Source organism: Uloborus diversus, chromosome 4 (genome assembly GCF_026930045.1).
Source record: "Uloborus diversus isolate 005 chromosome 4, Udiv.v.3.1, whole genome shotgun sequence".
Classification (NCBI taxonomy): Eukaryota; Metazoa; Arthropoda; class Arachnida; order Araneae; family Uloboridae; genus Uloborus; species Uloborus diversus.
In genome coordinates, this window is record NC_072734.1 from 155,266,703 (window position 1) to 155,338,791 (window position 72,089).

At 32.4% G+C, this 72,089-nt stretch overlaps 2 protein-coding genes across 2 annotated transcripts in view; one reads left to right on the forward strand and one right to left on the reverse strand.

The window, feature by feature from the left end:
- Positions 1-32,665: 32,665 nt before the first annotated feature.
- Positions 32,666-54,037, reverse strand: LOC129220935 (sodium/hydrogen exchanger 9B2-like). The gene is made up of 12 exons (XM_054855371.1): positions 54,034-54,037; positions 53,361-53,429; positions 51,585-51,830; positions 51,074-51,161; positions 45,842-46,024; positions 44,765-44,940; positions 42,414-42,526; positions 40,443-40,601; positions 37,707-37,812; positions 36,964-37,100; positions 33,172-33,249; positions 32,666-32,896 (listed from the first exon to the last, which is right to left on the reverse strand). The coding sequence occupies exons 1-12, from the start codon at positions 54,035-54,037 to the stop codon at positions 32,666-32,668; spliced, it is 1,590 nt and encodes a 529-aa protein (XP_054711346.1).
- A 13,885-nt stretch (positions 54,038-67,922) lies between these two features.
- The window catches only part of LOC129220936 (astacin-like metalloprotease toxin 5), a 10,429-nt gene continuing 6,262 nt past the window's right edge, over positions 67,923-72,089 (forward strand). The window contains exons 1-2 of the mRNA XM_054855372.1: positions 67,923-67,995; positions 71,095-71,168. Coding sequence (XP_054711347.1) covers positions 67,923-67,995; positions 71,095-71,168 — 147 coding nt within the window. The remainder of the gene's footprint in view (positions 67,996-71,094; positions 71,169-72,089) is intronic.

Genomic DNA, 72,089 nt, shown 5'->3' on the forward strand with positions numbered 1-72,089 from the left:
TTTTTCTCACCCTCGAATGAATGTTGAGTTTTTTTTTCGACCCGACCACACACGTGGATATATGCCTAGGAACCTACAGATACACGAAATATCCATTTTGACGACCCCCGAGTTAATTATAACGAATTTTCTCGTGACGTCCGTATGTACGTATATATGTGCGCATGTGAGTATGTGTGTATGTGTGTATGTATCTCGCATGACTCAAAAACGGTATGTCCTAGAGAGTTCAAATTTGGTACGTAGACTCTTAGTGGGGCCTAGTTGTGCACCTTCCCTTTTAGTTGCATTCAGATGTTCTTAAGGGGGTCTTTTGCCCCTTTTTGGGGGAAAATCATTGTTAATTTCTATATAAACTCAAGTGGTGTTATAATTTGTCGGACACTTGGCAATATATCGCCAGTCTTTTGGTCACCAAGTTTTGTCGCCACCTTGGCGACAATTTCGGTATATTTCTTTTTTTTTTAATTTTAAATTTGGCCACTGTTGTTGATATTTAGAAAGTAAACAATTGGATCACACTAAAATTGCCTATAATGGGGAAATGAAATTAAAGTGGAGTAAAAGGAAGTCATGTGATGCACACATCAGCTCGTTTCGTTGATAACTTTTGTTCTTACTTATTGCAGACAACATTTAGTGCAGTTAGGTTGTATTATTTCATCGCATTTTTCATTATTTTACGATAAACATTGTTTTATTATTTTGTTGCCGATGCTTTTGAAATCAAACAGCATTTTATTTTCCAAAAGCACCATTATTTTTAACATTTTTAAAAAATTAATTTTCAAATAATTAACATTGAGGCGGACAGGCCACCTCGACTGTCCGAACGAATTTTTTGCCAAACTCTATGACTCTTATCATGGAAACAGAAAGTAAGACAAAACAGACAAAAATATAAATTAAATAATCAAACCAGTGATCAAAAAGCGAAAAATATAATAATAAGTCTGAAAATGTAATAAAAGGCAGCGAGAAAAAAAAGAGAGAGAGAAATATGAAAGAGGGGCAGAGAAGAAAAAAGACTCAAAATGGCTGCCGACAAAAAAAAAAAGCAACGTTGAGCCTTGATTTGATTATCTTAAAACGTTAATTGTGGGCGTTCTAATTAACTTAAAAAGTTCGAACAAAGTCAATCTTGCGTTCAAAAAATCAGACCTTTCGATTAATATGAAGTTGAAAGCGTGCAAAGAATTTAGTCGCTAAATCTGGAAATGGTGTGTGAAAATTTTCCTGGAAGTTGATAGAAAAAAAAACAGTGAAATCGAACTAAAAAGAAAGAAATTGTCTTTTTTTTTTTTTTTTTTTTTTTTGTGTGTGTGTGCACGTTTATGGCTTTATGGCTCTGTATATTTTGAATGATAGAAGTTTCGCTCTCTTTCTCTTAGAACTACTAGCGAAAAAGATTGAGAGAGAGAGCGCTTTCGTTGTTCTCATATTAATACAGAGAGTACGATATCTTGAATTTACCACCTCCTATCTCTGATCTTGCAACAAATTCTAATATAATTTCGGAAGTGATGAAACAATTTTAAAGATAGAGTAAAAACTAATAAAATACTTTAACGGAGTGCAGTTTCAAAAAAAAAACTTATTATTAAAAGAGATGCTATATTTATTTCTTATCATAAGAAGCTTTTCTAGTTTTAATATTAAATTTTCACAACTTATCACTAAGAAAAGTTATTCATATCTTTAGAACCTTTTTTTTTCCTGTGGTCACCAATATTTTTCGGCTGCAACCAGATTTTTATTCATTTCTTATCGACGTTACTTGCATACTTAAAAATACCTGTTTCAGTTCAGACTCATTATCTTCGAGCAAACGTAACTGGGACCATTTTACACTAAATTATATTGCGATACTAAAGATAATCTTCTATATGTGAAATAAATGGAAGAGGAATAATGCCGTTATTGAAAATAAATAAAAGAAATATTTCATATTATTCGTGGTATGATCAGACGCAGTCAGGGGCACCCCGATTTTAAATTTTGGGAAGAGAAATTCTCAACTTACCGAAAAATAAATCTGAATTTTGTCAAATTATCAAACATACGAGCATGCACACATTACCTACTCGTGATAAGAAAAAACATAAAAAGTCTCCATATTTGCCGAATCATAAGAAAACATTTCACAAAAAGTAAGTTTTTAGGAGGTAACAGTGACCTCTCGTGACCTCCCATTTGGGTGTTCCTGGATGCAGGACGTCGACGTCGTTATTTACTGGCCCTTTTTGTTCCGCTTAAAACTGTTGTGAAGTTTTTCAACTCTTTTAGAGACAGCTTGTTTTAAACTTACATGGTTTGCGTGATAAATTCTTAATTTTGTTTCTTTTTTTCGCAAAAATGTTTCACTTTGATTGAGATTATAATCAGTAAAGGTTGAAGTTACTTCTTCTAAGAAAATACACAAAACCAGATATGAGGCAGTGAGAAGCAAAGGGATGTAAGTGGTAAAATTAAAATTTAGAAATAACCAGTACAAATGGTGGGTGAACCTCTCCTCTGTCTTGGGGCAAGAGATTGTACTAGTAGCCCTGGTATGTTCCGGTATACAACTTGATTTAGAAAAAAAATTCAATCAAAGGCTACCTAGGATCTGATCTTTAAACGCGTTTTACTTAAAACTTAAAATAGTCCACTTGCATCCCTTTGCTTCTCAATGCCTCATATGGTTTTATTTGGTCTCAGTATCCAGTCTAAATCATTAATATTAATGTATCGATTAAAACCAGTGAATCTTAATCAAGTGCAGATAAGAATGTAACCAGTTTTTTTCTTGAGTGCAAGAAAGTTCAAGAGAGAGTTTTCGTCAAGAGAATAAACTCTCCCAAAAATTGCCAAGCACTTTTTGCAATACCTTTCGGTATAAAATCTCACTCAAGTAAAGCTTCTTTTAAATTCAGCACCTACTTTTTTGGATTCTATAATAATGATTTGTGATCGGTGAAAGAAAGGCAAAGCATTTCCTGAGGAATAAATAAAATTTTTACATGACCTTGTCCTCAACGGCATTCGCCATGTGTAGAAAAAAATATTTCACTATTTCAATAAAAACAAAAGGAGCTCTAAGTCTTTTCAGAAAATATTAGGTTTCTTACATATCTTGCATACGTTTGCTTTGCCCCACGTTATGTAAGTTGGAATTTCGGGATATTTTAATATTGAAACTTTGCGTAGGAATCCTGAAATGCTAGAAACCCGTCCCTTTTTCAAATTCCTGGATTGGAAGCCCCGTTCTATCGTTGAGTAATCTCACTGAGCAGCTTAACATTCTGACCAGCAAACTCCAGTACCCACTTACAGTAGAGCAAACCTAATCTAGCAGCATTGTAAAGACTACGCAGATCCCAGATGTCGTCAGGCTAGGTTTACCCCAACTATAGTTACGTATAAGAGACGACGGCGTCTAGATCCAATATTTTCAGGAGCCTCCACCCAGAGAAATGAAGCGGGTTATAATGCACTTCAGTACACATATGTGAAGCACCGTTTATGCGTTTTTGAAGGGACTGTATAAAAGAGCGTATAAATGAAAAAAACATATAATAGGTAAACGTTAATGTGTATTAGACTCTGAAGAGACCAATATGAAAAACGTACAAAAGAGAAATGTATAAACGTATAGCTCCACAAATTAAAAAAAGAAAAAAAACACCGGAAAAGATTCCGAAATGTTAGGAAACGTTTTTGAAAATTACAGAGAAAATTCCGTTATATTCAGAAACGTTTTTGAATGTTTCATGAACCGCAGCTGCCCCATATATTTATAAACGTTTCCGTATATTTTTACAGTGTATTAATAAGAAATGTTGCTTCACCATAAGCAGACCATAATCCCCTTCCTTTCTCGCACTTCTTTTTCCTTCAGATCTACTTTAAGGAGAAAAATATATCACTTTGAACCTCGTCATAAAAGCCAAACGTGCACCAACAGCAAATTGAATCATCAAGTGGCTCTCTTCCAGATGTTTCTCGAAATTTTAAGTTAAAAACAGTTTTAACATTTACTTTGGTAGCCAGTGGTGTACCTACGGGATCTAGCGCCCCTGGCGAACTTAATAAACTGCGTCCGCCCCCCCCCCTCCTAAGCGCCACTCCGATGGGAGGTCACTAGAGGTCACTGTGACTTTTCCTTTAGCAGCAAATTTTAATTGATTGAAATTCTTCCAGGGTGCACTTTTAAATTTTTTCTAATAGGTCCAGATTTTTTTTTGCTAATTTAATTAATTAATTAATTAATTAATTAATAATAATACTAATGATGATGATGATGATAAATCAATACACACATATTTTTCAATAACTTTTTTCTCAAAAACTTTTTTTTTTTTTTGAAATCGGTCGAAATGCCGCCCCCCCCCCCACCTGGCAGTTGCGCCCCTGGCGAGAACCACTCCTGCCAACCTCTAGGTACACCATTGTTGGTAGCACTAAGGAGCAACAGGTTCTTGATTCTTATACCCCCCCCCCCCCTCCAGATCCGCAATATGATAACTCTAGCATTTTTTTGCCTTTATCTTATAAAAAAATACAGTTGTTTCATTAACATCAAACATAAAAATCCTAATCCCAAATATTATTCCCATTTGATGACTCATCTTTTCTTCCTAGTATATCACAACTACGATAAGAGCTGCTGTGTTTATCTTTAAAATCTTCCATAAGATTTTTTTTATTCTTTGAAAGAGTTATAATGTTGACATTTACCTCTTCGCCTGTGTGATTTTATTAACGCAAAACAACTCTTTTATCTCTAAGGGGCAACTCAACAGGTGTCGATTGTTTGATGGCCCAATAAAGATCCGAAAACCGGTTTCCTTTATCTTTAAAATGAGATAAAGTATTTTTTTACTAAAAAACTCTGATTTGAAAATCGCATAAAATATATCAGAATTTTCCTACACAAAAGAGGGCTTGATAAAAAATGTACATGACCATTTTAGCTTACATAAATTTCTTTAGGTTGATGGATTATGTAATACGTATATTGGCTTGGCATTTATCTATTAAAGATCCTGGAGGAAGAGTAAAATATATACTGGGATGTTAGTTTAATTTTTATTATTTCATTTTATTTATTTATTTCTCTAATTTATTCTGTTTTTCACATAAATTCCGCCGACCTCCCAGTAGTTTTTTGCTTTGTCTTGTTTTTTCTATTTTTTCTTTTCTTTAAGAAAAGAGGAGGAAGACATAAAATCATTGTGACAAATGTATGAAATTGCTTTTTGTGTGTCAATCCAGATTAATCGATAGAGTATTAGAATACAGTTATATTCTTTTTTTTCCTTTATGTTAAGTCATGTACCTTCTTTTTTTTTTTTATTTACAAATAACGCTACGGACCACTGCACAAAAATTAATGTGCATGATAAACATAGAAATTTAACTGAGAGAATTTAAAGTAGACACCAAGTAACTACCTGGTGATTTTTTTCTCCTTTGTCCGATGTGCACTACAATGAACACTTTGTACGGATCAACTTCCATATTTGTTTTACGCTGCTGTTAACGTTTATTTAACTGCTGTAAAAGCACTTATTTCCGCTAGACTTCAATTTTCGCGATTTTTGTGAGCCCGTCATAGTCACGAAAATTTAATTAGTCGCGGAATATGTTTTAGTGGTGGAAGTTTCAACTTTCAACACTGTTCATAAAAAAAATCGCGAAAATTTCAGTTCGCAAAATCACTGACATTTTCATTTTCGCGAAACTTACTGCCTAGTAAAATAAGTGCTTTTACAGTACTCAAATTCAGTTTCGAAGGAATTTGAGTCCATACCTGGTGTGCAAAATGAAAAGCATCCATTTCCAAATATTTTCAAAAGTATTGTGATTCACATGTATTTTTTAAATTAATTGTAAAATGGATTCGTCTCAGTAAAGCAGTACTATGCGACTAAAAGATGTCTTAAATTTTACATTATGATTTTGACAAAAAAACTTTTTTCCAGAGGTTCCCTTAACACTTATTTAAGATGTTTCCTGTTAAATGTTTTACTTAATTTCCTTGTTGTCACGATAGAATCAGTCTATTTTTCTGATATTTTTAATATTTGTTAAATTTTATTTATTTATTTATTTATTTTATTCTTTATTTATTTGTTCAATTATTTTTAATGTATTCATTAGTTAATTAATTAATTTATTTATTTTTTTATTTTCCATTTACTTAGATAACTAGTGCTACATAACTTTGAAAAAAGTTAAATTAACTTTGTGAATTTAATTACTTTATAAACCCATTCAAAAATTGTACAAAAATTTAAACCCATTCAACATATATTTTCTCATCATTGAACAAGAAATTCTAATTCAGTCCTTGTCTGAAACCATTTTTTTTACAATTTAATTATTCCCAAATTATAATGAATGTACTTATTCTGTGTAACATTTAACATTTCAAAACAGATTGTTGTCTATGACGAATATGATAATTTATTGGAATCCTTTGTATTTATGACACTATTAACAATCTTTATAACAACGTTTTCCGAAAATATATTGAACACTGGTTATCCCTTATAAATAGCTTAACAATACCCGGTTTAACGATTTCCTCATTATAATCATATGGTCCGGATGGTATAATCACTGGTCCGGATTTGACTACATTGAATTTCTATGGTCTTCGATTTAACGATATCCTTGATTTAACGATAACTTTTTCCAGTCCCTTGACAATCGTTAAACCAGGGTTATATAGCAATTCATTTCGTTTATGTATTTAATATTTTATCAAACCAATAACGGATTCATTTATTGAGACGTTCATTTGCATTCCTTCATTTATAATTTTCTTATTCATTTATTTATTCACTATTTTACTAACAGGATTATTTTTTTCTTATTTGTTTACTTATTCGTTTATTGTTTCATTCTCTTTTCATTTATTCATTCTTTCTTTTATTTATTCCTTTATTTGACCAAAATTATCTTCAATAATTGAATAGAAAATATTTCATTAGAAAAAAATTTAATTTTCACTTTACCCCATGAAAAAAATAAGTGAAAATTTTCCACCTTTTTTTGGAGGTACAAATTTATTGCCAAAAATGAAAAATATTGTTTCAATTCGAGTTATATTACAAAATATATTGTACTTTCTTTCTGCACCGTAATTTTCAGAACAAATTTTTAAATTGTTCATTTTAAAAAGAAGTAAGTTATCTTAACCATTTCACTTTGCCCCACATTCCCTACTTATTTTCGCGAGCCGTAATTTTTACGCGAAAATGAAGATGTCGGTGTTTTTTTTTGCGAGCTGAAAATTACATGACTTTTATATCAACAGAACCTAAAGTTTATTACATTTGTAAATTTGAAATATTTCATGAGATTTAAATTTTTGCGATTGTAACGGGATGGCGAAAATAGGGAAAATTAATGTCTCGCCAAAATAAGTAGTGCTGGTATAGTTCATTTAATGTTTCAACAGCAATTAACTTTTTTATTTGCTAAACCTCTGAGCGAATAACTCAGACTACACGGCGTAAACTTCTTTTTTTTCCTAATGTGTCTAATAACTAGGGGCGGATACAGCGGGAGGGTCAGGGGGTGATGCCCCCCCCCCGGATCGTTGAAAATATTATCCACCCATCATAATTGTGTGTGATCATAATTTAATAATTGAATACGAGGATGGATGAGTGTAGAATATCATGCAAATATATTATTACACATTGTGTTCAAATACTTGATGAAAAAACCGTGTTTTCCGTTACTTTTTTGATTAATTAATTAGTTGTTTAAATAAATATTTGAAATAATACTTCCTTTTGTTGCTTCTGATATTAATTTTAAAAGCTTGTGCCGTGACAGGTGCCTTATTCCTCACAATTTGATAATTTTTATTGACACCCAAACAGTGTCAGAAATATTTCGCACCCAAAACTCCATATTTTTCACCATGACTCCCCTCCCCCCCTTAAATATTAGTCTGTATCCGCATCTGCTTATAAAAAGCACTCTAGGTTTCTAGTAAATGTTCATGTTCAGCATTATCCGAAATTGGAGAAAAGGGAAAACAAGAAATTTTGAATTTTATTAATTTACATAATAAACATTTGTTTTTCAAATAATTGTTCCCTCCATTATTAAAATACTATTGGAATTTATTCAATATAGTGTGTTTTAAAACTAAATTGTGATCTAAAAGTGAAATCAACTACGTTAAATATTCACAAATTTACAAAAAAAAAAATGGAAATTGAGAACAATTTTGCTAGTAACTTAATGGGTGTGAAAAAATAATCATTAGAAGTATTTCAGCAGTTAAAATCAAGTGTGAGAACAAAAGACTCTCATTGGGGATCCCAATTATGCATTAGAACTGTGATGTTTTGTCTATTTCCGTACATTTGACGTGTACCTTAATTAGTTGATTTTATTTTAAATGATTTTGAAGATCTTTTTTTTTTAAATGAATGCAGTTTCTGATATAGTTATATTATATTCATTGTCTCATTGTTTAATGTTTTTATTCTTAGATCATTTGTTATTTTTAAAATATGTAAGATTTTCCATTCAAATATGTTCCTACGCATATTGTTCTATATCTGTTAAATTATTCCTTTTTTTTCCTTCTTTTTTTTCTTTTCCTTGAAAAGGTTAAATGTATACCATTGAGTTAGAAAGTTCTGTGTTGCTTTTTCCATAAAAAAGTCTGATAATTTTGTTAATATATTTAAAAAACCACCGTTCGGAAAAGTTTAAATTGAAACTATTTTATGAAATAGAATTCATGCCGCTAATTCGAATGCCTTTCTTTTACTCTCTTTAGATTTTATTGCTTTGAAAAATAATTTCCAAACCCAAATTCCCTCCAATATAAAAATCAATATTTAAAAATTGATAAATGCAAAAAAATATTTGCATAATTTGATTTGGAAAAATTCAAAAACAATAGTATTAAAACGTCAGCACTTACATATACTTCTCGGAATCCAAATAGTCTGGTAAAGGTTATCCAAATAAGAAAAATGGAAGAAACCACGAAGACATTCCAGAATGATAAATATAATAATAAGCAGTAAAGAAGCGCAGCATTCAACTTAAATCCTCAGTTTGAATGAAATACGCGCAGCGCCACGTTTAGCAAACTTTTCAACTACCGTCAAGAAAAGCAGCTGTTTGCAAATGACATTTTTTTTTTTTTTTTGAAAAGGGAGCATTTTAAAAACAGAATAATATTTGTTTTTTGTTCTATATTTTTTTTCCCTTTATAGAAAGTTTTTTGCCAAAAATATTTTCCATTGTTTTTAAAAATTATTGTTTATTTGTTTATTTATTTTTAGCCAATGAATGTTTTTACGCTACGTTTGTATTTGGTATAGTTTTGTATGTGAGTTAAAGAGGTAGACGTCGTTTTGACATTTTGTATATTTTATAATCTCGTTCTCTATGAATGTCACTCAACTGCATCCGTCGCAATCAAGAACGACACTGCCGTGAGGAAAGTAAAGTGCAGTAACTGCAAATTTTTCCTTTTATATTTATATATATATATATATATATATATACAGGGGCGGCATTTCAGCATTTCATTTGGGGGGTCGAGTTTCTTAAACTGTATTACAACAGTGCGGTACAAAACACACATTAGTTAACAGGAAGTGCTTATAAAATCGGTTTAATATGAATAAAAATTAGTGTTTAAAAACAATTAAAATTTTGATTCGTTTTCTAATAAGTTATCATACAAAACATCTCGATACTAAAGTTTTTATACCTTTTGGAAAAATTTTAATGCATGATTTTTGTAAAAATGGAAGAGCAGAGAATCGTGTTACTAATTTATCAGTGCCCAGTATCAAGCTGTTTTGCCAGTACAGCTAAATAGAAAAGTTGTTTTTTTTTTTTTTTTGCTCATTGTATTTCGAAAATATAATTCTCTAACCTCCTGAGACAAAAAAAAAATCTTTCTCTACTAGGAGCTGATTGGAGTAGTTAAAAAATAATTGAAGTAACAAAGTTATATATGAAAACACTCTTTAAATATCTTGCTCTTCAAAATCACCCTGGCAACTTCAAAAATTGTGAGGAGCTTAGTTTTTACTCATTGAATAATTTAGTCTCGTCGGCGCTCTCAGCTTCAATGAGATGTCATTTTCCTCCTGCTCTGTTATTCACTATTCCAGACTGAGGACTCCATAACAAGGACGAAATTGCAGTCTCTTTGATGTAATAACGGTCTTTCGGTAAATTGTTTGTATATTTCTTGCCTCATGCTAAAAATTTTACTCATAACTGAAACTATTTTTCGCTTTCAAAACCAAATCCAGATAATGTATAGAGTCAACCATACAGAAAACTAATTATCATGAAATCTTGTGTTAATTTCATTCGAAACTGAATCTATTACTTCATACAAAATATTTAAAAAATCGATGTTTGACTTCAGATCATCATGTTTTTTTTTTTTTTTTTTTTTTTTTTTTTTTTTTTTTTTTTTTAAATTGACTAGGATGAAGAATTTTTTTGAAAAGTTTCACGATTGATTGAAATACAATAACACATCTATGTAAAATCTATTTTCAGTTTCAATTGTAGATTGAACTATAGTAGTACGAACGCACAAATCAATTGTAGATTGAACTGTGATTTGAATAGTACGAAAATTAAGGGTAGCGGATTGAAGATGTTTTGATAGAGTAAAGCATTTTTCAAAAACTTTCCTCAATACAAACAAATTGAATAAAAATTCAAGCGAAGACATACATGCTAAAGGGTATGAGCATTTTCACCATTGAAAGAATCGTTTTGCAATAATTCTTCCAGTCGTCAAATCACTGCTTTGAAGTTATAGAGAAATGTTTTTATGGTTTTAACTCTTGAAGACCATCTTGTGTCACACCGAGATTGCATAATTATATAGCCCCATAAAAGGCATTTGTTGATACTTTTTTTTATTTTATTTAATAAGCACATGCATTTTTAAGAAGTTACTATGAAAGCATATAACGCATTGAGCAGCTGAAACGTGTTTCTAGCAAAAGAAAGCGATGAACACTCATTAAATAAATATACACTTAAAAAGTGAGCGTGAAAGTGAATGTAAAATATCAAGGAATTTTCTTGTGAACATCATGCAGCCACACCACTTTGCACGGGCCTCTCCTATTGGACACACAAGTATGAAATATTTAGCCTATATGAGGAATGTCTTCTTTAGTTAAAATTAACCATGGTTGTCTATCAGTTTTTTATGTTCTGAAAAGGCTGGGAAATACTTCATGAATTTCTAAGTCATCATCCAAATAACGAAAAACCCTTTTTCTAGTCTGGGAATGTGTCGAGTTTCATAAAATAGTTACTGAGAACCAGAAAGATTTTTTTTATTGAACATTGATTTCCGACTTGCATAAATTAAATTCACCCATTTTCTATCATTCTGCTCAAAAAATTTGGGGGTGCGACCGCCCCCTCTTGACCCCCCTATTTGCCGCCCCTGTATATATATATATATATATATATATATTTTTTTTTTTTTTTTTTTTTTTTTTTTGTCATTTATCTTGTTTTAGCTTTATTGCAAGCTCGTCATTTCAAATTTTTCCAGGGTTTCCCCCTGGCTAGTGTAGAGTACCCTATGATACTCTACTCGAAGGGTATCATAGTATATACCCTTTGAGTAGAGTTCAAGGGGTATATACTCAATGCATATTGTTTCGAAAAATACCAGAAACCGTGCCCATATAAAAGTTTTACATTACATTTAGAGACGTACCGAGTAGCACTTTGGCCGAGTAGCCGAGTACCGAGTACTCGGCCTTTTATTACTCGGCCGAGTACCGAGTTACCGAGTACTCGGCCTTTTACTACTCGGCCGAGTTCCAAGTACCAATTATGTTTTAAGAAGAACCACCGACACACATGTGATGAATTTTGAACTTATTGGAATAGTAGTATAAACCTCCTTGTCCATATAATAGTTTTTAAAACTAAATTCCTGCTGAAATTTAATTACGCATTATATATATACAATTTTGTTTGTGTCAAAAATTTTACAAAAAAAATTTTTTTTTAAATAAAAATAAATAAATAAAAGGTATGATTAATCAAGTTGGAATTAAAACAAATTACAGTAAAATCCCTCTAATGCGGACACTAACAGGACAAATTTTTTTTCTGCAATATAGAGGTGTCTGCAGGACAGGGGTTTCATAATGTTATTTGCATTGGAACTGGGGAATTAAAAATTCTCCGCATAAGAGGGGTGTCCGCCTTTGAGGGGTGTCCGTTTGGAGGGGTTTCACTGTATAACAATCAATTATAGTTCTAGTCCGCCAAACATAAATAATTTTTAAAAGCAGATAAAACAAATGTGCAGGAACACTGCAGACACGTGTTTCTGCCCCCCCCCCCCCCCTCCGTTACAAGGAACGTCTTTTTCAGTGCATAACATGTGAGCTAAAGAATGTAAAGACATTCAACAAAAAAATACGTCTTTTGTCGGATGCCTTTAAATCTACGAGCCCCCACTTTGTGCATTGAAAAAGGAATTCCTTGTAATGCCAAAACACGTGTCTGCAGAGTTCCTGCATTGTAATTTTAATTATTTTTTAAGCAAAGGTATTTTTACATTTTTTATAACTAATTTTTGTTTGTAGCAAAAATCCATTTTTAATATACAAATTCTATATTTTCTATACTTACATTTTTTGCATAATTTTTAATAAATACGTTTTATTAACTTTTGGGGACATTAAAATAAAGATTTATTCCATTGAAGCATTACAAACTTCATTATTCTCAAAATTTAAATTTGACTTATAAATTTTAATTGTAAATGATTGCAGAATATAATGCTTGCTCTTTTTTTATAAATTTTAGTATCTGTCTTGGACAATATTCAATTTTTTGCAACTACTCGGTATTGGCCGAGTATCTGATCAGAATTTGGCCGAGTACCGAGTACTCGGCAAATTGGCCGAGTACCGAGTAGTTACCGAGTACTCGGTACGTCTCTAATTACATTAGTTTCTGAAAGCCGGGGGGAGGGGAGTCAATAGCCCTCTCCTGACCCCTTTAAATGACGGACCAGCTTTATTCTACAAGCTTTCTTATTTGGTTTCCGCTTTAAAAAAAAACAAGAAAAATACATCAAATCCCAGCATTTCCCTATTGTTAGTATGTACTCATTAACGCGTTTCTTTAAATATCTCAAAAACTCATTTCTGCAGATACGGCTCTTTACCTTTCCATGGCAAAACATCTCCCAGCCTTCTCAGCATTTATGACACCCATTTAACAATGTTCAAGTTCTATGACACTGTTCACGTAAGTATTACCTATCTTCATAACTTTTTTATTTAACTTTCTTTAAAACTATTAAATCCTTTTCAGTAACTTATTTTAAAAAACAAGTACAATTACACGAAACAATTGATAGAGTTTCAGTTATTTCAATCGGTTTCTTAGAATCTTATCAACATTCTCTTAATTAACTAAGACTGCATATTATGTCAAACAAAACTTTTTAACATTTTAAGCTGATTTCTAACACCAACGTATGCATCTCTCATGTGATGAAATAGATACGTAAAAACTAAATAAACGAACAAATAAAGTAGTAGCACCTTTTAAGCAATAAAGTGGAAAAAATCAATTTAAAAAAAAATTATTTACCGTAAACGAGGGTTACTTTGGCCCTATTACCCAAATGGAGGAAAAGATGAACGTCCTCTGTCAACCTTCAGAGCACAATTTTTTCCACATATTTTGACAGATTCCCCTATAGAGCTCCCCAAGCACTCAATTATGTGTACCAAGCAGTTCTATAGCTGTGCTCAAGAAGCAACATTAATGGTTCTGCGTTCCTTAAGCTAACATGTGCCTTCATAACCTCTCAAACTTCTTTATGTAAAAGCAGTTTTACATCAGCTAAGAGTTTTTTAAGTACTTATTTATAAGCACTATTTAATACTTTATGCCGTAGTATAGTTGAACTTCCCATTTCTGTTTAAGTTTTTTTATTTGACAATGACAACATATCTCTTAACCTAAAAATTACGACCTACTTTGGCCTAGCATGAAAACTTTAAAAAATCCGCCAGGGAGACTTGGAAAAGTAAAGAACTGCTAAAATTAAGACTCTAAACAGGGAAAACACAAGAAAAAACTAATCGGCAACTGATAAAGAGAGAGGTTGCAGACTCAATTCATCAGGGCTCATTTACATGGCTTTCATTATGGAAGCTGAAGAAGAATTACAAGTTGCAGGAGGTTTAGAAAAAGGTTTACCGAGTTGCATCCACTTCTTATAAATATTGTTAAATTTGTTGAAAAGTTTACGGAATTTTATTATTATAGAATAGAATGAGCTCAGGTTTCCAGAGATAGCTGTTCATGTGCGAGAAGAAGAAACGAATGTTGAGAGCATGGAACGCACCAAAAAGTTTTGGAAATGACAGAAAATTTAGGATCCTTTATTTTACGAATGAATAAAATTATTCAACCTCTAAAACAGATGAAAAGATTACAGTTCTCCATCGGTAATTTCTGAGACAATAACTAGGCATGCACACACATTTTTTTATTTTTTTTTAATAATTTTCCTTAAAACAAATAATTGTGACTCAAAAACTTCTTGTAAAAAGTATCTTTCATTCAAATAAATAGTTTTCCCTATGAGCAAACGTCTTTCTTTGGCTCTAGTTATGATTTTAAATAGGGAAAACACTTTGGGCCGAAGTAACCCAAACGCAAGGGTAACATTGGTCCAAATAAAAGACAATAATAAAGGGTAAAAATGCTTGGAAATAAACTGATCACTATATTCAAAAATTAAATTAAGAGATCTAGACATGTGTAAAACAAGTTTCCACAGCTGGGAAATATAAATAGTTACAAAATTATTGAGAAAAGAATGAGAAAAGTTCCAAAATCTGGGCCAAAGTAGTCCGCGTTTACGGTACTTAAAATTGCTTTTAACTCTTTTTCTAATAAATTTAGGCCCTTTGAGTTTCCGAACGTAAACGAAGAAAATGTCGTAAGGGATTTCTTTTACGAGCTTTCCAACCATACTAAGATCGAAACACTGCAATGAATTTTCGTGTAGGAAGAAGATTTAGGACTTCAAAAGAAAATCCATTAAAACTTGAGTCTTCACGCTCTTTATACTGCTGCGCTAAGCGCAAAAGTGGTACCTGTGGCTGAGTTCAAAATGAGAAATTCCCGTTTAAAAGTTGTGTATCTCCATGTATTTGATTCATATGAAACTTTTCAGATTCTTTTTACAAATATTTCCCATTGGCAAATGACTATAAAACATGTTATTAGGGTAAAATATGTGACAAAAAACCACCTGATGACAATAATAACTCAATTTTGAGAAAAAAGTGCAGATACGACCTTCGTGCTTTGCACGGAAGTATAGCTTGCGTTTACAATAAAAAAATAATCAAGTATGAAATATATACAGTCGACTCCCGCTACAACGCGATTCGACTTACGCGAAATGGCTATGACGCGAGTTTTTCAGGAGCAATGAATTTTAGAGCTAAAGCGAATTTCTCGCTCTAGCTATTTCGCTCACGCGAAAATATATGGAAAGGAATCGTGATGCTAAGTTTCGGCTTTGTTATTGACTACTAAGCATTGACTTCATGCAGTGCCGGATTAAGCCAGCGCGGGGCCCTCGTTTTTACATGATATAGTAAAAAATTGTGCACTTCTTCATGGATACGGGAGGTGGATTTATAACACGCATGAATACATAAATATGGATATGATTTTAGAGCTTTACGAGGGTTATAACCCTTTTTCGACTTATATTGCCCCTCGTCTTTCCCATCACTACATGTTTTTAGCTTTAAATTCTAAGAACGCAATTTTTGGACGATATATAAAAAAAAGGGGGGAGGTTCGGGGGCTTTCCCCCGGAAAATTTTTGATATTTCAATTCTGAAAACACATTTCTAACGACTTCTGATGACATTTGGTAGAGAGAAGGTTCAGAGTTCTTTATTCGGAGATTTTTTGACACTGAAGTTAAAAAACGCGATTGCATCCCATCTTAGGTAAAATTAAAGGGAAAAATTTGGATTTACAGCGACACTCCCCATGCAATTTTTAAAATTGAAGTCTTAAAGAAAACTGTTGATTATCTTTAATGATGTTGTAGAGAGAGAGGGGTGTCCAAGGAAGCCCCATTGGAAAATTTTCAAATTTATTACCCATTATTAATCTAAAAACACAGTTTTAGGTAGAACATTTTTAGACTCTAAAATGGTAATTTTATACGATTTTTGTTGAGTTTGGGACGGGGTGGGGAGTTCACGAAAGTCATCCCCTGGAGATTTCTTGAAATCGAAGTGTTGAAAACGTGATTGTAGGCCATCGCTGGTTACGTTTAGTATGGGATGGAGTTCAGGCAATCTCCAACGCAACCCGGAAAATTTACAAAATTGATGCCTTAAAAGTACATTTTAGCCCATCGTTAACAATGTTGGAGGGGGAGAGGTACAATCCCAAAGAAATTTTTTGAAATTATAGTCCAAAATACGCATTTTTAGACCAACCTTAGATGATGTTATAGGAAAGGATCGAGTTTGGCATTTCACCCATGGACATTTTTCAAAACTTGAAGTTCCAGAAAGCAGTTTTAGCGGGATTTCGATTATGTTAAATAATTTTATCACTGAAATTATTTGAAATTTAAGTTCGAATAAAAAAGTTTTCAGCTACCTTTGGTGATGCAAAAGAAATAGGTTTGGTTCGGGGCATTGGCGACAGCTTTTTAGTTCCCTCCCACTCAGAGGAAAAAAGTTAAAAACGAGATTTAAAGTCTTTCTTCTACACATAATTATTTTAGATCTTCAACAAATTATACTCTATTAACAATTTATTTATTTTGCTCAGCATACGTGTGAACAATCAAGGAATCTTTTCTTCTCTTATGTCATGATCTCTTAATTTTGCTCCTTGTAGTGTCGCGGGCGGCAATTTTTGAGGGCGACAAACTGACATGAAGTTAAGCGACCAAAGAGTTTAGGATGACTAATTATTACCTTTCCAGGACACCAATTTCGAAAGCTTTAAGACGAAAGACACTTTCAAACATTTTCTGGATGGTAACCCTTTCCTCCTTGTCTAATATCGCCCCAAAGACTGTTTTTAGGATTTGTGCTTGGGGAATTTCAAAATCCTCCTTCTCCTGCGTTCCCCCCAAAAAATTGCTTAAAGTTGCATTTTAGGCACTAAATTTCGAAGAGAATCCTTGAACTGTCTCGATTTAAAAAAAAATTATAGCCACCTATTTCCCTAGCTTATCACCATTCGGAGGAAATGATCCAAACCACCACTCTTTACCTAAAGTTAGAACTAAAGATAGCATGTGTCTTGAATATTCCAGTTTCCAACATTTTGTGAAGCAAATCCGTATCCCCCCCTCCCAAAGATAGCCCGATAACATTTCCAGTGATAATCCAAATCGCGATTTGAAAATTTAAGTCAGAATTTTTTCCGGCTCCTCATCTCTTTCTCTAAACTTCTCACATAGCTTGAAACTTCGTCTTCAGTTACATTACAGTAGTAGGTAGATCCCTCAAACCCTTTCCTCCCAAAGATAGCTTGAAATTGACTTCAGTTTTGAACACAATTTCAGGAAAGAACCCCATCTCCTTTCCTCTACTCTAATCAAACAGCCTAAATTTGCTTTTTTTAGGCTTGAACAGCTGAAAGTTTCAGGAAGGATCCCTAAATCCCTTAAATTTAATAAAATACCTTTTTTAAAAAAAAATCTAAGAGAAAACCCTATTATCCGTTCTCCTAAAACTACCAAACATTGCCTAAAATTGTAATTTTTAGGTAAGTTTTTAAAAAATTTCTGACCCAACTGAGTTTTTTCTCCTAGCACTAAGAAAGATTAACTAAAATTGCGTTTTAAAACTTCAATTGAGAGAAATTTCTGGAAAGCAATCAGTGATCCCCCACATCCCTTTCGTGCTTCCTCTGACATGACTAAAGATAGTGTTACCTACTGTCTCTAAATGACGCAAAAGCCCCCCCCCCCCCTTCCCGCCTTCCTCTCTGCACCGATGATACTGGTCAGCATGGTATTACCTGAACATTTAGAAAAGTTAGATCTAAATAGAAAAATGTAAACGGGTAAAAGTACGGAAAAGTAGTTTTTTTCTGGAATTTTTTTCTCATGGCGCGGGGCCCCCAGAAGCGCGGGGCCCGTAGCATTTGCTACTTCTGCTCTATGGCTAATCCGATCCTGACTTCATGAATGTACTTTCAATTTTTTAGCATCACTGACTGCGCAAGTTACCACACACCGCCCTATAAACATAGCTTTGTTAACATTTGTTTTCATCTAAAGTTTGAAGATGGAAACAAAAAGCGGAACTTCGCGACAATTTTAGAAAAGGTAAAGATTCTTGATATGTTAGAACACCTAGAAAGTGGGTCGAAGATAAATTGACTATTAGGTATGAGGGAATCTTTCATACGTATAATTAAAAGTCAAGAGAAGGCAATCCGTTATAAGTCCAGCCCTTAGTTTTAATATGAAGCTCGCAGAGTAATACTTAAGCAAAATGCAAACAGTATAAAACTGGAATCTGCTCGTGTATTGTAGATTATGGAGAACGAGGGGTTTTGCCATAGAGACTCCATCTGAATGAGGGGAAAAATAAAAATTTTATGTGCGTATTCCGCTCATTTGAATGAGACTCTGTTTAATTTAGAGGCTAACATACATCTGCAAAATCGGACATCCCTGAAAACTAATAGATGCTTCCATTTCCGCGTGTAAACCGGACGTTTGCCTTTCCATACAATCCGTGGTTAGACAGTACTGAATATATTAGAATAGCGAGCAGATTGGCGCATCATAAATCATCTTCCTTTTTTAAGTTATAAATGAAATTTATTTTATCTAATGTATAGTACTCTTACAGTGCAATGCTTTATTGTTACTAAATAGTGTACGTACCGTACTGTTTTATTTTTATGTCTCTAACTCCCATTGGATTTTATGCATCGTAACATTATTTTATGTTGAATAATGCAGCTTTTATATAAAAAAAATAAGATAAAAAGTCAACTCTTTGTGCAAGAAACGGTAATATATATAGTTCTTATAAAGTATAAAAAAGCGGCTTAGAATGTAAAAATGAATTTTTCATAAATTTCTCCATTAATTAGAGCCTGTTTTCAAGAATTTTTACTGATAGCACTAAAGCTCGGGCGCAGCTACTAAACGAAAAAAAGAATGAAGAAACTCGGTTGACAGACATAGGAAAAACATGCTCCCGAAGCTTTTCCTTCACTTAAAGATAAATAACACAAATTTCATCGGAAACTTTCGTACTTCGTTACGTTAATTCAGGGCTGCCGAGAACCATGGCGGGGGGTACGTGGAGTCCCCCCCCCCCCGACTCCACGTAGTTTAACTTTTTATTTTCTTCACTAGAAAACTTTTTATTTTCTTCTACTATGATTCCAAGAAATGCTCCCGAAAGGCCGGGCCCGAAGTATCCTCCTACGCAGACATGGCTTCTCGTTGGCCTTGCTTTGCTTTGTAAACTTCATGGAATGCACAAGAAATATGATTTTGGGGTAACATACATCCCGCTTCACCAATTACATTGCAAAACAAAGTCACATCACCAGTGGAGGGTCAAAGTCAAGCTAACAGTAAAAGATTTAACTTAAAAATTTGCTCCTCATCATGGTAACTCAACTCTTGGGTTGCTATGCAAAACTAAAAACTTTCGGTAGATAATAAAACAATAAACACTCAGTTTACAACTATATTTTATTTTCTGGTTAAATGAAACGATTCAGAATGAAAGGTAACCGAAACGACGAATGAATATCATGAAAGAGATTTTTTTCTTGAATGAAATTGCCGAAAGGCAAATCAACTTTGTGATGACAGAGGAAAAAAAAATGTCATATTGAAAAGAAATCATGCAGAAATAAATCTTAACTAACTTTGATTCCTCTTGCATAGTAAATTTAACATAAAACTACCTAAGAGTAAAATTACAGTATGATAAAAGACAAATTTATTTAGAGAAACGTCCGTTAAGAATAAAAGATTGAAAAATTATAAGGTTTTGTTCTTTTGGAACAATGGATGATTGGGGATGCAAGCAATATTTGTTTCCGGAATACTATGTCTGCTTTAAATATAGTAATTTATCTAACACAAATGGGAATTTAGTTTTTGTTCTGTGACATGTTGAGGTTTTGATTTTTCTATTTTGACACGTGATACCGTTGTGATGATTTGAATTTGAGTAGTTGCACAGATGATTGAAATATGACGCAAAGAAAAAAGATTTTCCCATGTACACAAATGTCAAGGGCGTACTTAAAGGAGAGCCGTAGGGGGGGGGGGCAAACCACTTCCGAAGTAAATTAAAAACTATTCATCATGAATCAAGATTTTAACTATTTCAAGCTCAAAGTTGGGAAGGCCTCGTAATATTTAGGTTCGGACCCTCACGAAATAATTTCATATTTACGCGCCTGACAAACACAGTGGAACCTTGATATTTGTACCCGATTCGTTCTACAAGGCAATTAGTATGGCTTTTTTTTTTTTTTTTTTTTTTTTTGTAAAATGTAAATTGTTAATTTTAAAACGAATTTGTTAATTAGATCAATCCATTCCAGTCCAGATAACTGCTTATTTAATCCTATGATAAACACTAAATATACAGTACTGTGCATGAAATACATCAATAAAAATTCAACTGCACTTAGCTTGTACTGAGATGAGCTGATAGCATAAGTGGAATGTGGAGAGAAGGAAGAGGGATGTTGTTGTGACTGTTTGGAAGGAGATTCACGTCCCATAAAAACATCAAGTAACAGTCCTTGAGGTAAAATAAAAAATAACAACGTTTAATTGCACACAATTGCAGATGATACATGCTTCGGCGTTACAAGGAACGCCTTTTAAACGTTATTACTTCTTATTTTATTTTTCAAGCACAAAAAAGTATTTTTTCATCTCTTATAGCCCAGTAAATTTGGGATCTTTTGCACCAAAAAATTATAATTAAAGAAATATTTTCAGAATTATTTCCTCATAGCATGTGGAGTAAATCCTAAAAAGTCCCTAAAGTTTGTTTGTGAGCTTCCTTCCAAAATGGCGGATCAAACATGGCCGCCTAGTACTTTTTGCCTTCCTCATAACTTGGTCAAAAATAAAGATTTTTTAGTTCTAAAAAAACTGTATGCTCTAAAAGTGATACTGTTTCGATATATACCCTAAAATAACCAGTTCAAACAGTTGTTTTGACACCAAAATCTAAAATGTCTATTTTCTACATAATATGCAGCAGAACAAATCAGCTACTAAAATAAAGAATTTTTTATGGTATTCTTTTTAAAATATGAACTTCAAAATGATTGGTATATTCTATTTATTGAATAACCTAGTAGCTTTTATTCCATTTCTGAAAGATTATTTCTTTCAGAAATGGAATTCTTATCATATATTCATATGATAATCTTTAAGCACACTTTTAAGCTTCAAGCACACAGGTATTTATTCAATTCTTATTCGTATAGTTCATTTCTTTTTCTTCCCACACCTTGTTTGCTTCTACATTGCAGCCTTCTCAGATGACCTAAATTCTTCCGATGTAACAAGTTTATTTCAATATAGATGGGAAAGCCTTTTTGCTTCTGGATAAGCAATCAGGGAAGTTAGATTGGAGCTTGAAGGAATTGCTTATTCAGAAGACCCACCTCCGTCGGCACAGAAGGACTTGATGCTTTCTGTTCGTTTGAATAAAAGCAATGAACTCGCTAATGGTCCTGGTAAGTATGAAGTCTTACCGGGATTTTCGGTGCTTCTAAGATTTGGTACGCTTTCCAACGAGACGTGTATTGGATAACCTGCCCCACTGTTATCACAGAGATTATGGTTAAGCCGTTAGGTATTGTTCCAATAGGTAATTTTTGGAACCTGGACGGAATACTTTCAAACTAAAACCAGGTGCTGCATTTGTGGCACAATTTATGGCGGAGCTTCGTCGATGACTTAATAGACTCCAGAACGTCTACTTGTTTTAAAAGTTTCATTCAAATCCTTGCTTTCCTTCTTGAAATACAGCAGTAACACTGAAGCGATTGGCCTAAAAACTAAGCATCAATTCATATAAGGATTCATATTTATACAAAATTCCATTCGATTCCATGCATTATGTTTCGATTTAGAGATGGCAATAAACTATCGTTCATACATAAACCAGGCAGATAAGCCATTCTCAGAAATGGTCAAAATGAATTTAGTACACCTTTAAACTTGCAAATACATCAAAAATTGAAACTTTTCAAGCATTTAATACTTCTTTCTACAATTCGGATACAGAAGAGATTAAAAATAAAGAACAACATCCAGGAAACAAATTTTTATTTAAAAAATTCTCATGAGCAAATCATTAAAATATGAAAAGCTTTCAATAATTACATCTGCGTAAAATCACAAAAGACAATAAAATAGCTCATGTAACTTAATTTTACAATGTTCCAACAAAATGTTTTTTAAAAACATTTTAATGAGCAATAAAACGAGTTCTCTATTTCACAAATTTGTATTATACTACCAAACACTAATTCAACACAATGTTTTGATTGATAACAGTTAAGATCTAAAACTCCTGGTAACACCAAGACCCAGGGTTGGCAAGATTTTGGACACCACGGTAAAAACCACGGTTGGTTTTACCACCCTGTCCAAAACTGCCTGAATGTGTCCAAAACTAAATTTTTAGAGAAACTGTGTTTTGTAGAAAAATATAAAAGACAGAACAAAATGTGTCAAAGTTGCTTCACATTGAATATTTATTCAATATGAACATTACAGTATAAATATATACAGTGAAGCACCGTTTATACGTTTCTCTTTTATACGTTTTTATCAAATATACGTTTTTTAATTTGGTCCCTGCAGAGTTGAATACATTTTAATGTGTCCTACTATACGTTTTTTTCATTTGTACGCTTTTTTCATACAGTCCCTCCAGAAACGTATAAACGATGCTTCACTGTATGTAACTTTTTCATACAGCTGATTCTAATCTTGTTACATAGAAGTTGAATTCTTCATTAAAAATTTCAATTTGTACGCATTTTTTTTTTTTCTTTTTCTTTCTCATAACAGTAACCAAATTTTTCGAGATTTAGGAATGTGTGCAAAAGAAAATGTTCAAAATAGAGTGCAATAATTGACTTAAATGCAATCAATAAGACCATTATTTGTCATTACAGAATGTATTATATTAAAAATATGAATTTAAAAAAAAAAATTGCACAAGTTTTAAAACACAAGTGCATATATTTAATCAGCAATTTATTGTTTTTCAATCAATGATTCAAAAAAAAATTTACATTAAAATGTCATGTAAAACGTATATGTAAAAACCATTTTAAAAAAGGCTTTTTTTTGCATTTAAATATCACACACTTAATAACATTCCTTTGAGTTATTAATTGGAACTGAAATAGTTGTCTTGGTAGTGTTGTGAATTTCCTTTCATAACTCTACAAACTGTTATAAGGAAGATCTTGTGTATTAGAGTTTTTGGCAATTTTTTTAACTAAATTATTTTTTGATGAACATTTTTGGGAAAAATATAAACTCGTTAGGTAAAAACTTATTTATATTTTTATTTGTGCATTACGAATATTGCAGAAAAAAGGAATTAATTATATTTAGAACCTTTAGCTTTAACATACTTTTTGGCAGTTTAAGACGCTTTCGGACAGTTTTAAACGTAACAAAACACCTGTCCTGTCCTATACCAGTTTCGGACAGTCCAAAACCCAACCCTGACAAGACCACCCAATCAATTAAGGTTACAAAAGTTCTTCTAAATAGTGCACAGAGCACCACAAAGTAGTTTTTCTATAGTTAGATTTTCTCCTCTTTAATTTCCATTTTGACAACATTTTAAATAAACTTATCAATAATAAACCCAAAAATGTCTTCTTTTTTTAATCACTTTTGAGCCTGTAAAAACTTTACAAAATATAACTTAATTATAGTTCATACCATTACTAAAACCTATTTTCAATAAACTGCTCAGAAGCCCAAGCCCACCCATGAAACATTTTTGGATTTGATATTCGTTTTATTTCATTGCGTATTTCATACCTAGTTCAAATTATTATACATACATAATGTTAAGCTGGTTGGGACTGTTAAAATATATATTCAAAAAAGAAAAAATAATCAAACGTCAAAATATTACCACATAATATATTTTTGTAAATTAGGAGACGTAAGTAAATATTCAAGGAATTAAATAAACAAATAAGCAAGAATTAAAAGCTTCATATTTCTCTATATAGGAACATCTATATAACATGGATACATAAATAATGTAGTTACAAAAAACTTTTTCAGAGTTAGAAATATTGGGTAAAAATTTGATACATTAAAAGAAAAACATTTAGAAAACAAAAATAAACATTGTTTCACATACAAGAGCTAATATGGAATATAAGAAAAATGACCCAAAGGAGTCATTCTACGAAAAAGTCAACCCTTTGTCCTGCATGTAAAAAAAAAAGTTCATATATTTCATTAAAAAGAAATAATTTTAAAGGGTAATGACAAAATGTGTTGCTTAAGAAATCCCACACAAGATTGTAATTTGTTAAGCAGAAAAAAATTGTTTATTAATATTTTTAAGTAATATTTTTAATAAGATATATTAGGCATCACATGCGAGACAAAATGAGTTTTCCGTGGAATGGCGCAAGGTCATTTTCAGAAAATGCAGGGTGTATCCCTATTCTCTACTGGAATTGGAAGGCTTGTTAAAGCAAACATATTGTCAATCGTTTAACTTAATCTTAGTGAAGAAAGAAATTACAAGTTTTGTTTCCCAAATGTTTCATTTGTGAAACTTTTGTAATGCGGCAGATATCACTAAATGATGCAATACTGCAGTGTCTTTGCGGCAGTTCTTCAGTCTAAATTATAATTCTTGTTTCAGTTGCTGTAACATCTCACACGGATGAAACAAGAATTAGACTTTAGATTTGATATCTGCCGCATAACGAAAGGTTCACAAATAGAACATATGGAAAACAAAACTTACACAATTTCTTTGTCCACTAAAGTCAACATTGTTACTGTATTGGTTTTCCATTTGTTTTAATTAGCCTTTCAAACCCCTGAGATTTTTTTGACACACAATAGATCATACTGCAAAATGGAACATTTTAAAAGTGGACAACTTCATCAGAATTTAAGTTTAAAAAACGGATTTCATGGTTTTTCATATAATTATTTTAAATTATCAACAAAACCTTTAGATTTTTCTCATTTACTATTTTTTTTACATTTAAGCTGATTGAAAAGCATGTGGTTTAGTTGAGGTGTAACATGCCGTGAGGTTACAAGTAAAACACACGAAGTCAAAAGCAGGGGCGGATACAAGGGAAGGGGTCATGAGGGTATGACCCCCCTCTAAACCATTGACAATATTATCCATCCATTATTATTTAACAACTGCATGCAATGGATGGATGTAGAATAGCATGTAAACATATTACACGTTGTGTTTAAATACTTTAATGAATAAAATGTGTTTGCCATAATATTTTTAATTCATTAATTATTTGCTTGAAGTAAGTATTAGAAATAATACTTCCTTATATTGAGTCCGAAATTAATTACTAAAGTTTATGCCGTACTAGTGCCATCACTAGTACACCTAAAAGCACCACTTCCTTGTCAATTTGATGCTTTTCATACACATCCAAACAGTTCCAGAAATTTTAAAACTCTACATTTTTTAGCACGACCCCTAATAAAATGTCTACATCCGCCCCTAGTTGAATGAAACTTCATTTAATTTCACCTGTAAAGAAAAAAAGAACTAATATACAACAATAGTTGGGGCGAACTAAACCTTGGTAATGATTTGGAGTTCTGAATACCATGAAAAAAAAATGCTTGAAAACGTAGGATATTTTATGTAACAATAAGCAATTTCTAGTGGCATAAAACATTTCTTATAAATAAAATAATAAAATAAATATCACTTTAAAAATATAAGTATAAAATTAGGAATTTGATGTTTTCTTTGAAGTATTATCAATTATGAAAATAAATGATGCATAATAAACATAACGAACAAGTAAAACAATTTCTTAAAATAGAAAATAAAACCAAAAAATAATACAGTAGGCTCTCTGTTTAACGACTTTCAAGGGACCACAAAAAATCGTCCTTAAGTAGTATTAGGTCCTTAAATAGAATGCTTTTAACATTATAGTGAACCATCTGGGATCGTGAAAAGTCATCGTTAAATAGAGCATCGTTAAACAGAGAGCCAACTGTACATATAAAAAAGTGTAAATAGGAAAGAATAAATTTTAAATGCACAATGACTAGTAAATTCTTTTTCAATTATTTTGCAGTACAAATATCAACCAATGAAAAATAAACAAGAAAATTTGAAAACTTTAATGAGTACTTCACTTGCTTCGAGACTAGAGTGTCAATGAATCATCCTATCACTAGTAACCGTTATAAAACGTGATCATGAAACTTTGAAAAAATGAAAAGTTTTAACAGTTTTTGCAGCTTTAATAGAAAACATTTCAATAAAATACAAGTGGCCTCAGTAAAGTTATAGGAAAATGTGGACGGTTATGGCAGAGTAACATTCAGTTACGTAAAATAAAGTTTAACTTTAGCAATAACTATTATGCTTATAAAATTTTATAAAATGTGCCCATAAATTATACTATCTTGATGTCATGATGAGTTTTAAGTAGTATCAAAATTCAGGATTTTAAAGAATAAATCAATCAGCAACTGCAAATGAAAACTGCAATGCTCTGTACCGAATGCTTGGAAGTTTATAAATAGAAATATTGTACCTATTATTTAGTAACTAGCTTGGACTTTCCTTAAATGAAAAGTTTTTCCTTTCTACTACTACAATATTTTGCGAACGAGTATTAAAATTATCAGTTGAACAGGATAATTTAAATAATTGTAAAAATTACGAGTAAATATGGAATTTAATATATGCAGTTTTACTGCATTGTCTTTTTTAATGGAAATGAAAAGTGGTGGAATACATCAATATATTCAAAATATATAGCTTTTTTAACTTTAGAATTCATCATTTTAGTGCAGTGTTATTTATGCACAAGATTAGTGATAAAAAGTGTATATAAGATTAGTTTCAAAATCGGTTTTAAAATCATGATACTTCAAAATGGCTAACTCCTCTTGAAGGTAGCAATGCCTTGGATTATTTAATTGTAGTGCCAATTAACCAAATTTAAAACCTCATACACCATAACATTGACCACCCAATCATCAGCAGCACTTATGGTACTATGACAAGAATAATAAAAACACAACCCACATCTTTAAAAATAACTTTAATTAATGCGAACCGGATAAAATTATAAATAATTTTAGTGATAGCATTCCCTAATTATTTTCAACAGTTATTTATTTCGAGTTTTAATATAACTAATTTACGCAGCAACAACAGAAAATCCCTAGCAGTTGGAGTGTGTGCAATTCATCGATATACAAGAAGCCTTGCAAAACTTATAAAATATGCAACCAGAAGTTTTCATTAGTAAGCTGAAAGCTCATGTATCTAGTTGAAAATAAGAAATATAAGTCACATCAGAGACCACTGACAGGAATTTTAACCTGTAACTAACTTTTTTTTCTCTCATTCAATATATATATGTATATAGTACAAGCCAACATGAACCATATAATAGATACTTTGGGGTTGCTAATGCTATGACCTCAATTTCTAAGCGACAAAGTTTCACTAGTTAAACAAGAAGATGAGAGTGAAATATAACCTGAAATAATATATATTATAATATTCTACAACATTTAATAGCGCATATCAACAAATACATTTTTCAAATGAAAAATAGTTGTATACACATTACAATTATGGAAAGATTGTCACATTCAATCACATTGGTTGGAAGATTAGCTGAAGACTAGTTTCCTAACACATCGTCGATGGTAAATGTTAAAACACAACTTTTTTTTTTAACTTTTACTTTAAAACATAATTTTAATTTAAAAAACAATTTAAAACCATAAGGTATTTATAAGTTACAGCAGACTCTCGATTAACTGGCATCTGTTTAACCGTATCTCTGTTCCAACCAGCCATCATTCACTTAAGCATAAAAATCGAAAATCAAGTAGGAAAAAAAATTGGAAAAGTTATAAATTACAGATTAGATGAAAAAAAAGTAAAGGAAAATAAAGAAAAGGCAGCCTCTAATAATGTTTTACTTTTTTAAAAAATGTCAAAATCATGCATCAAAGCATAAGTTCACCCACCTTCCACTCATGGGCGCCCATAAACAAATTTGTAGGGGATATTTTTTCCATGGTTTGGCAAGATATTTTCCCCATAGAAACCAATTTTAGTACAGATTAGGGTTATTAAAATTTGAAATGTTCAATAACTTATTCATTAATGACTGTAGAAGAAATGTTTTTGTATATTTGCAAAGAAAAAAGTACTAACAGCAAGGAAGTTCTAATTTCTAAGGGAGGGCTTGAGCCCTCCCTTGCCCCCCTCTCCATATGGGCGCCCATGCTTCCACTCTTCAGGAGAAAAAAAAATGAGTGAATTTTCCAAACATTCTTCCTAATCAAATGGTGCGAAAAAAATTTTGAAATAAAGTCACTCATTTAAGAAATATATATTTTCATAATTAATTTCACTGTTTAAGACAATTTTTAAAAAAAAAATTCATTTAACAATCATTTTTATGTAAATCTTTTTTCCTCCTCTGCGTTAATTGGAGTTTTGCTCAACCGAATTATTCTAGTCCATTTGAGCTTGTTAGTCAGGAGTCTGCTGACTTCAAAATTTAAACACTTTATTGCCTTACAAAGGGGATAAACATAGTTTAAGGCTAACTATGAATGATAATCTATAAAATAGATCAACCATTATTTCTGTCTACTTATGCACTAAAACTTTAAAAACTCCACATTTTAAAAATTAAATATAAAATCTCAGGTAAAACTTAAAATTAGCAAGAATAGTTAACAGTTCTTGTTTTAAAAGTCAGCTGAATTTGGCTAGTTTCGACCCTGATGGATATTAAACAAAAGGTAATAATGGCTTTCCAGATTGTAAGGATTGTAGGATATTAGTTTTTACTTTCTAGTCTATGTTTTAATAAATTACAGTAGTCTCAAAAACCCGAGTCTCGAAAGTGCGAGCTCCCGCTTCATCGAAGGTGCTCCATTTATATTTTAAGTTAAAATTTTTAGTTGCTAAAAATTTGGTTTTCATTAAAATCTGAAAATAGAAATATTTTGCAGCTGTACAACTTATTGACTGTGTTCAGTAAATAATACAAATACAATGAGAAGTTGATTATGATGTTTGGTTGCTTTGCACATATAAATGTGTGCGGATGTAGAGAAAAAAATAGGTTAAAATTTATCTAAAAGCAATTAAAAGAAAATTTATGGTGAAGTTTGAGCGATAATTTTTTTCATGAAGACAATTAGTTCTTTTTCTTATGCAAGGAAGTAAAAGGTGCTCCTCCTTATGTCTTTCGAGTTGTGCAAATTTTAAATGCGGAGCATTTTTCCGGATAATCCAAGTTTTCAGTAATCCGAGGTAGGACGAGCCCCAATTACCTCGGATTTTCGAGACTCCAACGTACTTTGCAGCTCCATTTCAGTAATTTATTTTGACATATGGTTGGCAGTACAACATCTAACAAGTTGAAAAAAGAAACATTTTATCACCAGCAATGTGTTATCATTAAACAATAAACTAGAAGCCAGATTTCAAACTAATTTTACATATATATACTGTATTGACAAATCATCTTTATTTTATTGGAAAATTGAAAGTAATTTACAATACTAATTACGAATAATACTGGCTCTAAGTATCACATAAGTATATTAAATGCTTAAAATACTTCTATGGGTAAAAGATACAACAGTGTTGATTACACTGTAAATGATTAAATTATGTTTTACATCATTTCTGGTTTCTAAGAAATAAGAAAATAAATTCATAATATGTAAAAATGGGAGAGTTATAAGTATTTTTTTTAATCATTTTTATCTCTAACTTCAACAACCTTGTTTTAGTTCATTAAAATATGACATATAAAATGTTTTCTTGTAAATTTCACAAAGTATTTGGGGATGATACATTCACCAATAGTTTGATTTTATTCAAGTAAACCAAAAGGATTGAATCATTCGGATATTTCTTGCACAAGTTAAAATCTTACTCAATGATTTATGTATACATCAAATTTACTATTTTTTCTTCCTGGTTAAAGAAAACTTTCGAATAAAGCATATATTTTTAGAAAAACCATTAAAGTGAAAAAATAACTAATGAGATATCAATAACAATTTTATCAATATTTAGCTTAAAATTAATTCAACATAATTCATTGATTTCTAAGAATATATCTATTCAAAAAAGACAATAAGATATAGCAAATATAGTTTTGAACTGTATCAAAAAATGGAAGTTTCTAAAAATGGAAGCTAAATACTATTAGCATTTATTTTACATAGATAATAATGAAAGGAGATCTTGAAATCATATCTTATGCTCAAACACTTAAACAAAGCTGCACTAGAAGGAAGACTCTTACATTTTTTAAACAAAAATACAATACAAGACAACACAAATAATTCACTACAAATAAACAATTTAAATGCATTAGAACAAACATGGAACATGCAAAAAACAGACTAGTATTAATTATCACAGAACATACAAGTAGATTTCCACATTGCAGACTCAAAAGATCAAACTTCAGCAAAATAGTTTGAAACTTGACTAGGAATAAATATTTTGTTTATTAACTGGTGTATAATTCAAAAAACTTTTGAAACTTTTCTACTAATCTTATTTATATATTTAAAGTTGCATTCCCCATAAAACCTTAATGTACAGATGAATCAACATCTTGAAATAAATACTATTCATTCAACAGTAAAATAACAATAATTTTTCCGACTGTAAAATTTGAAAATATTAATTGCTAAAAACACATACTATTTTAGAGACATATTCAACAGGAAAAATTATCACAATGTAGTATTTGATTACAACTGGTTTCATTTTGTCTATTTTATCTCAAACGTTTAAATTTAAACTACAATGATTGGTATTTGTTTTGTTTTCAGTAAACATTTGAACTTTTTTTAACTAGGAAAACTGAAACCATTTTGACAGAATTTTGTACAGGAAACCCACTATATTTTATAATAATTCAATGTTGATCAACTAAAGTATATTATCACAGAAATAATTTATTAGAATCTAATTTATAAAACTCTTCAAACAAGGCTTATTTCAATCATTCACATCATATAACATCTAATAGAATTTGCTTTTCAGAATTAACAATAACTTCAATTATCAGTCACAACATTATATATATATATATATATATATATATATATATATATATATATATATATATATATAATTTGTTTTTTTTTTCCTTCCTCTCCTCACACGAGGTATGGAAGCACTACCAAAACTTAAAAGCAACAACGATAGTTTCTGATACAAGCTAAAACTCAGAAGTGAAACTATACACCCAATTGAACTTCAACCTGAGTACAGTAAACCCTGAATTATCCACAGTATAGGGTGGCACGGTAACCGTGGATGAGTGAAAACTGCGGATAATCCAAATAATTGGTAAAAAAAGGTACTTAGTGTACACAATAGCTAAAAAATATTAATAACACTCACAGATACATTTAAATCATAACTAAAACCATTGATGCATTTCATCTGGTAACATTGAATGTGAAAGATATACATAAAATCTAAAAGCAAACAATATCACAATCATAAGTTCGAAAAAAAATTGTGAAAAGACCAGCGGATAATCCGACCACTGACAATCGAGAGTTGACTGTAATAGCAAAAAATACTTCTTAGTGATTCTTTATTAAAGCACTTGCATCAGATGTGTTAATAAAATACTACAGAGTGACACCTTAATTCTATAAGTTCTGAAATTTTCAATGTTGCCTGACTTTTTCCAGATTATTAAAACACAGAATATCAAGAAAACTACCACTCTCTTCTCTTTAATGCTCAGAACTACCATTTATACATGTTAAGTTACCAAACTTGACATTATATACACTTTAAAAAAAAGATGAAAATATATATAAAATTAAAACCACGTTCAACACGCTTCATTAAAATTGTTTAGAAAACTGGAAATTGTGGCTTAATTTAACTTGAGTCTTTATAAGCAGTCAAAGATTTTGAGTGCTTATGATTACTAGAGTGTTAATTAAAAGGTAGATAATATTTTCTGTCTTACACATCGTATGTATTTAGCATTAATAAATTTGAATCAGAAACTCTAACAAGTGGAAAATATTAACTCATTATGAGTAAAAAGGGTAATCAAATTTGGTTGCTTAAGCCACAATGGAAAGCACATAGAAAATATTCTGAAAGACTGTGGCAAAAATGCGCCATTTTGGAAAGTCTGACATATCTGATGAATATTTTGAATAATTTGCCATGCTATTAGTACCTTCTTTAATAATTAAAAAAAAATAATAAATGAAAAGACAAAAATAAAAAATAGTTTCCACTCGATGGAAAGCTAAAACTTTACAGGGAAGTTTAGCTTATACAGTATTTTTTCCCGGCAAGATATCAGATGGTTGCAACTGGTGACATGCACCAAAGCTAACAGGCTCTTTTGCTTCTGTTTCTGCAGCTGCAGCTCCACTTTTTCCTCCCTCCGTCAGAACAGCAGTTTCATCATCTTTTGAAAGCAACAAAGGGCCTAATAATGTTGTTAGAGCTGCGCCCAATGGTGCTGTCATCACTATAGATAGCACAGCAATATTAAGCACCTAAAACAGAGAATCATCATATTAGTCTTTAATTTGAAGTGCAAGTAACATGATAGGGAAATTTAATAAAAAAAATTTCAACAAAAACTTTAAATAAACATTGCGTGAAAACTAAATTTTACGTTTGTAAAATTTCGTTTTCCATGATGCTCTAATAAATTAAGCTCATAACACAAAATATTAACTAAATATCAGTATTCTTTTTGTATAAAATGTACACATCAATATATTTTCTACTCAATAAACTTTAATAAGTTTCTGAAACTAATAATTACCTGTTTTCCATAGTCCTCAAATCGTTGACCTTTATTATGAAGCCTAGCATAATCTAACGCTTGAGAACCAACAGCAGCCTAAAGGACAAAAAGAACATGAAACAAGGTAAAATTATTTGGAAAACGAAGTAGTAAAATGTAGGTTAAAGCAAAGAACTGTTAGTAAAGAAAAATATATTAGTTTAAACCAGTGGCGGATCCAGAGGCCTGTTTTGGGGGGGGGGGCGATTTTATCCATGGGCGATTGGTCCACATAAAATTTGGGGGGGGGGGGGGTCAGAGAAGTCACGGGAGGGGGATGTGGGCAGCGCCCTTATTTATTTATTTATTATTTTATTTTAAATTTTATAAAATTGGGCTATGGTATTTTTGTTGTTGGTTAAATGATCGTCTCAAAAAAAAAAAAACCTAGGGACACGACCTGAAATCTCGAGACAAATATCAACAGTAGACTTCCTTCTTTCGATTAAAAGCTCCAATTTAATCTTCATCAAAAAACGTGACAAACATTTAAAGTACCCTTATTAAGTCAATTCTTCTTTCTTTAAACACGTGAATCGATCAGCACCAGCATTTTCCAGTCGATCTATAACTTTGAAGTTAGAAAAACGGAGGGGCAGTGCCCCTTTGTTTTTGAAAAGGAGGGGCAGTTGCCCCCACGAGCCGCCTATGATTCCATCCCATCCGTTCTCACATGCGCTCAAAAGTATCGGACGCACAAAAGCTATTTCGTTGCGAAGATCATTCATGAGCTTTTAAATTGAGTCTTACAAATAAAGGAAATACATTCCCTTATATCGCCATTTTTTATATATTTTCTCTCATCCTATTACGGAATGAAAAAAAATACCATTCTAATGTAACGTGGGATTTTCAGAGATCGATATGACATGGATTTATGAGGCATTTCTATGAATCTCCTCGGTAATACATTTTTGAATAAAAATAATGTCTAATGATTGCAGAAAAAATGAAAACAAGCAACTACCAAAGTTCACTATAACTACAAATAGCGGCAGCAAAAAACGCGAAACAAAAGTTTAAATAAAGATATATCGAAATAAATCTTGTAACAAAAATTGCTTTTATGATAGAACCAGAAGCAAATAAAGCGGTTAATTTTCGTTATACAAAACATAATTTTCCACTATTTAACCAGTATTAAAATTAATTTAGGATCAAAATAAAACGTTTTAAGTGTAGATTACTTTTGTTTGAATAAGATTTTACTAGGAAATGCGAAATACAAGATACAGAAAAGATCTTTTAACAATTTAAAAAAAAATTGATCTGTTAAAAAACCATATTCTGTTACAGCATTGTTAAATTACACTTAATCAGTGGCGTAGCAAACTTGGATGTCAACCGGGGTGGTAATCTGGGCTATCACCCCTCACCCCTCCCCATCAACCGAAGGCGAAAAAAAACCTTATTCAATGTTCGACGAAAGAAACGAAGTTCATACAATATTCATAAACAAAACGAAATTGTGTCCCCCCCCCCCCCACCCGAGAGGGATATCATCCAAAATAAACGTTTCCCTCGTATTGATACCAATGCATTTGAGAGATTATAAAACATATGCGAATTTCTGTTGGTATTTACATTTTTCCGGAACTCTTACATGCGTTTTGGGTGTCTCCGCCCCCCCCCCCGCCCCACTCCATATGAGTACCAGTCGCCTCAAATGCCCTTCTAGTGAGACCAATATGTTTGATAGAAAAAAAATATTTTTTTTTCATGTTGGAAATAAAATTCAGAATTGAAACATCGAAATTTCTCATATTCATTTTAGTATCACACTCTAGGGGGTGTCACCCGGCTTAGCCCCGCCCTGCAAAATAATTTTGAATATAAATTGAAATGTTGGGGAATTTTTTTTAGAATTGAAGCATTTAAATTTTTCAAAAAAAGTTGAAGATCAATTTCAGGCGCCACCTGGGGCAAACCCATCCGCGCCACCGTAGCAATGCTACTGACTTCATCAACTCACATTTATATATAAAATAATTAAATTTATCAAATAGATAAAGGAGAAAAAAAACCCGTATTTTCATATCAATCAACTAAAAAACCGCAAATTAAGGGAATATGTAATACCCCCCCCCCCCTGGAGCAAAAATAAAACTTATGTATGGCACCAGTTATAAATATGCAGGAATGATTACACCTTCGAACGATATAAAACAAACGCTGAGAAGGAAATACGCTTTCAATTTTTAACATTTATCATTTAAATTTTGAGCATAAATGAAAAAAATTTAATGTATAAATTTTGAATTTGAAAAAAAATTAGATTATTCTTCAGAAAGTGTTCAAACAAAAACGATTTTTTTTGGTATGCAACCTAATAGTAAAAAAAAAACCCCACGAAGTCTGTTGGGGGGGCGATCGCCCCAATCGCCCCCCCTGTGGATCCGCCACTGGTTTAAACACACCTTTAGTAATCCTTAGTCAAAATTTTGAAATATAAATATTTGAAAAAACACTCTGCTAATTTAAATTTACTACTTAACTTTAAAAGCCGATTTTTCAAAGCCAATTTTATGCAATACAATACAATAATTTGAACACAGTAGAAGATTTACCACTTGTCATTGAAACCGCACTCATTTTTATCTGCAAATAATTTGACAAAAGTGCTAATTTAAAGAGGGAAACAAAAATCAAGTTGTACACAAATGTTTATTCAAACTGAAATTAATTCCCTTTGGAAAATTAAGAGGGCATTGTATGAAATGTTTATGTAATACTAAACACCTCACTTTTGCTGTGTTGCCAACTGCTCCGCATTTTGCAAAGTTGCTCCGCAAAAATAGCGAAACTTCGCAGCTCCGCAAAAAATTATCTTGCTTCACATTTCCCAGCCGAGCGTTTTCAGGCATGATATAGTGTTTAAAGCTGTTTTTGAATTTCATGCTACTGCTTGAAATGATTATCAAAGCTCAAAAACAGTTTCAGATAAGTGGTTTTAGTTTGCTCAACAAAGCTCAAAACAAAGCTCTATTTTTGAGCTTTTGACAAAGCTCAAAAATAATTTCACATAAGTGGTTTTAGTTTTTTCTTATTGAATTTTATGCAAAATACGGAGCGGCTCTGCAAAATTTCAAAATGCTCCTCAAATTGTTTCCCTAAGATTGGCAACCCTGCTTCTGCTAGGGGTGTTGTGCTAGCTAATTTCAGTTGTATTATAGGTATTTTAATAATTCCAGGGAGTTAAGTAACCAAAATGCAGATATAGGTTGTCTTTGGTCACATTAACAGAGGAGGCATGACCAAAAAGTAGGCCTGAATTGCTCATAAACTAAAAAGTTACTTTAGACCACAGAAATGCTCATATAACTTTGCTTTGCAACAAATGACAGCAAAATATTTGTTCAGGGAATTTGGAAAAGTACTTTCAAAGAACATTGCTTGGTTAGAATTGACAACCCTGACTCAAGACTCGAAACAGTCTGGTTTTGTTGCTAATACTGCATTGCTTAAAGCTTTGCTTCATTTTCTTGAGAGAGCTGGAGGGAGTTCAGTTCATTTACTTCTTTACAATTTTATGGAACTTTTTGCATGTTAATTGCAACTTGAATCATTCACATACGAAAATAAATCTAAAGAAAACAGGGGGGGGGGTCTTGCATTTTTTTCCTTAGAAAGTAAATCCTGATTTGAACTTTGACCCTGCATTACACGCTTCTACAATATTCATTTTGAAAATTGCATTTGTTGGAATAAATAAAAGCATTACAGCTTGACAGTTCATGTACTTAAATACATTTATCATAAATGTAAGTTTACCTGAACTGTTGCTTTTGGTAACCATGCACAACAAATAAATATTTTTTCTTTTATATTTAAATTTGTTCCACATGTAACAAGCGCAGTTACAACCGACCTACAGCAAAGGCCTAAGAACAAAGCTAAGACACCATAACCTAGAGAGAAATGAATTCAATACATTATAGAATAAAACATTAAAACTTAAAACTAAACAGCATTGAAGCATAAGAAAAAGATGTGATTAGATGTTTAATACCATAAATATTTGATTCAGAGAACTACTAAAAAATATTATTTACTGAAAACAACATAGTCATCAAATTTAAAACACAAAATTTATAAAGCAAAGAGTTTTATATTTTACCAAAGCTCCAAGTTATATTGACTCTGAAATAAGACAAACTTTGGATAGATATTACACTCTCATAGTAAGCTAAAATCAATACTAATTGGAATAGAATGGGCAAGATCATTTATTGTACAATGTATGAAAAATAAAATACTAAATTGATAATAAAATACCAATTGAAATAGAGTGGACAATATCATTGGTTGTGCAATACATAAAAAATAAAATTCTAAATTGCAATAGAATTATCAATATCAGTGATTATACAAAACAGAAAAATAATAAAATATTGCACAATGCACAAAAAAATAAAATATTAGTTGCAATGGAATTAACAAAATATATCATTGAATATACAATACATAAAATTAAAAGAGCGTCCAATTCAAAAAAATAATAATAAAAGAAATACCAGCATGATTTTTGAGAGTTGAGAATGCAATTTCAGCACCAATCAAGGAAAACATAAATGGTTGTAAAATCTCCCAAAGAACTCCATAAACAGAAACAACTCCATGCTGCAACAAAACATGGAAATAAATAATGTCCTCAAAAGATGTTTATTTATATATTTATATAACATAATATATCACTATATCAACTCCTTCAAATCCACATAGCAGAAACCTGAACAGTATAAAGTTTTAGGTAATTTGTTTTTGTTTTTTTCTATTTTCTGTAATTTCATAATAAACTACCAATATCTTTGGAAACCCCATGGCATATTTTTATCGAGAAACAAACACAAATATTTTATCTTTGATGAAATGCTTCTTAAAATGTCGAATAGAAGGTTAAACAGAACACACAGTAGTGCAACCTGTCATCCACAGAACAGTGGTTGACAGGAATCGTTTGGTATTCTGTACAAAAATATTTATTCATATTACTGATTCAGGAGTAAGAAAAAGTTCAGTAATGAGAAAAAATCTATTGATGAGATTCTTAAATTAATAATTAATTTTTTTCGAACACAAGTTTTCAAATTTGACTGTACAGTTTAAAAAAAATTATACTTATTTTTAGAGATGTACGGAGTACTAGGTAACTACTTGGTACTCGGCCTACTCGGCCAATTTGCCGAGTACTCGGTACTGGGTCAGATTTCGATCAGGTACTCAGCCAATACCGAGTAGTTGTAAAAAATTGAATACTGTTCAAGACAGATTTTCAATTAATAAAAAAAGTGCAAGCATATGATATACTGCAGTCATTTACAGTTCAAATTTACAAGTCTAATTTTAATTTTGAGAATAATAAAGTTTGTTATGATTCAATGGAGTAAATCTTTATTTTAATGTCCACAAAGTTAATTAAACTTATTAAAAATGGGACAAACAAATTTTGTATTATTAAACGGATTTTTGCTTCAAACAAAAATTATTTATAAGAAAGATAAAATACCTTTGTTTAAAAAATAAAAACCAAATAAAACAATGTTAAAAGAATAAATGTGCAGGAACACAGCAGGCATGTGTTTTGGCTTACAAGGAATGCCTTTTAAAATGCACAAAATGCAAGCTTATAGATTTAAACACATCCGACAAAAGTCGGATTTTTTTTTTCTCAGATGTCTTTAAATTCATTAGTTCTCATTTCATGCACTGAAAAAGACATTCCTTGTAATGCAGAAACATGTGTCAGCAGTGTTCCTGCACATTTGTGCTTTTAATGTTGTTTTATTTGTTTTTAAAAATTATTTATGTTTGGCAGACTAGCACTATAATAGATTGATATAATTTGTTTTAATTACAACTTGATTAGTCATACCTTTCATTTATTTGTTTACTTTTAATTTTAAAAATAGCTTTTCTGTAAACTTTTTTGACATAAATAAAAATGTTTAAGTAATGATTAATTAAATTTCCGCTAGAATTTCGTTTTAAAAACTATTAATGGACATGAAGGTCTATGCTAGTATTCCAATGTGTTCAAAATTCATCACGTGTGTGCCGATGGTTCTACTTAAAACGTAATTGGTACTCGGTACTCGGCCAAAGTGCTACTCGGAATGTCTCTACTTATTTTCCACAACTGTACGGTTTCATGCTTCGGTATTTTCTACATTTTGGAGGTGACAATTTACAATGTAAGAAGAAGCCTCCCCCCCCCCTCTTTATTTTTTTCATAAAACTTTTATGAGCAATGTATTTTTAGTCTTTATTTATTTATTTTCCTACCTAACTCCCAATCTCTTTTTTTTTTTTTTTTTTTTTTGTGTGTGTGTGAGCTTTGAACCAAGTTTGGATTTAAAAAAATAATTGAATAAATGAAAGTAGTTATGTGATCACTCGACCAACATGGTTCGTTTTTTTAAAGTTGCGAGAAACGTAATGAGAAATGTATGTTGACAATATTTGTCTTCGCTGGTACTACAGCTGGCCAAAACCATCTCTCCAAGTTTTCCTCACCTAGCCCTATCCCATGCAATGTCTCTCCATCGGTTCACTCCTATTACTTTTAAGTCCCTCTCTACCCTAATCAACCATCTGGCTGGGATTTTGACAATCAAAGATACAAAAATAAGGCAAACTTATATAACAAAATATTTTCTGTAACAGTACAGAATACGTTTGTATTCTGCAAGCAATTTTCAATTAAAAATTTCAGTGTTCATTTTTCCTCTAGTTTTTAATCATAAGCTAGACTTTTAAACATAATTTTGAAGTTCAGCACAATAATTTTAACATGCTGATTTGCAATATAGTATGAAAACTACACATAGTAAAATGCAAGTTCTAATATGTTTTTTTAATTTACATAAAGATCAATTTGTTTTTACCCCACGTGTAAGATCATTTTGCTTACATAGTCAGATTTTCACAGTCCCCTGAACTAATCATGAAATCTAATTGTATTAAGAACCTTTTATTTATTTTATTTTGTTATTCATTTAAATTTCTCTCTCTCTTTTTACATCCAATGTCTGAAATTACTCAGATCCAGACAACACCAGGTCCTAGTTAATCCACTGTATTAATGGGGAAAAAACAATTTTGTTCATATGGTTATGCTATCTGATGCCTTTGTTACATATCTCAGATGTTGAAAATTATTACAATCCCATCAATAAAAAAAAGATGTAAAGGAAACTTCAAATTTGTATAAGAAACACATTTCTATTCAAAGGAAAAAAGAAATGACTCACAAATTGCTCTTCCTCATTTCGCCATCTTAAGGCTGATACAAATGCAAGACTTATGCAACCAAGTGCCCCAGAGCCAGGTATCCCAGCTCGCTTGCTCAGAAACATCAGTGATATACCTCCAAAACAGAGCAGCAAGACATGGTAGTAAATCACAAATGACTGCAATGAAAAGAAAAAATAAAATAGTAGAAAAAAATTGTAGAAGAACTACATTTCCTTATGTAAAATAATTATGATTATATTTTCAGAAAAAAAAATTTTTGAGCTTAATACAAGTTTAAAAAAAAAATAATAATAATAAGAGATTCACTTTTATGTATGCTCATTGTTAAGCCAGGAAGTTCAAATTGTTAGAAACTGTAGTGATGAATATTTCTTTTTCTTTTTTGCATATTGGCAAAACATTTTAAAGTTCAATTTTAACGAGGAGTAATTTTTTTTATAAACTTTTTCTTTCTTTTTCTTTTTGCTGAAAATTAATATCAATTGTATTTTGAATTTGAAACTGCAAAATATTTTTGTCAGAAAGCAGTTTTTTGCTTGATCTACTGGTAATCAGCTATGTGATATCTATTCATTAACCACCAATTTTCTTTGCAATTCACCCGTGGTTAAAAAATTTAAAAAAAAAAATAAATTTGAATTTTCTCATCTTGAATTCAAATTATGTTTTTCACAATCACGAGTTTGTGTGTGTATGTAGGCGTGTGTGTTTGTGTGTGGGAGGTATGTGTGTTTGTGTGTAGGGGTATGTGTATGTGTGTGTAGGCATATGTGTTTGTGTATGCGTGCAGGCATGAGTGTGTGGGTAGTTGTGTGTATGTGAGTGTGTAGGTATGGGTGTGTTTGTGTGTAGGTGTATGTATGTGCGCGCGTGTATGTGCTTGTGTGTACATGCGTGCATGTATGCATGTAATTGTAGGATATTGACGAAACCAGTAGACGGTTTTCGCTATAGGAGCAGCATCGTGAGGAGCCGGTCGACGGTGATGCTGCAAAGGATGGCGGGGGGAAAATAAAATCATAGGACATCAAAACAGTCAAATGAAAGCAATAAGCAATCGTGATTGCTCAAAAAAAAAAAAACACCTGCTAAATCATGACTACTTTCCAATTGAGATATTAAATTCGTTGACTTTAGACTTGCTGCCAAAATCAATCACAAAATATAGTTGTAGATACAGTTATACATTATTAACTTATGAGATACATAGTTATGACTCATAACTAGTTCTACATTGATAACAGTAATAAAAGTACAAAGTGGTTTTGATTTCAATTCAAGATGGCAAATTTTACTGGAAAAATTATCAAAAAAATTGGAGCAATTGCTCCATCTCTTATATTCAGAAACACAAAAGTAATCACAGAACATAAAGAAATGTGTAAGAGATGACAATTTTAATTTCCATAATCCAATTTATATCTTCATTATATGGCATGTCATGCCTACCTACAGTGACAAGTCACTGTTGTCTTACACCTTGTTTCAATTCATACATGTTTTATTAAATGTTTCTTAAAACTACAACTGTTAAGGTGGTTCAGATTATTACTGCTTTTAATAAGAAGTTATACACTAAGCTTAACAGGTTTGGAAATAATTTTAACATTTCATACATATTCCTCTCCACATGTACAAAAATTAAGGTTTCGTTTTTTTAATACAATTTTATTTGAAACATTCAACTCAATACCTTATTTTTTTAAGCTATGTACTAGAAAACACACTGGATAACACAGAAGGAATGGGTTATCTAGTAATTAGAATGACTAACACAGAATGCATGAGCTACATTTTTCTCAACAACTTCATTACAGAGAAAAACATTTCAAACAGCGTATGAAAATGAAAATTATGATCCATTAATGTAATTTTTTTCTGTATGTGGGGGAGGGGGGTCAATTTTGACTCATAAGCAATTTCATTTGAAACTAAAAGTCGTCTAGAGAAAAAAAGATGACCATTACCTGATGTCTTTCTTTACTAGGCAAGTACCAGAAAATAACCCCAAAAACAGCACCAACAGCACAACCTACAAGTGGTTCTAGAGGCCCCTTTATAAGTGTCAAAGTTAAATTACCTAAAAAAAACAATCATTTTTATAACAAACTGATTTAAATTTATTAACTACTGCTCATTATCTATCACATTTAATAAAGAACAAAAAAAGTCTTTGCTGATATTATATATATTTTTTATTTTTACTTATCGATACAGATTATTATTGATTATTATTTGTCTTATAGATACAGTAAAACCTCGAAAACTCAACTATACAAGGGAACACGAAAACATGTCAAGTTGAGTGGGTGTCAACTTATAGATGTTCCATGACATTCTGACCCAGTTTTCTGTATTGCCTCATTTATTAATATCTTTCATTTAAGTTATACAAAAATTAACTTCAGAAAAATAATTGTTTTTTTTAAGTGCACTAAAAAATAACTATTGGTATCATATTGGAATACTCAATAGTTGGAGAAATAATCCATAAATTTTGAGAACAGTAAAGAGGTCCTTATCACGTCAATTAAAAAGAAAAGTCTTGCTTACATGTGTTTGGAATACATGTTCAGGAACTCCCCAAGGTACTTTCCACCATAAAACCCTTTTTTATGATTGCTCCAACCACTCAGGGTGTGAAGGCTGACTCCCCAGCGTACAAGGAAGAATCCATAAAAGAGCTCTTTCCAGAAAAGGATTGATAGATCAAGAAACCTCGTGTAAAATTCTTAGAAATGTTTAAAGCAAATTAATATCAGAAGAAAAAAAATTGATGAGAACAGAGCAAATGGATATCGACTTATAAGGGTTCTTGAAAATGTGTGTCAAGCTAGAGAGAGCTTTTTGCCTATAGAAATTAGCATTGAACCAACAATTATAAAAATAAATTCTTACTTGCGGGGGAAGTTGAGTTACCACAGTTTCACATAATAAATTTTTTGTTCACAGTTTTACTGACCCTTGAATTTAAGGCTATTTTTGTTGACACAAAAGTTTATTTTATGCAGTTTAGGTACTTCAAAATAAATCGAAAAGCAAGCTAATTTTAGACAAAATCTATCTGAAAAATATATCATTGATGTGAAACAAGCGTTTTACCACTTATCAAACAAAAAATAGAGGGTGAGAGATAAAAAGAAAAGAAAAAAAAATCTGATAACTATAAATGTTCAAAATTAAAAAAAGAACTTTTGCAGTATAACTTCCAACTAACTTCTAACTAACAACTAACTTCTAACATCATTGATTGGCACTTCTTTTGAAAAATAATACGACTATTACCCATTTCGACTAAAAATTATTTCTTTTGTTCAAAGTCCTTTCTCTGAAATATGTCCACTGTTTAATGTTGGAGAGCTTTGAAATTCTGTAACTTAGCAATTTTTGAGAGACATATTAAAATGTAGGAAAAACAAGTAGCAGTTTTTAAAGGAGATATAAAAAAGAAGAAAACATACATAAGAAAACAAATGTTAGCAAAAAGCTCTAAAACAATGCATTTCTTCAATTTCATTCTCTAGAATATGAAATGAATAACGCAAATTTTTAAAAGATGCAACTGAAAAGAATATTTAAACACAAATTTGAATTATTTTCAGTACAGGGGCCAATCCAGGATTTTTTTTCTCGCTACCTATTTTTGTGAAAGATTTTTTTTTTATCAGCATTGTTTTTGTGAAATTTTAGACGCATTCTAATTTTTGTAAAAGAAGTAGTGGAACAAGTGAAATTTTAGTTCGAAAAGTGTAAATGTCATCTAGTAATATTTTTAACAGTTTTTTTTTTGGGGGGGGGGGGTTGAGCTGAAAACCTAAGAAGTATGAAAAATACCATCGTAATTTCAGCTTAATGGTCTATGTACTGTGTACAATATAGGAAATTATGAGAAAAACGGTTGCTTAAAACAGATGTTTAAAGATTGCAATAATATTGCATAAATATACTTTGGTGTGAAACAGCTAAAAATTAGTCAAAATACTACAAAAAGTTTTCTATTTAAGCGATTGTTCATATACACCTGCTTATAATTTTATTTCATGAGTATATTTTGTTTTAAATAGAGAAACAAATTTCATATTTTAAAATGCGAATTTTTGTGAAATTTTCGATGTTTTTGTGAAACTACTGATTTTATTACTTGATTTTTGTGAAAGTGCCGATTTTAAAATAAGATTTTTGTGAAGGTACCGAAAAACGGTAGCAAAATCAGCCTGTATTGGGCCCTGCAGTATTAAATTTAAGTTAAGTAATGCTTACAAACTTTATACTAAGAATAGAAGCATTGATTAAATATTAAATAATGAAATTTGCTTACCATCTGAAAAAGCTATGCTTAACGATATAGTAAAACCAGTAATTGCTAATATGTCATCCATTGAAGACGCTGCAATAATTAGAGTAGGAATTCCTTTACTAACTCCAAATTTTCTTCTCGTTAAATTTAAGAGAATAGGCAATACAACAGCAGGCGATATAGCTGATATTATGAATCTAAACAAAATAATAATCCTTTTAAAACAAAAACCAGTTATATTCTAAGCTTAACTATAAAAAAGCAACAATTTAAAAAAAATTGCAACAATATCTGCAAGCGTTTTGGAATAAAATATTTTAAAGAATAGTATATTTCAAGTAAATATTAATATACAAACACACAGGGCTCAACAAACATCTCTTACTTATACATCCATACATCACATTCATTTATGTAATGACTTGAAGTAGTTTTGACAGGATAGATATTAAAATATTGAGAGCTGCTATTCGTTTTTTACAGCAGCAGGAGCGCATCTCGCTTATGTATCAACATAATTTTTATCCAAAATTTGATTCCAAAAACAATAAACAACTATTGCAAGTATTATAACTTGTAGGATGAGTAAGCATGCGTTTTAATGATTTCAACTTCAAAATGAAGTAATTTAGAATACATGTAACATGAATTGTAAACAATATTGCTAAAAAATGAAAATAAATCATTTTATTTAGCAAAGCAACAATTAAGGCTCTCAGTATTGCTTTCCAATTCTTATTTGAAATGTGGGAGTCATTTCTGACACACCCTATATAATATACATCAATAGTAATGCAAATAAATTATTACATTTCAGCTCATTGGAATAGTGAAGGAAAATATTATATTGGAGAACAAATATAATTGTATAAGTTACATTGATTTTACAAAGAAAAATTGTGTTAAAAATTAAAATACATTACTGAAAATAGTATGAATACAAACTTTAACATCATTATATTGGAGAACAAATTATATTGGACCATAACACCATATTATATTGGAGAACAAATATAATTGTATAAATTACATTGATTTTACAAAGAAAAATTGTGTTAAAAATTAAAATACACTACTGAAAACAGGATGAATACAAACCCTAACATCACACCCCAAATCCATGGAAGGTCCAAGAGGAGATGAGTAAATACAGCAATACAAGCAGTTTCTACTATGCAAGGCACAAATGTCAATCTAAAAACAATCATTTTAAGCTTTTTCAATTTCTCCCCATCCAATCCTAGACCAGCCCTAAGAAGTATGATCACCAGAGCAATGTCCCTAAGATAAGATACAAAACAAGAAAACCTATTTTAGAATTAAAACTCAACATTGATACACATAAACAAATCCAATATTAATGGGACAAAGTCTACATTGAAAATTGCACTTGTATTGGCCATAAAGAACCTTCTTTTTTTTTTCCTTTCAATGCAAAATATATAACAAAAATTGCCTTATGCTCTTACAAAATTGCACAAATTTAAAATAATTCCTTATAGCTGCAAAACAAAGGTATCTAGTTTTTTTCCACCCTGGAAAAATCAGCAGAAAAACTTGGAGAAAACCATCCAGGATAGAATATCATTCTGACCAATGTTTTTCAGCAAATTGAATGTTTTAAATCAAAAATGCAGAACATAACAATAATAAATAATCATCTTGATTTTACTCATTTACTAAGGAACATTTTACTATCAAAATATCACACACATGTGCGGATAATACCCGACACAAGAAATCTTTCAAATGACTATCCAGGAAGTTCGGGACCATAGCTATCCCGGATATCTGAATTTCCTGGTTTTCTGGATCGCTAAAAAGAGCTTTTGGCCGATTATTTATAAAACTTAAATTACTATATTAAATAGTAATACGTATTAAAATAAGTAAAAAACAGTTCAGAAATGCTTATCAATATCGAAACATTAAAAACTACTAGTGAGAGAATAATTTAAACACCAAAAACCTTAAGTTATTTAATAAGACCTGAGACCCTTATATTAATTTTGAAAAGGAAAGAAAAACACCAATTTTCGATGTTTTAAAATGAAAGAGAATGAAAAGAAGGGAAAGAAACAAGTTTTTGAATGTAAATGAGCGATTCTTCTACTATAGTGAATGAGAGAATTTGTTTTCATGAACACTTTTTTTTTTCACTTTTTTATAAAGATTTGATGCTAGCGATTATTGATAGCTATTGCTTTTGCATTAAGTTAATACCCATTAAAATTTAATTTATGAGTTCCTGCAGCCTTACTACAGTCTTGCGTTTAACGATTTCTAAATTCCACCATCAACTATTCGGAAAACATGAGAATCACAGCGTTTCACACGCTTTTGCGACACGTCACTTCCGCTATAAGTTTTAATTAAAGACCATTCAATAAAATATTGCTTCATAATGTGACAATATTCACTTCATTCGTTTTCAATTGTAATAAAACACAAAAATTTCAGACTTACATGTGTACTTTTTAGTTCAAGAAAATATTCCGGAAATTTTCCCCTGCGTTAAAGACAACCCTAAAAAGTTCATTTTTGTAAACATTTTCTCGAGTTATAGATGAGTAATATGATATTTATTAAGAAACTGCTCATTTTCTTTTAGGTATTTCAAAAAAAAAAAAAATGCTTGGTTTTTCAAAAATTGCCAAAAATACATATTTTTAAAAAATGGCGGGAATATCGGCAAGAGGTTGCCGGTTTTCCGGTTTTTTGGTTCCCGGATAAAAGGTTCTGCACTGTAATTCATAAGTTACACATTTACAAAATAAATGAGTATCACTATTAAGTTATAATACATTTTATAGCAATTATGAGACATTTAAATTGTAGTAAATTTGAACATGCTTATCTGTCATAATGAAGTTCCAAGGAGAATTACGTATTCACAAAGTGAAAACAGAGACAAAAAGTTGTAAAGTTTTTGAGTCTAAACATTAAATTTGTACAATGAAATGAATTAATGTTAATGAAAAAATATTACATTTGTAATAATTTAATATTTGGTTTCAGTTTTGATTTAATCTTTAATTTAAACTTCTTGTAGTATCATACATTTTCAAATAAATTTTTAAAAATTTCAAAACATTCATAACTCTTACTCTTTTACAAATTCCAACTTAAGTTTTTAATCATACAATTCATTAAAAAATATTTGATACAAATATTTACAATTTTCATATAATATTTTAAAGTGCCATATGTTTCACAAAAACAAATATGACAGTATTGTATAAAAATGATTTGTTTGATTATTATTATCATTTAATTATCTACAATTTACCTTTTCTACAAATATGTAATGTGTTTTAGTTCTTATTTGATTTGATTTGTATCATATTCATTTATAATAAAATGTGCTTTGCAACAAACATACTATTTATTTAGTTCTTAGGTGCAATAATACATGAAATATATTTTTTTTTTCATTTTTAAAAATATCAACTTCATGTAGTAATGATTATATACGTAAATTAATTACTAAAACTCTTAGTCTTTGAAAACCAAATTTAATTTTTTTTAAACTTCTTTAAAATCATTAAAATCATTTTCGTTAATTTAGAAAAGAAAATCATGATTTTTAAACACCTCAGCAATATAACTCTTCTACGACAAAGTATATTTTTACATTTCAAACATACAGAAAATCTGTGAAATAGCATTTCGTACAATTTTTTTTCAGTGTGGACAAATTACAAAAATGTGGACCAAATACAAACCCTGTTAATTTTCACTTTAATTCAGTCACATAATTTTCAATTTGTTTTTGTACATTCAGAAACAAAATGAAATGAATTGCAGAAATTTATGTAACAGAGAAACAAAAAAAATTTAGAGAAGTAATATAAAATTCTGTTTAAAATTTTCTAATGCTCAGTAGAATTCAAAAAGTTTTCCTACTTCAATCAATAAAGCAATATTGAATCTGAATTTCATAGAAAACAAAGCTTTCAAAAATGTACACAAAAAGGAAAAATCTAATCACATTTTTGAATTAAAAGACAAAACAACTGAATTTGTTTAAAATTTGAACATTGATTAAAATATGACTGTGAAAGGAAAAGTACTGCTGCATGTGCGCTGAAATACAAGCTATTCAGTCTAACAAAATTAATTTATTTTTTTTTTCCATTCATGGAAAGATAAGACTTATATAAAGCCCAAATGACTTGAAAATACAACCAAGCAATGTTAGAAATAAGTAGTCCTCAGGCATATTTTGCAACCAAAAATTTCATTTTTTTTGTCCAGATTCCTAAAGTTACATGCCAAACTTAAAACCAAAGTTTTGAATTACATTGAACCTTTTCTTCCCCCTAACTCATAGTAGTCCCAACCCACAATCGATGTGAATGAATGATAAAAAACATTTCTTCATTTTTTACATTTTTCAAAGTACAGATGCGCAGTATTTCTATTTAATGAATCTTTTTTTTTCTTTTTTTTTTTTAACTTCATACATGCTCATCGAAAATGACACCTTAGTTTTCACTTTCTTCTATATCTAATATGTAGAAGAAAGTATTGGATTCGTGCAAATTTTCGAATTTTAACGGATTTGAACGTTTTGAGGTGTGCTGAGTCCATTTCGACCATTTTAGGAAAATGCCTGTCTGTCTGTGTGCAAGGGCGCCCATATAGGGGGGCAAGGGGGCTGGACCCCCCCCCCCCTTTGAAATTAGAATTTCCTTGCTTTTAGTACTTTCTTTGCAAAAATGTAAAAACATTTCTTCGCCAGCAATTAAATGAATAAGTTATTAAAAATGTCAAATTTTAATGACTCTAATCTGTCCTGAAATCAGTTTCCACAGGGAAAATATCCAGCTAAACCATGGAGAAAATATTTGAGCCCCCCCCCCTTGCAACTTTGCATATGGACGCCCATGTCTGTGTGTCCATGTGTTTGACCAGATTTTTGCGGCCGCTCTACAACAAAAACTACCACATGAAATTGAACGAAATTTGGTACACATATGCGCCCCCATGTGAACTTGTGCCCATTGGTTTTTAGCGCGAATTCCTCCAAGGGGGGGTGGAGTAAAGGGACATTTCTTGAGTTATGCGTGCATGCTATTCCCCAGGAAGTAACTAGCGGAAACAAACAAAATTTGGTCCATATGTTGCCTCTAACAGGTACAGGTGCTGATTCAATTTTGGTGTCAATAGCTCAAACAGGGGGTTGAGCTATAAAACGTTTTTTGCCATTAATTGTGACTGCTGTATCTCAAGAAATAATGAACTGAATCAAACAAAAATTTATCGACAAGTAACCCTTAGAAGTTATGAGAGCTGATTCTATTTTGGCATCAACAGCTGAAAACTGGGTGGCGCAATTGAACATTCTTTTTTTTTCCATTGTGAGTGCCATATCTCAAGAAGTAATGCTACGTTCTGGATGAAATTTGGAATAAATGTGAATCCATATGTAAACAGGCGTTGGTTCAATTTTGCCGCCAATCGCTAAATGGGGGCTGATTTTTTTTTTTTTTTTTGTGAACAAAAATAGCTTTATTAATGCAACAATAAGAAAAATAAATCGTAACAGGCTGTCATCTGCGTATTTCTCGTGATTTTAATTGTATCGGAAATGTTCTCAGTGATTTAAAATTTTTAACTGTTGCCATCTTGTGTTTGTTAACAAATAAATGTCTGTATTAATTTAAGCAAGGCTTTTTAAATTATATTCAATTTTCATTATTTGCTTTGCTATTAAAATGAATCGGGAATTGGGAAGGTTGTCAATTTCTGGCGTCTGTGATTTTGTTTTTGTTTTGAATATTACTTCCTCATCAAGCATGGGGAGGGATCAGAAATATAAGAAAGATATAGAAGAAAGTTTCGTTATAGCCATAATATACTAGTTTATTTTGATGCCTGGATAGCATCTTCAGATGTCATCATGACCCCTATATTCAAATTCTTATTTCTAACACTGCGGTTCAGGTATAAAGAAATACAGTAAACTCCCGATTATCCGCGGAATAGGGTTACACGGTAACCGCGGATAAGCGAAAATCGCGGATGATCCGAATAATAGGTAAAAAACGACACTTAGTGTATGCAATAGATAAAAAATATTGATGACACTCACACATTTATTTTAATTATAACTAAAAATGTTGCTATATTGCATCTACTAACATCAAATTTCAAAACTATATGTAAAATTTAAAAGCGAACAACAACATAAGCAAAAGTTTCAAAGAAAAAGAAATGCGAAAGGACCAGCGGATAATCCGACTGCCGATAATCGGGAGTTTACTCTATAGAGCTTTGCAGTCTAGAACAATGTATGTAGCATGGATTAATATTGCATGCAATTACCTGATACTTGAAATTGTTTTATGGCCGATATCAGGATAATACTTCACAAAAGTAAGATTGCGATAGAGAAACCCAACAATTAGCATGCCTAAAAACACATTAAATAAACATTTTTTAACTGAATTCTAAAAGGAAAAAAAAATGCAAATTGAATATCTATTTCAAAGAAATAAACATTTAATCAACACCATGAAAAGTAGTTTAGCAATCACCACTAAAGGATAATACTTTGTAAACTGTAAAAAGAGCAATGAGCTGTATCCTCCTGAAAATGTCATGGAGAAACAATAGAATGAAATCATAAATTGATATCCAAACTACCCTTAGTTTTCCTCTAATTTTCAAGCTTAATTAGAACAAAGTCTGCAGCATAACAATAATAATAATTTTTAAAAAATGCATAAAAACATTCTTCAAGACGCAAAAATCAAACATTCAGTTAAAAAACAAAAATAAATAAAATATTTCAGTAAAACACAAGATAAAGAAATGATAATATTACTTCATTTACCTAACAAGGGTGGCAAGTAGAAGAAGCCAAATACTTTCCCTCCAATATATGACAGCAAAGCTAACAAAAGCAATGCAAAAGCTTCTGTACCAGGAATAATATCTTTGTATAAAACTCCATACAGTGCACCAGAAAGAGAAAGAAGCACAAAAAGTTGAGTTACATAAAGATTTATCTTCCTTTTGCTTGGTACCATGGAATACCAAGTATTCTTCAGGCATCTTAAGAACCTTTTTCTCTTAGAGTCTAGAAAGAGAGAGAAACATTACAAAGGGAAAAATATTAAAATGTCAGTGAAAAATAAATAACGTATGGAGAAGCTTCCAAGAAACTGGCTTAAGGTTAAATTATGGGTGCCCATATGCAAAATTTTAAGGGGGGGGGGCTCAGATATTTTCCCCATGGAAACCGATATCAGTACTAATTAGAGTTATTAAAATTTGACATTTTTAATAACTTATTCATTAATGACCGGAGAAGAAATGTTTTTACACTTTTTGCAAAGAAAAAAGTACTAAAAGCAAGAAAGTTCTAATTTCTAAAGGGGGGGGGGCTTCAGCCCCTACTTACCCTCCCATATAAGTACCCATTAGCCAAAATCCAACATTTTTATCAATTAAAACATTTTATGTTCACAAATGAGGCTTTTAGTATTAAAAAATCATGAATTTCAAAAGTGGTAGATCCATTTTCATAATTTGATCCTTTTTTTTCTATATTATCCCATTATAAAGTGATATGTACTGAATGCTTTTCAATCATCAAAAACCACTGCCAAAGACCCATTTTACTTCAAAATTAACGCAATGCATGCTTTTATCATATTGCCCCCAAAAGTATGAGTAACATCAACAAAAACATATTAAATTATTATTTAATGAACTCGTATTTTTGATTTTACAGGTTAGTACATGACATAAAAGTAAAGCCACATGAATTTAATCGGAATTTTAACGGAAAATTAAAATAAAAAACTAAAATATGGTTGATTTACTTCAAAAACAGCTCAATGCTAATTATTTTTATCTGTAAGCTACAAGTTTAAAAAAGAAAATAAAATTATTTGTACACTAAAGGTTATTCAAAGGGGGGCTGGGGGGAATCTTATGGAAAAATTAAAAAGGCAGTGTGAAATGTTTTATTTCTCTCCTGCAAATTATTTTTTAAATGAATTTATCTGATTTTGATACACATGTTCATTAACTGGGTTGCAGCACCACTTTTTATTTAAATCCTCAAACATTTATGCCAGAACCAGAAAAAAATCTAACAGGGTTTTTTTCTTTTTTTTTTTTTTTTCCTTTTTTTTATAAATATTTAAGTACATTATTAAAATTGTTTTCAGTGTCATGAACCAAATGCTAGTTTTTAATGACATTGTGAATTTTTCAAAATCAAAAGGCACTTATAAGCATACAATTGTAATTTTTCCATTCTTTTAAACGTTTTGTTTTAATGCAAAACCTTCATCAAATAAATACTATAATTTATTTTTAAATAAATTAACAATTTTTAATGATATTCATCACTTATGGATTCAAAAAATATATATGTATCTCAAAAAGTACTACGACTAATTCTATATGCGATGTAATTTTATTTTAACAAAAACACATTTTGCAAGATTCTGCAAGTTTTTTAAATAAAAGATTGACTGCCCTGATTAACCACTTATCTATAAAAATGAAAGTAAATAAACATAATCAGATGATAATATCCCCTTTTTTTTCTTTTGTAATTCCTGTAACAGTAGATAATTTCTCAAAAATTTCTTACAAGCAAAAAGTGGACGTGTCACAACAGGTTCTTCAGCAGCTGAAATCACTGATATTTCCATTTCACCACCTGAATAAATTAATGAGAGAAAATATAAACTGTAGAGAAAAAATTGCAATGATTTATTTAATGTTCTCTTAAAGTTAAAAAAAGAAAACATTAATATTTTATTTTATCTAACAATAATATTTTTCAACGAAAATGCAGCATGGGACCACTATCCGAGCTGCACCATATTATAATTACAGCTCTGTTGTACTGTGAATAAATTTTCCTTTCATTTAAAATATTTAAATATACCGTAAAATGGGGGAACATTGCTTCTCTATGGATAACATTGCTCCAAAAACTTTAAAAGATTTTTTACTGATTTTCGAGGACTTCAGGGACGAAGTTGTTGGTTGACAATGCGGAGTTTCATTCAACTAGTAGAAGATAACAGTAAACAGTTGGGGAAAATGCCAATTTGAGATCAAAAAAACTTTTACACTTTTTGGAGCAATGTTATCCCTAGAGGAGCAATGTTCCCCCATTTTACAGCATGTCTCTTTTTCTTTCTTCAATCTGATATTAATTTTTTTCTTTTCCCTGATAATTGTTCAGCAGGGAGCTTGAGCTAGTTTGTGCCAATGCCTCCTTTTGTTTAAATCAGTCTTAGGGAGGACCAACATACCCATACCGTGGAGCACGTTAGTCCACTTTACAACATTCTGTTGAAAAATCAATATAAAATTTCTTATACAATTGATCATTTTCAAAATAAAACTGGGAAGATAAGAAATAAATCATGAAACTTATGGTATCAAATCAAGCTGTTTGGTTAACTTGTTGATAAGATAAAAAATGGTTAGCAGAAAAGCAGACCTAAGTACATCAATTCCCCAATATATCTTTATCTATCACTATTGAAAATTTGCACGATAAAATTTATTAATTTGAATATTGTACGCTGCACAAGAAAAATTCACTTCAGTGTAACCATTAATAATTTTGAACTGAACTTTTCAAACGCTTAGGTAGGTATACTATTATTTTTTAACATTGAGAAATAAATAATGCGTTTTTAAACTGCCAAATTTCTTCCACTCAAAACAAAAAATCAATAAATAAATTTCGTTAAATGAAAAATGTATAATAACAGATATAAAACTTTTCCAATAGAATGCAAACTAATATTGAGATAAAAATAATACCATCTTTCAAAAAAAATACATACTTTGCATTGTTGAAACGTTAAGTTATCAGTACGAAAAATGAGGCCGATGAAGAACTTTTATATTTTACTTGAGAAAAAGGAAAGCCATATATATTTCAAAATTCAGGTTACATCGGTATCATTTTAACAATAAATCATTTGCTATAAAATCTTGACATATTATGGCAGAGTATAAAACTCGACACTCAGCTCAGCATGCTTCGACCACGCTTGTAAACAACTCCTTTGACATTTAGTACCGTTGCCAAGTTACATAAATTAAATCGCTGTTTTCTACTTGAATATAGAAAAAAGATAAAGGATGATGGAGCAGTATCTATTTTTCCCCTGCCTTTAAAATGGCATTAGGCAGCATTGGGGATCTAAAAGAAAACGTATGTGAATTTTAAAAATCATCAATATCCTGCCCTGTCTCCCACTCAAAAAATAAAAAGTTTTCTATTCTATTCAAGAGTCACAACTGACTTCAACTGTATTTATGTCGAGGACTGCGTACTAAGTGCCTTGCCTCCATTATTTTTATATACCGATAGATGGCAGCACCATCACCGGATCGAACAGTTAGTGAGAATTTTGAACTAGTCCAGGAGCTAATAGCTACCTAGTACTAGCACCCCCCAGAGGTATCGTTTCACTTGGAGGACATTGAGACCACGAGCATATTTAACGTCGCCCAGTCCCCTTTAATGACGACGGTGGGTCTTCGATCAGCGAGGATCGAACCCGAGGCCCTCCTGTCCCGAGTCCAATGCCTTACCGATCAGGCTACCACGGCCCCTAAAAAGTTTTACTGGCCCGCCGACACATCGAATCACGGCTCGGTGCCCCCTCCCGCCTGTGCACCTTCGGTTTTTTTGAGCAATCACATTGCTTATTATTCTCATTTGACTGTTTTGATGTCGTATGATTTTATTTTCCCCGCGCCTGCCTCTGCAGCACCACCTTCGACCGGCCTTACGATGGTGCTCCTATAGCGAAAACCATCTCTAGGTTGCATCCATATTCTACACACAAGCGCATACAGACACAACACACACATACGCACACATACACACAAATACACACACACATACATCTACACACACACAGATGCCTGTACACTGACACAAACACACATGACTACTTACACACACACACACGCTCGTGATTGCGAAAAACATAATTTGAATTCCAAGTGTGGGGCCGTGGTAGCCTGATCGGTAGGGCATTGGACTCGGGGCCGGAGGGGCTCGGGTTCGATCCCCGCTGGTCAAAGACCCACCGTCGTCATTAAAGGGGACTGGGCGACGTTAAATATGCTCGTGGTCTCAATGTCCTCCAAGTGAAACGATACCTCTGGGGGTGCTAGTACCAGGTAGCTATTAGCTCTTGGACTAGTTCTAAATTCTCATTAACTGTTCGATCCGGTGATGGTGCTGCCATCTATCGGTATATAAAATAATGGAGGCAAGGCACTAGCATGCAGACCTCGACATAAATACAGTTGTAGTCAGTTGTGACTCTTGAATAGAAATAGAATAGAATAGAAATAGAAATAGAATTCCAAATGTCAAAATTCATTTTTTTTTTCACCCTTGAGTCTATGCGCCCCCTTTTTTTTTTTTTTTTTTTTTGAGCAATCACGATTGCTTATTGCTTTCATTTGACTGTTTTTGGCGTCCTATCATTTTATTTTCCCACCAGCATTCTCCCGCACCATCACCGTCGACCGGCCTCACCCTCTCGATGCTGCTACTCTTGCGAAAGCCGTCTCCAGGTTGCGTCCATGTCCTACACACACGCGCATACATACACAACTACACACACACACACGCAACTACACACACACACACACAACTACACACACACACACAAACACATACACCTACGCACACATACACACAAACACATACACACACGCATACATACAGATACCTACACATACACACACACAAAAACATACACACAACTACCCACACATTCATGCCTGCACACAGACACAAAGACATAAGCTTACACACACATACACCGCCCCCACGCGCACAAATACTCATACACACAACTACCAACACTCATGCCTGCACACAGACACAAACACACATGCCTACACTCACATACACATCCCCTACACACAAACACACATACCCCCCACCCACACACAAACACACACGCCTGCATACACACAATCGTGATTGCGAAAAACATAATTTGAATTCAAGATGTCAAAATTCAAATTAATTTTTTCTTTTTTTTTCAGCCACAAACCTGTGCGACTTTTTTTTTCAGTCTATTTTCTAGTATTTTATTTGCACCGTCGAACGTGCGCACACTCTTTTTCTCTCTCTCTCGCTCTCTTTCTCTCTCTTTTTCTTTTGTCGCTCTCTCGAAACATGAGCGGCTTCGTGTTTTTTTTTGTTGTTGTTGTTGTTTCTTTAAACCCCAAATTTGGTTGCAATCTTCTTTTTTTCCCCCGTTTTCAAAACTGCGTTTTTTATTTATCTATTTTTTTATTCATTCTTTTTTTTTCTGCCTTTGAATCTGTGCGCCTTTGTTTTTTCTTTTTTGGAACCGCAAGTCTGTGCGCCTTCGGGTTTTTTTTATTTTTTTTTCATTTTATTTTATTTTATGTCCGTGGTGGCCTGATCGGTAAGGCATTGGACTTGGGGCCGGAGGGTCTCGGGTTCGATCCTCGCTGGTCGAAGATCCACCGTCGTCATTAATGGTGACTGGGCGACGTTAAATCTGCTCGTGGTCACAATGTCCTCCATGTGAAACGATACCTCTGGGGGTGCCAAACCAGAAAGTTATTCGGCTCCTGGCCTGGTTCTAAATTCTCGAATTGTCCATAGATGGCACCACCATCTATTGTGTTGTCTTCTGAAGGCTAGGCGCTTGGCACGCAGTCCTTCATTGTTTGAGGGCCAGAAGTCCCTTTGAAAGTTGATAGTTTTATTTTAATTTATTTGCACCCTCGAATCTGTGCTACTACATATTTCAGTATCCTCCTAAGTTTTTAGACATTGAACTTTTTTTTTTTAAGTTTGCAACAGACACCCTAGGAGTCCGTGGAGCAGTTTGGGAACTCCTATATGAGTACTGATAGTTTTACAATGGTACAAAATTGTAAAGAAATAGATGTTCAAACTACAGCATTTGTGAAACATTAATGCAGTATTGACGCAATGGTTTGCTTATTTTTGAGCGCCAATTTTCTCAAACTGTAGTGCCATTGAAATGATATCGTGCAGGCGCTCAAACAAGAATGCCCAAGCGATGAGATTTCGCATATTCATAACAGCGATTTGACTATCTGATATTCTTTTTTTTGGGGGGGGGGGGGGCGAATTTATGGAGGTCATGAGGAGCAATGCCCCCCCCCCCCCTCCCCAGTTTTGATAGGACTGTATATGGTAACAATTCCTCGACTAAAATCTTAGAACAAAAAATCGTGATTATTTTTCCTTTTTTGAATAGTTCATCAGTGAAAATGAGAATAGCGAAAGTCCTTTTCTAATGGAGAGAAGAAAAAAAAATAATTTGAATTTTGACATTTTGAATTCAAATTATGTTTTTCGCAATCACGAGTGTATGTATTATGTAGGCGTGTGTGTTTGTGTGTGTGGAGTATGGGTGTTTGTGTGTAGGGGGTATGTGTGTAGGCGTGTGTGTTCGTGTCTGTGTGCTGTCATAAGTGTGTGGGTAGTTGTGTATATGAATGTGTGTGTGTGTGTGGGAGGGGGTATGTGTATGTGTGTAGGCATATGTGTTTGTGTCTGTGTGCAGGCATAAATGTGTGGGTAGTTGTGTGTATGTGTTTGTGTATGTGTGTGTAGGTGTATGTGTTTGTGTGTGTGTGTGTGTGCGTGCGTGCGTGTGTAGTTGTGTATGTATGCACGTGTGTGTAGAACATGGATGCAACCTGGAGACGGCTTTTGCTATAGGAGAAGCATCGTGAGGACCCAGTCGACGGTGATGCTGCAGAGGGTGGCGGTGGGAAAATAAAATCAAAGGACATCAAAACAGTCAAGTGAGAACAATAAGCAATCGTGATTGCTCAAAAACACCGTACATTAAATACAAATACAGTAAAACCTCGCTACAACGTTATCCGATACAACGATAATCCCTCTACTACAATAATGTTTTAGTGTCCCGGTGAACTCGCATAGGAATTAATGTTATCCTCCTCTCAATATTGCAATATTCTCTACAGCAATAGACCCCTGTAAAACGGTTTTTTTTTTTTTTAATTTTCAACCCCCTTTACAGGGCCGATCCTAGCAGGTGTGCAGAGCGTGCTCCGCACAAGGGCGGCCAAAGCAAGGGGCGGCCGCAGGCCGCATCACATAGTTCTTTTAATCAAGCAAAATTCCTCAAGAATTTCTCACAAGATAACATAATATGTCGAATAAATATGCTGAATTTCAAATGTTCAATTATCCAAGTAAGTGCCAATTTTCCAACAGCATAGCTTATTAAGAAAAATGGAATGTTAGAGCACATTATGTTGCCCCATTATCCATTAATATCAACTCTTTACACACATGCTTCATTTGGTTGCAAAATTTGTGACAGAACTGGCAACCAGGCATGGATACAGGGGAGGGGCAATGAAGAAAATCCCCGCCCCCGAAGCACGAAAGGGTGCCTTTTAAATGCCGCTAATGGTTCACCCAGCCTCCCAAGTTTTTATTGACCCTAAACAATGAAGACATATTTTGTGTAAAAAAAACTATGCTGATAGGATACTCTCGCAAGTATTTCAAACAACAAATTCTGTGTTCAGTAGTCGTGGATGCGTGGGGACTGGAGAGATAATGGAAAATTGCAACTCCCCTGAGAGTCAAACATGTATAATCAACGAACTAAAATTTTTAATTTTCCCCCTTTACAGCAATTGTTTCTAATTAAAATCACGAATGAACTGCCCGGTTTCAGATCAAGTAGGAGGACAGGGCCTTTGCCCCGGGTTACAAATTTTAAGTGTGGCTCCAAAACGAAGATCAAAAGGATGCCTTGACGAGACTAAAGAAGGCTTCAAACTGCCCTTTTAGGACTTTCTTTTCGGAAAATTTCGCTGGTTGAACCACCGATTTTAAGGATCCAATTAAGTCTCTTATTCACCCTTTCTTCCTTAATGTAATCAAACATAGCCTAAAAATGATGGCTCCAAAATGTCTTTTTTGGAGACTGCCCTCTCTAACGTCATCAAAAATTACTCAATAGCATTTTTCGAATTTCTTGCTGTGGAGGGCCCTGAAATCTATTCCCTAACATTACTACCAAAGATAGTCTGAATTAGCGTCTCTAGAGAGGCCCCCATTCCCATCCCCTCTCACTTAACTTATCAAAAACAAACTAAAATTGCGTTTTTTAATGATTAGTTTCGAAGAACTTTGGGTGAAATACCCCGGATCCCCCTTTTCTCCAAAGTAATCACTATAGCTCAAAATTTCGTTTCTAGACGGTTCCGTGGAGTCACCAAACCCTTCCTGCCTAAACTAGCCTGAAATTGACTTCAGTTTCAAGAAACAGTTCTTAAGGGCACACTGAACCCCAGCCCGCTCTTTGTCCCATCGCTATCAAACAATGCCTAAAATATGATTTTGGGACTTCCATTTCTAAAAAAATCCGGATGGCTTATGTAAATTTTCACGGCGATAGGGCATCCGGCATCCCCCATCAATCGCCGAGGTGTGGTGGAGAAAAGTCTTTAGTTGTATTTTTCAGATATTAATATCGACAAATATTCAGAAAGATCCACTGAAGCTTCCCGGTTTCCTTAACGTCACTAAAGATAGCACAAAATTGCGCTTTTTAGAGCCCTAAAAACCTTCCTTCACAAAAATATAGCCAAAAATTGATTTTAATTCCGAAAACTATTTCAGTTCGGAATACTTTCCCGTTTCTCCTATATCGTGTCCAAATCTAGCCATAAATGTGTTTTTGACAAAATAGTGCCGATAAATTACCGGAGGAAAGATGCCATCCCCCCTAACGTCACCAAAGACAGCCTAAATTTGAGTTTTATACTTCAATTTCGAAAACTTTCGATAGGAGACGACCGAATCTTCCTCCCTCCAGCAATTTCAACAAAGATAACTCGAAATTGCGTGTTTAAAACTTCTGTTTCAGAAAATTTTCGGGAAGAGCGCCGATCCTTCCTAAACTAAGGTCACAAAAACTAGCTGCAATTTTACATCAATTTTGAAAGAATTTCAGGAAAGACATCCAACATTACTTTCCCCTCAAGTCTCGAAAAATTTCCTAAAATTGCAATTTTTGACGTCAATATTGAAAATTTCTCCATGGACCTTGAATGTTCCCGATTCTTATGTTCTTGCAACCAAACACAAAACCAAAGATAATTACAGCTATTTTTCATACGCCAATTTCGTACATTTTTTGGGGGCGATCCTCCCCTTCCCCCTATATCACCAAAGACAGACTATAAAATGCGTTTTTACGACTAGTAAATTTCGGAACCTGTTACTTTCTTCAAAGATATAAATTGTACCTAAGGAGTTTCTAACTTTTTACATAAATTCATCCTTCTTTTTTTTTTTTAATTAGAACTTGATACAGAAATTTGAAGAAAGATTTATATGGGCGTTAAGTATTAGTCAAAACATGCAAATTGCTCTTCAGGGGCGGCACACTAGGTCTTTGCACACGGGCGGCCGACACCCTAGGATCGGCCCTGCCCCTTTATTACGATAATTTGGTTTTCAAACAATGAAACAAATCCTATGTTATTAACTTTTGCCCTTTTTTTTGCGTTTTTTTCTGACAAGAGAAGACTTACTGCTTATTGTGTACTTATTCCTTTTCACCACTGTAAGAATTATTAAAAATAGTACATACCCATTTTTAAACTTCAAAGTTTTAGTAAAAACAGCAGACAAATCATATTAACAAAATGCTCAAGGAATCCAACAAAATGGTGATTATAAACAGGATTGTATTACAATATATTAAACATTCCTTTTTTAAATCTATAACAATTGAACTCATTCCTAGGACATTAGAATAACATGAAACCTGGGGACGAAATTTAAAAGACGTACCCTTGATTATTTAAATAATTAAATTTAGTTCAAGGATGTTATTTTGTTTTTGTTTTAATTCTAGGCCAAACACTCCTTGTGTTGGGACATAATGTTGTTGGGATTTTGGAGAATCACCCAGATACAATTATACCTAGGTAGTGCATATACTAAAAGATTAAAATGAAAAAAACCCGATTGTATTCCAAAATATGTAGGCCCTCGATGTAACAATATATCCCTCTACAACAGTACACTGTTAAAACTACAGGTTGCGTTTGGCACCTTTCATGGGTGAAACGCTTGTTCACCAGCGACACCCAATACGGAGCCGGAATGGCACCTCTTACTAGGGCGAAAAATGGGCACCTTTTAAAAGACAGGCAGCGCAGGGGAAAAGAAGGAACCTTCGGAGAGAAAAATGGCACCCTCACTGATTTCTACAGTAGATCCTCTTCCCCCTCCCCCCTATTGTGTGCGTTTTTGAATATTATTGTGTTCTATTTATTGTTTGGGTTTATAATAGACAAAGTCTTGGTACTTTTTTCACATTGAATTCATTTTGGATTAAATCTTGTCATTTAAGGCATTTGATCACATTTCAGACTTTCCAACATAATATAGAAGTGTTCATGACTTCAATTCCTCTATCTGAGTTCTAACTCTCATAAAAACCCTTGAATTACTCAGTAGTTTTAAATGATATTGACATTTACTATAGCATGATACTAAAAAATAAGAGTGTAGGCATTTATGGATAATTTACAAGCACAGCCAAAAATATTCAGTTATATTACAATCACGGAAAAATCAAATCGTTTCATAAAATGCAGGCGTTCAAAATATTTTAATCAAGAGTAACATATTGATACGTATTATATAGTTCGACATTTGAATATCCTATTTCAACATAAGTAATCTAAAAAAGCACTTTTTTTCTTTGTTAAATAGAAACTTTTTTGACATTAAAAATCAAAACAAATTTTTAGCATCCTACATAATGAAAAGCATTGGAAACAGAAATTAGAGAGAGAGAAAAAAAATAAACGCGTCTAGACACTGCATTCGGTTTTTGAAATAACACCAACGAAATATTTTCACGTAATGAGTCAATGGCATGAAACACACAGAGAGATTTCTTTTCAAAGCTTTTTTTCTTCTTTGCTACGTCTACGCAGATATTTTATTGAGAAGATAAAGACATTTAGTGTATCTGCTGTAGCCGTTAGTTACATCATTGAATTTTCATCCCGGTTACTTATTAATTATTTCGTATTGCTAACAATAAACAATTTTGGGGAAAATCCGTGAGACCGCAGACGTGACAAGCAATGAACACCATATATTAGTACACGTGATAAAAAAGCCATACATCACTATGTTAAAACGGTTAACTATAAACAATAAGCAGTACTCAGTTAACTTTGTTGAAACACAACTCTGAAAACACTAAAAGCCTGTTGGAAAGCCTTAAATGTTATACCATGGTTAAATGCCTGTACTTACGCAAGGTTTTGAAGGTTTGTCCCAGAAATGTGGAATTTTAATCCAGTATAATTGTCTATTCAAATGTGAAAATTTAATGTACCAACAACTACGTTGCAGCATCGTCGTCCGCCATTAAAGTGGCTGAATTGAACTTATGCCGGAGTGCACAGCGCATGTGTGAGCAGGCACCTTTGCGGAGGAAAAGAGTCGCTATTGGCTACTGCGTGAGCTGATGGCCCTTCATTACCTTCTTTCATCCACTAAGGTGCTAAAAGATATCGGAACAATATTTCCTAGCCTCTGTGGCACCCTGTGGCTCCGTCTTTGCACCCTACGGCAGAAAATTGCACCCAGCTGGCACCTCTGGTTATAACAGTGTATATTTCTTTGGTCCTTAAAATATCGTTGTAGCGGCTTTACTGTAGTAAAACTGTCGCTGAATGCTGAAAATGTATCAAAAATGTTTGTTTTAAAGTAAAATTCATTAGGGGAAGTATATAAAAGAAAGTACAGGCAAAACTAGCTGTGCATTCAGCTGCAAAACTTAAAATTTAACAAATTAGAAGTTAAAACAAAGAGGGGAAAAAACCTCTCCCTCCCCTCCCCCTTCCCCCTTGCACTAAGAGATCAATATACTCGTTGTGATTAGTTTCCTTTCTTTTTAGAATGTTTATTTCCAATTTGCTTAATTTCAGCGATTTTCTTAATTAAGCGATAAAATTTGGATTGTTGGGTTATATTAATTTCCAATAGAGTATTTTTACCCGACTGCGCGTGCGTGGCGCAAAGGAGGGTAATGTATTTATAAGTCTATGTATGTATGTCTGTTCCTATGTGGCGTTTTAGGGACTAAACGCCACAAGAGACTAGACGCCTTGACCAATTTTGGTAATTCTTACGTCAATCGATTTGTCTTAACCTTGGGAGTGTCACTAAACACATGACAGTAATCAAAATTCACCATATCAACAACCAGTTGCCATATTTTGTAAGTTCGGGATCGGCGCACGTTGGATGTTGCACACTGTGTCGCACGCTACCTGCGTGCGACAAATGCAGGTAGTTTTCGCTGCCTGATTTTTTTTGTTTACTAAAAGTCTACTAATTGGGGATTATGTTGCATTTGTTTTTGCCTTGATTCAAGTGACTGAGTTTCGTGACGTGTACTTTCTTGCCAGGTTTTTTTAGTTTTGCGGGAAAGATTTGGCTGACAAGAGACAACGTTCGCAACGTTTCCGATTTCGCGTCATCATGAGTTGTACAGGCTGTTTATATAGCTGTGCTGTGGTTGACTTAGGTTCCCGCATTTTTGCCGAAGGTCAAGCATATGTAGCTTTAAGCCGAGTTAGATCTGTAGAGGGACTAATTATCAGTAGTTTAGACCAGGGCTCTCCAACCTACGACCCGCGGGTCGGATCCAGCCCTCGAAGAGATTTTGTCCGGCCCATGGGAAGCGTACTAACTTCTTCTTCTTCTTCTTTTTTTTTTTTTTCGGAACAGAGACAGTCTTGTTGGAAATATAATTGAGACATTAGTTTCAATTTCCAATAATTATTTAAAATCTTTTTACCGTTTATTTTAATCGCTTTTTAATCAGTTTCTACCGTTAACTACGAGTGCAGCACCCATCTCTCATTTTGCTCTTTCTAAGAACAAATCTCTTTTCTCCGAGCCACATTCTCCTGGAAGTCCCCTGGAATAATGACCGAAGGCAAAATTTTTGGAAAAATACGTGAAACCATTTCTAACTTTAGGCTTGATTTTAAACACCTGAAAGGTGTTACTACAGATGGTAGAAAAAATATTTGAGGTCCCAAAATCAGAGTAGTTGGAAACTTTTCCGATTTTTAAAAAATAGTTGGAGCAGGGGCGTAGCTAAGGGGGGGGGGTTTGGGGACAAACCCCCCCCCCCCCCGAAATGTTTGTCTCAAAAAAGGGAGAGAGAGAAAGAAAGAAAAGAGAAGAGAAGGAAAAGAGAAGAAAAAAAAGAAGAGAAAAAAGAGAAGAAAAAGAAAAAAAATCAAAACAGCTTTTTTTCTGAATAACTATGGTCAAAAATTCACTTCACTCCCCTCCCCCCCCCCAGTGCCATTGAAAATCAGCTCCATGAGTGACCCTCAAGCGTAAAGACGCCTTACTCCTCACTCTGCTACAACATTTTTTTTTGATAATTGAGAGAAATTTCACACTTCGCTTTAGAAATGAGATTGATTTGTTAAATCCACGCATATGTAGCCTTTTTTGTCATAGATTCTGCAAATTGTTAAACATGTTTAATTTTATGAGCGGCGCAGTGGGAATATTACATACAGTTGAATCTGTATTTTTTGAATTTCACAGGAAGGAAAAAAATCGAGATAAAGAGGTTTTAAGATACAGGGACTGGAATCGATACTACAAATTTGGAATCGATACTACAGAAAATATGGACTTTTGATCAAAATTCCTCTTTATTAGTTTTGTTAGGTCTTTATTCTATTATTACATTATTAAGTGTTTCATTGCGAGTTTAAGGAATCATTTTGACAGTAAAAGAAACTTTAAGCATATCTTTTTCAAGAAAAAGTCTTTTATTGCTTTTTTGGTGCCTGATTTTTTTTTAAAATTAATTATTTATCCTCTTGAGGTTAGCAATTGCTGCAAAACTAACCTGGCCAATATTCTAGGATTTTCCATTTTTCTTTACTTGAAAAAATCTTAAACTTTCTTTTCACTCCTATCATCTCGGTTTTCTATAAAGAATCATAATTTTAAGAAAGAGAACAACCCAAGAACAGTACCTAACCAGATAACAGAGCAAAATGGCTTTTAATTTGAATGACCTTTGAAATACTTATCCATAATGCAACTAATACTCAACCTGTGAATTTCACCCCTTTACTCTTGTTCCAAGAAAGTGCTCGAAACGTCTGTCCTTTTCTTAATCTTCCTAGAAAAACTATTCGTAATCCGAAAATGACAGCATAGCCGGAATTCGAGACATAAGGTTTTTCAGTAAATTACCGCCCATCAGCCAGGGCTAAAGCAGAAATACAAGAAATACCCCGGGAAGCTCAGTCATTTCCAGCCGAGGACTGCAGTTTCGTGCTTATTAGCAGTCATCAGCCCGGCATAGGAAAATGACTGAGCTGGAGATGGAAAACCTCTTAAGGAAGCCAAGAGTACAGTCTGCTGAAGCAGCATTAATCCCATCGAACAATCTGAAGGAAATTTTATTTTAATTTAAAAGAAAAACTGCATAGCATTACAGGAATAAAATGTTTAAAAACGAAATGAATCTAAACTGTTCTGTACTATTTCTGTTAGCTTGGTTCGCATTAAAAAGTAGAAAATAAACAAGACTTCTGTTTATAACACTCGAAAACTGCTGTTGCTCTCTCAAATAGATATTTATGTAAATTCTAAAGCAGCTATAAAAAAATTAAAAATAAAAACTTGAGAGGAGAACAGATGGTATGCAGCTTTGTGCAAATAACTTTCTACCTCCTATATTTCTTCCCTTTTTTTAATTCAAATTTTATTATTAACTGCTTTAGAATTAGCATAAATGTAAATACATATAAAAAGCAACATATAAATATAACGATATGAAAGCCATTTCATTTTTCGCAGGTTATAATCAAGAAGTCTTTTTTTTATATTTTATTTCATGCTTTTAGTGCGAACCAAGTTAGTAAAAATAGTCTGACCACCGATGAGATTGAAAGTCAAACATCTAGTTTACAGGCGGAAATGGAAGAATCTATTAGCTTTCAGAGATGCCAGCTTTTGTAGATGTGTGTTAGCCTCTAAATTAAGCAGTCATACTAAAATGAACGGAACATGCTCATCAGATATTTGATTTCCCCCCTGATTTGGATAGACTGGTTTTGACTAGACCTGTTGCTAGAAAGTTTCACTTTAAATTAAATGGAGGAAAAAGAAATTTTTTTTCCAAAACATTAAAAAAATAAAATAAATAATAATAATAAAAAAATCTTTGCTTTTATTTTGTTTTGTTTGACACAAGGTATCGAACTTGGGGCACCCCATTCCAAAGTATGTAAGATTCACCTCGCTCTTATTATTATTTTTTTTAATACTAAAACAGTTTGCATATATATATATATATATATATATATATATATAAAATAAAAGAAGAAACCCCCCCCTCCCCCCGAAAGTCGGGTCTAGCTACGCCTCTGAGTTGGAGGTGTTCAATCCATGTTTTTTCACTGCATTATCCATCAACAAGCCTTGTGTGGGAAACACTTGAAAGTAGCTGAAGTAATGAACGTAGCTGTCGAAACAGTTAACTTTACCAGATCAAGTTCCCTCAAACACCGTCAATTCAAAAATCTTCTTGCTGAAATTGACAGCGTTTACCCAGATGTTCCGTACCATTGTGAAGTTCGCTGGTTGAGTATAGGCAATTATTGCGGCGGTTTTTTGAACTTCGTATGACTGAACAGCGTGGTCCTGTCTTAACTTTCTGACAGTGTATTTGCATGAAAACTCTCTTACGTTGTTGATCTCACGACACACATTTCAGAATTTGAAATTGCAAGGTGAAAATTCTTCAGTTTGTGACTTGTACTACCATGTCAAAGCTTTCAGACAAAAACTCATACTTTTCGAAAAGCATTTAAATCTATAAAATTTGACCACTTTGAAACATGTAAGAACTTAAGTGCACTACGCACTGCTGCCTTTCCCAAGGATTACGTTTTGGAAGTCATGTCTTAGCTACGACATGAGTTTGAAACCCGTTTTGAAGACTTTGATCATGCATCAGACGAAATTCAACTATTTCAAAACCCTTTTAATTGTGATATTGACAAGGTGCCTTCTGATATGCAATTTGAAATCATCGAGTTAGCAACTAATGACTTACTCAGGAAAGCTTTCCAAGAATGCCACAAGAAAGGTAACCTACTTCCATTTTACAGTTCTCTACCAGAAAAAGATTTTAAGAATAGAAAAAATCATGCTAAGGCTATGTTTTCTCCTTTTGTATCCACTTACAAATGTGGACAGACATTTTCAAAATCGAAGTACACTAAATCTAACTAAATCTCGTAAGTATAAATCTTCTTTATCAGAGGAACATTTAAAATCCCTCTTAATGATCAGAGCTACGAAGTTTGTCCCTGAAACAGACTGAAATTTTAAGCGGTAAACAAATACAATTTTCTCATTAATATTTTAAATTTTTAAAATATTTTAAAAGTTTTACACGCGCATTGAGTTCTCATTTATTTAAAAGTTTTTAATCTTCATTAATTCAACAAAATAAATTTGTAGTACATTGCAATAATTTTGTCTTGAATCACTCACTCATTAGCCTTTAAAAAAAAAAAAAAACTTCACTTCATTATACTTTTTATTTCAGTTATCTGTACTATTCTAAATTTTACAAGACTCTCTATCGTTATATTATTAGAGATTTAAGGGCACAAAAAATATAATTTAATTTAGCGAACAGCAAATATGTATAAGAAAATATAGCAATTTAGAAGCAAGCCCAGAATTTTTCAATAATCAACACTGAGCGCTTAATTTAAAAAAAAAACACTTTATATATTTGCGATGGGGCGAGGGTAGCGCTAAATAGACCATCTGAGAAAAGATATTGTTGGACCGGCCCGCCACGTCTCCAAAAATTTACAATGTGGCCCGCGAGTGAAAAAGGTTGGAGAACCCTGGTTTAGATCACCGCAAGTTACTTAATAAACCTCACGATGCAAAAAAACTCTCTCAATGAAATGACAAGATTGCGAAATGTACCGTATCATAGTCATAATAACTAAGTCAAGGAAAATTAGCTAAAAAGTGTAAAATAAAAAAATATCAAATAAAAACAAAAAAACCCGACTGCGTAAAAACCAAAAAACTAAAAAGAAAAATGTATAAGCCCAGTAGTTTAGAATGTTTTTAAGTACTATTGAGAATAACTAGACCGTTGAAATAGTTTTATAACCGTACACAGATAAGACAAATCATAAATTCAAAAGCAGAATAGAAGGATTAACAGTCGGGGCTCATTCAAATTTTACGTTGTTCCTTGAATCAGAAAGAAATGGGACCCGACTGTTGATCCTTCTATTCTGCTTTTGAATTTATGATTCGTCTTATCTGTGTACGGCTATAAAACTATTTCAACGGTGTAGTTATTCAGTAGTACTTAATAACATTTTAAACTACTGGGCATATACATTTTTCTTTTTAGTTTTTTTGGTTTTTACGCAGTCTGGTTTTTTGTTTTTATTTAATAATTTTTTATTAGCTTTTATTTTTGTCAATCCAATTACCCTTATAAGGTTTCATAATGCAGAATTTGATATATTTTTTAGAAAATTCCCCCCGGACCCCCTAAAATCAGAGATATTCTACATCCCACGTAAAATAGAGCCCTTACGTGACTCTCTTGATATCATTCTCTGTCTTAAGGTCAATTCAGAAAGAACAGCTTGCAACATATTAATAAAATGACACATAATTTAAGTAAAAAAAAGGCTTATGTATCACGGTAAAAAGACAAAAACAAGGGGAGGGGAGGTGGCCTTCTTCGCCACCTTCCGAAAAGGTGTCAGGACAACAAAAGGCACCTCATACATGAAATAGCTTTGGTTGCTCAAAACAAAAACCTGCTCCCCCCCCCCCCAGAACTCACTCCTAAATCTGCTTATGGGGGGAGGGGGCTCAAAAAAATTTGTAACAGCTCTATGCGCCCCCTCCCTCCCTTTTCCTAGAATAATTCAATGTCTGCCTAGGGAGGTGCGCGCAGCAGATTGGAAACCCCTGAGTAACAATTTTTTTTTTAAATCATGATCTAAAAAAAGGATATTGGAGTTTTAACCTTTTTTAATGCACTTACAGTACACCAAAATTTATTAAGATTAAGTTTTAATCAGTTTTGGCTGATAATTTCCTTCGATATCTTAATCCTGCCGTATCAATGTGGAAATTGTTGAAAGCATCAAAGAATAAGGACATCTGTTGCCTCAGTGCAATCAAAGCCGAAAACATGAAAAATCAGATTTCTCTTTTACCACTTTTTATTGCATTTTCAGCTTTTTCCTTTGCAAGTAAGTTTGCTTCTTTTAACTTACCCTTTTTTAATTATCTCCCACTTATAGCCTCACTATCGTCTGAGTCTGTCTCAGATGATGGTTTCAATTTTGTGTAGATGACTACATTAGTACTGCCCTGTACAGATTAATGACAGTATTAAAACGTTTTTCGCTTTTCATTTTCTGTCATTTTATCATTTATTTCACTTCAGCTTTATTCTATTTTAATGTATTTCAGTCTTATTGCATACTGTTACTGTACTGATTTTAGTATTAAGTATTTTCGGTTTCTGCAGAAAATATAAAGCTTTCTTTTTTCACCCGTAGCCAAACTTCAAATTTCAATATTTTACTGAATTTGTGGGAAATAAGAAACGCGTTTCTTCAAATTTCTCCAAAACACATCTTTTGTGTGTGTGTGTCAATACTGCCATTCATTTAGCTTCCCTCCTGCTCAAGGCAGAATGGTGAAGCTCCTGATCCTTGCACTACTGTTTTGAGCGCCCCATTCCTTTTAGCGTCTTTATTTGTAAAATAAAAAAAAATATATTTAAAAGTAAAGAAATAATGATGAAAAATATCATTTAAACCTTTGTGACTTACCTAATAAAGAGAGTAAACACTTTGACAAGCCATGAATAAACTGCCATTCTTGTGCACTGACAACTTCAAAACGCACTTCTTTCTCTTTTCGTAAGCTAATTGCTGTTTGGTTTGTTTAAAAATATTATTTTCTGTTCTAAATACTGACATAAACTGCGGACTCAAATGTGAATTAAAATTTTTACATACATCAGTTAAAAGTATCTAACCAGAAAAGTGTGGCATACTAATTTGTAAATGCAACTTACTGTTACAAGCTATCGCATTCTTTACTGCTTTTACTTATGTGTCGCATTTTGCTTATTGATTTTATTGTTGTTGTGGAAATGATATTTGAAATATACTTGCAGGCAATGTGCGAGATTCTCCTTTAGAAAACCTCGATTTTTTTGAAGGAGACATAGTCGGTATCGATCCAAATTTGGTAAGTAATAATATAGATTTTTAAGTCCAAATTTTGCTAAAAGGCCTTATCTAATGGCCAATGGGTCAGTGATTAAACGAAAATATGAATTTCCTTGGTATCACCATCTTGGAATTTAACATCTTAGGCTTCACTATGTGTCAAAACATACTTTCATCGTCATACTAAATTTATTTGGAAAAGAGAAAATTTATTTCGCAAAATACGAACGTTAGTTCATTATTTAAAGTCGATTGCTTAGTTGACTATTTTCTTGAATAATGTACCCCTGCCAATCAATAGTATTTATTTTATATTTGCTGTTGATACTTATATATGAACGCCGTAAATCAGTTAATCATCATCAGTTATATTTTTAATGCCTTCAGTTATCAGTTTGACGTTGACGTAAAAATAACGTTTCTGCCAACAGCCGATTTTTTCTTCATTCACCTAAAATATCCAAATTCGCCATTGCACAACAAATCTCGATACATAAAAATGGCAATATCAATATCGTCGCCTCAGAGCAACAGTAGGATATCTTAGTGTTGTTTCTGGGTTTAGATATCTCACTGTTGCTCCGAGACAACGATATGTGGGCGTTTCCTAATACAAATCCACAGTTTACGTCCGAACTTTCCCAAATTTGGCACAGAGGTCCTTTGATGTTCAAGAATTCACACAGGATTTTTTTTCTCTCTCTTTTTTCTTTTTGAAAAAGTAATGTTAGGATACTAGCTGCGTTGCACGGTCTACCTTGAAAATTAGTTGTGTCAAGTGACGCATGTTCAACAATCAGCATTGAATAAAATTTGAACAAAAAATCCCGTCAACGTGAAGAAAAGGCAAATTTTATGCCTCAAAATTTAAATTTAGAAATCTGTGGATTTTTCAAATTCCAAAAATTCATTCATTGTTAGTATTAGGCGTAAACATTCC

Coding starts and splice junctions, on each gene's coding strand:
- LOC129220935 (XM_054855371.1), bottom strand. Junction 42,527..44,764: donor AAGCATAGCTTTTTCAGATG/GTAAGCAAATTT, acceptor TGTTTTTTTTAG/GTAATTTAACTTTGACACTT. Junction 37,813..40,442: donor GAAATGAGGAAGAGCAATTT/GTGAGTCATTTC, acceptor GTTTTGTTGCAG/CATGGAGTTGTTTCTGTTTA.